The sequence below is a fragment of the Capsicum annuum genome, chromosome 10 (assembly GCF_002878395.1).
Source record: "Capsicum annuum cultivar UCD-10X-F1 chromosome 10, UCD10Xv1.1, whole genome shotgun sequence".
In the NCBI taxonomy this organism is placed as follows: Eukaryota; Viridiplantae; Streptophyta; class Magnoliopsida; order Solanales; family Solanaceae; genus Capsicum; species Capsicum annuum.
The window spans coordinates 218,513,077-218,585,165 of NC_061120.1; the positions used below are offsets into that span (position 1 = coordinate 218,513,077).

General features: G+C 35.2%; 4 protein-coding genes and 1 long non-coding RNA gene across 5 annotated transcripts; 2 read left to right on the forward strand and 3 right to left on the reverse strand.

The window, feature by feature from the left end:
* Positions 1-13,219: 13,219 nt before the first annotated feature.
* LOC107844684 (transcription factor bHLH101-like) lies at positions 13,220-15,733 on the reverse strand. Its single transcript, XM_016689049.2, has 2 exons — positions 15,353-15,733; positions 13,220-13,947 (listed from the first exon to the last, which is right to left on the reverse strand). Exons 1-2 carry the CDS (start codon positions 15,689-15,691, stop codon positions 13,540-13,542), a joined length of 747 nt encoding a protein of 248 aa, XP_016544535.2. The 5' UTR covers positions 15,692-15,733; the 3' UTR covers positions 13,220-13,539.
* Positions 15,734-19,186: 3,453 nt separating this feature from the next.
* LOC107843876 lies at positions 19,187-23,581 on the reverse strand. The gene is made up of 3 exons (XM_016688283.2): positions 21,318-23,581; positions 19,651-20,126; positions 19,187-19,519 (listed from the first exon to the last, which is right to left on the reverse strand). Exons 1-3 carry the CDS (start codon positions 23,467-23,469, stop codon positions 19,250-19,252), a joined length of 2,898 nt encoding a protein of 965 aa, XP_016543769.2. The 5' UTR covers positions 23,470-23,581; the 3' UTR covers positions 19,187-19,249.
* Positions 23,582-24,566: 985 nt separating this feature from the next.
* On the reverse strand, positions 24,567-29,273 carry LOC107844685 (disease resistance RPP13-like protein 4). Its single transcript, XM_016689050.2, has 2 exons — positions 29,057-29,273; positions 24,567-25,795 (listed from the first exon to the last, which is right to left on the reverse strand). The coding sequence occupies exons 1-2, from the start codon at positions 29,271-29,273 to the stop codon at positions 24,567-24,569; spliced, it is 1,446 nt and encodes a 481-aa protein (XP_016544536.2).
* Positions 29,274-55,620: 26,347 nt separating this feature from the next.
* On the forward strand, positions 55,621-59,460 carry LOC107843877 (putative late blight resistance protein homolog R1A-3). The gene has a single exon (XM_016688284.2). It carries the CDS (start codon positions 55,621-55,623, stop codon positions 59,458-59,460), a length of 3,840 nt encoding a protein of 1,279 aa, XP_016543770.2.
* Positions 59,461-60,874: 1,414 nt separating this feature from the next.
* LOC124887670 lies at positions 60,875-62,113 on the forward strand. The gene is made up of 2 exons (XR_007045513.1): positions 60,875-60,999; positions 61,833-62,113. It is a non-coding gene; the product is annotated as an uncharacterized LOC124887670 (long non-coding RNA).
* The last annotated feature ends 9,976 nt before the right edge of the window (positions 62,114-72,089 follow it).

Consider the following 72,089-nt stretch of genomic DNA (forward strand, 5'->3'; position numbering starts at 1 on the left):
TTACAAAAGGCCTATCTAGAGAAGGAGTAGAAATGACATTCAAGGGAATGGGTTTAAGGCCTAGGACAAGTCAGCATGGCGGTAACTCTACCTAACAGACTGGAGATCCCAAGAGCTAGGTTCAAGGAGATCAAACAAAGTTGTGTCTGACAGGTTCGACATTGTCAATCACCCAACCCATTCTCATGATGTAGACAATGTATCGTAAACTAGGATAAGACTTCAGGTGAAAAGTCTTTTAATGATTATCTAAATTTGGCAGATTTGACCAAATAATTTAATCTACAGGATTGAACGTTTAGAAATCACCTATGCGAGGGCGAAGTGGAAGCCGCTTAAAAGAGAATGTTAGTAAAGCCCTATTCTCTAAGCTCTCATGAAAATCGGGACGTGTTCATGGCTGAAAAGAACAAGACCGTAAGAACCATAAACGGTAAAAGGTTGGTTGTCTGACATGTGTTGTCTAGGTGTACATTAAAGCTCGACACTTTAAAGATATCAAATCTACCGATTGACCGAGTGCATCCGATGCATGTTCACTACGAAAAGTTCAAAGGGAAACCCACTTATCCAGATGCAATCAGTCTTTGCTTGATGATCACATACTTGTCCGTAAAAATTTTACGAAAAATAGTCATTCGCCATTCATGTGGGGCATTGTTGGGTTCATAGTATATGAATGAAGTGTGAATGAAAAAAATAGATAGAAAAATGGTGGAAGAAAGGAAATACCAATTTAGAAGGTACACTCCCAGATTAGAAAGTCCACTAATTCTCCTACATTGGTGGGAGAAGGGAACTTTGTAGTGTTTATATTAATGAACACTTACTCCACATGATAAGTGAGGCAAGAAAATAGAGATGCCTCGAGCCGTCGTCGTCGTCGCTCGCTCGGCTTCGGCTTCATCTTCGGATTTGGATTTGGATTTGGCAAATGATCGATCGATGAGATCTATCTTTTTGGACAAAATTTTATTTGATGATCCGAATCTACCAAACAGTAAAACACAACAATGTGTTTTGATTCTCCATTTATACATGTATGGAGTTTTTTGAAACAGTGCAGTGCGGAAACTGAACTGATGCATTGTTTCTGCAAACAGATGCACTGTTTCGATGAATAGATGCACTGTTTCTGTAAACAGATGCACTGGTCCAGTGAACAGATGCACCGTTCCAGTGAACTGATGCACTGTTTTAGCAAACTGATGCAACATTTCGATGAAATAACACAATGTTTCACACGAACTGGTACGTACTGTTTCAGCAAGATGATGCACTGTTTTAAGTAAACAGACATGCATTTTCAGAAAAGTCACAGACCTTTGAATTGAACCTATGCCACCTTTCTGAAGAGGCATCTTGTGGCTATTTAAACATGGTTTCATCCACAGGTTTATGATAGAGAAAGTACAGAAGTTTTCAGATTACAAAACTCTTCTTGTCTTCAAAATACTCTTTGTGATCAATCAAACTGTTGAGTGCGTTCGAAGAATCCGACTATTTGAGGTACCGCTATAGTCGAATTGAAGGTCATTTTATCCTGGGAGGAAAATTTCACAACCTCGGGTACAGTGAGGGGAATTATTTCTTAAGAAAACTCCGTGAATTCGGACGACTTGGCCTTATTCATTTTTGTTTCATCTATTTTTTCTAAAAAATAAAATACACCTCTTGGAAAGGTCATTTTGATCTTGTGTTGAGGGTATTTGATATACTTCATTGTGTTCTTGTTTATAAACTTGAACTTGTTGTTCTGCTATACAAATTCTGCATACCCGAATATATTGTGGAAATAACACAAACATGAAAATATTTAAAGCCTTACCAAGAGTGTTTGTAGTTGCAACAAACATTATGTTTGTAGCATCAAAATCAATTGTGTTTGTAGCATCAAAATCAATTGTTCATGTATATTATCAGAAACAAATGTGAAAATAGTTAAAGCCTTACCAAGAGTGTTTATAGTTGCAACAAACGCTATGTTTGTAGCATCAGAAATTCAGAATTAACTATTCATGTATATTATATCAGAGTCAAACGTAAAAATATTTAATGCCTTACCAAGAGTGTTTGTAGTTGCAACAAACGCTGTGTTTGTAGCATCAGAATCGATTATTCATGTATACTATATTAGAAACAAACGTAAAAATATTTAAAGCCTTACCACATGTGTTTATAATTGCAACAAACGATATGTTTTTCTTGTGTATCACTTTTTCCACTCATGTTAGCGAAAAATTCAAAATTCAAGATTTTTTTTTAACTCTGATACCATGAAAAAACGAAAGAAAAATCAAAGGAAAAATATTGGAGAGTTAATTTCTTCCGTGAAACCGCTACTTCTCATCCAAGAAAAAGCATTTAGTTTATGACCAGAACTCTGTTTTCTAGAGAGACAAAGTCGACTTTGTACGATAATTTGAGTAGTGAGTTCAATGATTTTCGCTACGTTAACAAAATTGTACCATTCATTGTTCTTGTTTTGAAGATAATGTTTCTACATTATTGAATTTCTATTTTGAAATATCTAGCATTAGTAGATTAATTGAATATGTTTTATGTTGCATTTACGTACACAAATTGATGAAAAGCAAAAAAGAAAAAAAAAAGTTGTTACGTTATTCTTTGGAAAGACTAATTATATGGAACACTTTATAAATTACAAGCAATAAAGTTAAATGAACAAACATAATTAGAACATTATAAACGATGACAGATTCTTTGTATTAATACATATGAATTTAGACAATTTCTGTCTGAATAACGTTATGAATAAGCATTATGAAAATACTGACAACATTAATATGTTGAAAGAAAAAAAAAAAACTTACTTTTCCAAGTAACTAATCTAAGACTTTGAGAGGGATTAATATTTACCATTGAAAATTATTCGGTGATTATTTCTACAGATATGTTAGATTGAATCAGTAAACAAGAAAATATAGTTATACAAAAATCAGAAAAATTCTCAGTATATTTTCTACCATAGGTTTTTTCAGTGATCAACTGATTTGATGAAAAATGATTTGGGAGGAAACACATCACGTGTAGTACGTGAGCTTCTGCGCTTGACAATGACGTAACCAAAAGGTCAAATCTTGGAGTCAAAATATTAGGCCAAATAGAACAATACGCGTCCTATAGGTTTTGTTTTTGAAGTCCCACATCGGTTTCGATTTGTGATAGAAAGTATGACATTTGATAATTCGCATCTTTAATTTAGATCTAACTTTGGTGTATTTTAATTACTATGGTATTAAAGTCAGATTCATCTATTTTTTGATTTACCGATATTGAACTCCATATTATATTGTTCATGCTCCATATATATATGCCTAGTCGTAAGTGTGTTAGGTTGCAGTTATACGTCAATTATAAATAAATGAATGATCTCCTTATATGATCTCGACAATACACACCTTTAAAAAATGAGAAATATCATATAAGAAAGTCATCATGCATAAATTTAGCCATTATTGCACTGTGCAATTGAAATTATTGCACAAATTAATTTAGACAGTCCCACACCAATATGACACATAATATTCAAGATTTGGCCTACGAGCTAGCTTTAATTTGCCTATAATGATTTTGTTCTTAATGTGAGAAATGCCTAGCTAGAAATGACAAAGAATATCACAAACATTTGGTATAAAACACATCATAAGCTAGTAGGGCCGAGTCGAGGTAAGACGGTATACAATACACTCTTATGATTGGAGTCTTCTTCGAACCCTGCATATATCGGGAGCTTTAGTGCAGCGGACTGTCCTTTAATTTTCTTTTTGCTTGTTGATTCTGAAAAGATTATTTATACATATCAATGAATGTTTTAACACAAACACAAAAATTTGAATCAAAGCTACGGAATTATATGTTGAACTCGTAACTAAACCGATGGCTTAGGCCCTATAAGGGACGGAACCATCAGCTTAGGGCTGGGAGATTCATTCAAATCCTATTTGACGAAAAATTACACTATTTTTGTATAATATAACTATAGACATTGGACTTCTTTCGACTAGTTTAACTGTTTACTTACTGATATTTTGAACCTTCTTAGTAAAAATCTGACTCTGCCACGGCCCTACAAGCTTTAGTCAAACTCCATGACAAAAATGGGGACCTTTGGTATCCTCAATTGAGAATGTACTTTTTTTCCCACACAATATTTGAGACCAGACATTTGATTCATTGAAATGAGACATATTTTTAAACTTGCCTAATACTATCAATTGTTACAATGACCCAAAATCACGTATGTATGTTAATATATAGGACAATAATTTAGACTTAGAAATGAGTAAGCATTATTTCCACCGTTTCATTTTACTCTGACCTTGCTGACTTAACACGTTTCTTAAGAAAATATTTTTTTTCATTGGAGTATTAATTGAAGATGTATTTTATTAAACTAAATTTATTAATAATGCTTTGGAATACTGGATTTGTCTATTACTAATATATGATATAATGGGAAAGAAGTAATAAAACTCTCCTGATTTGCGAAAATGAGCAAGTAAATTAAAATATTTGTTTTTGGTATAAAAGTCAAGTAACACAAAACGGAGGGAGTAGTGGCTTTTTTGCTCCGTAATTCTTTTTCATAGTACTTCGTTATAGTTTTCAAATTGGTACTAAATTTTACTTTAGAAAGATCTTAAGATTTTACATCAGAATTTATAGTCAAATTTAAAAAATTTGACTTTCGAAATGTGAACCGCATGCATCATACAAATTGAAATAAAAGGGAATGCAACTTTAATCGATTGCTACACATAAAATTATATTTCAAGATAAAAGTTCTAAATTCAGATGAACCCGATATTTTATATGTTTGACATGTCTTAAAGTAGATTTTGATCATCATCTATATATCGCTAGCTAGGTCAACTTTTTTACATTTTTTGGGGATTTTTGTTGATCTTATTAGTTTGGCTGATGTTAAAATTTGACTATGAAATTGGGTACTACAAAGCAAAAATGATTATGTCTTTGGAAAATTATAAAGTTGAAAAAAAAATTATGTTAGACATTCGAATCATTGAACATAAATCTAACAATCTTAATAAATTGAGTTAATCAATAAGTAAATTATTATTTTGTTTAAAATTATTTGGACGGAGATGAGTTGGATCAAGATAGACGAAGCGCGATCCATCGTCTGAACGTTCAAAATTTTAGCAAAGTTTGGTTTTTTATGATTTTTGCATTAAAAAACACACGCTATCGCTATGTATGATAATCATGGGTCTTAATTATTTTATGTATAAGGATTTTTTTTCTTTCTTTATTTGGTTTCTTATAATTTATTTAACAACCAAATTTAGTATATTGTTTGTTTGTTATGACTATATATATAATACATTAAATGAAATATTTTTTCTTAAAAGATATTTTAATAAAATTTCTCTTGTGAGTCAATTTCCACCCAAATTTAAAAGAGTTGAATCAGACGTATTGATCAAAATAGATTAATTATATCTTGGGGGTAATTTTATTTAGTAGCATATGGAAAATGATTCGATTTGCCCTCCTCGAAATATTGATCTTGTGGTGTAGAAATAATGGTAACTACTAATTAGCTTTTGGCTTGTGATTAAATTTAATTTTTATAATAATGTGATTGAATTATATTTTAATAAATTTAAACTAGTATTGCAAGAAGTGGCTGCATGCGACTTTTTAACTTTAACTTTTTTTTTTTTTGATTATTTTATTCTGTTGATAGATGATAGTATAAGAGATCCGTAACTCCTGAATTATTTACATATTGGTAAACTACGCACAACTTTTATTTTTCATCAACGAGTTGTTGACTATTATTTAGTAGTAACTGAAAATTTAAGCCAAATTATATAATTTTGATTTTCTTTTTTCATACATTACTAAAAGCTTTGTCTTCAGAATCTGAATGTCCATTTCTTGTGGCCCTTGCATCTGGAAATTTCAAAAAAAGAAAAAAATTTTTTAATTAGAATAGTGATTACAGTTTCTTTAATGACATAAATGAGCTTTAATGAAATCACATTGTTTATGTTTAAATTACATTAGCTACTAATACCACAAAATTATACTTTCCCCTTATCAAAATAAGTGTGGCTTTTCCCCCTTGGAGAGTTTACTAAATTAACCTTCGAAGCTAAATTGGAATCAGTCAATTTTTATTTTATTGCACTAAAATCACTTTATTATTTTTAAAAACGAAAAAAGTAACAACCTGTTGGGTTCATAGTATATGAACGAAGTGTGAATGGAAAAAATGGAGAGAAAAATGGTGGAAGAAAGGAGATACCAATTTAGAAGGTATACTCCCAAATTGGAAAGTCCACTAATTCTCCCACATTGGTGGGAGAAGGGAACTTTGTAGTCTTTATATTAATGAACACTTACTCCACATGATAAATGAGGCAAGAAAATAGAGATGCCTTGCGCCATCATCGTCGTTGCTCGCTCGGCTTCGAATTTGGCAAATGATTTTTATTTTGATGATCCGAATTTACCAAACAGTAAAACGCATCAATGTGTTTTGATTCTCAATTTATATATGCATGCAGTTTTTCGAAATAGTGCAGTGCTGAAACTGAACTGATGCATTGTTTCTGCAAACAGATGCACTGTTCCGATAAACAGATGCACTGTTCCAGTGAACATATGCACCGTTCCAGTGAACAGATGCACTGTTTCAGCAAACTGATACAATGTTTCGATGAAATGATACAATGTTTCACACGAACTGGTATGTACTGTTTCAGCAAAATGATGCACTGTTTTAAGTAAACAGACATGCATTTTCAGAAAAGTCACACTCCTTTAAATTGAATCAATGCCACCTTTCTGAAGAGGCATCTTATGGCTATATAAACCTGGTTTCATCCACAGGTTTTGATATAGAAATTTTCAGATTACAAAACTCTTCTTGTCTTCAAAATACTCTTTGTGATCAATCAAACTGTTGAGTGAGTTCAAAGAATCCGACTATTTGAGGTACCGCTATAGTCGAATTGAATGTCATTTTATTCTCGGAGGAAAAATTTCACAACCTCGGATAAAGTGAGGGGAATTATTTCCTTAAGAAAACTCCGTGAATTCGGACGACTTGGCCTTATTCATTTCTGTTTCATCTATTTTTTCTAAAAAATAAAATACACCACTTGGAAAGGTCATTTTGATCTTGTGTTGAGGGTATTTGATATACTTCATTGTGTTCTTGTTTATAAACTTGAACTAGTTGAAGTTGTTGTTCTGCTATACAAATTCTGCATACCCGAATATATTGTGAAAACAACAATCTTAAGGAAATAAGACTTTACAGAATCAGTATTGCTTGTTTTTGGAGATTAAAGCTTAAGCTTTCTACTCCGCTTGAATTTAACTAGTGATTAGAAGACATAAAATCTTCATCACAAGTTAAGGTTCACTCAGTTGACTATTCAAAGTAATAAAAACTTCATCGTTAACTAGAAACAAGAAGAAGAGTTTCAAGTTATTTAACTATATAAATAGTATTCTGAAAAAATACAAAGTTTTCTGTCTTGTGGTGACAGGAAAAATGACAACTGAAAGTCAAATAATGGATGCGACAACATCTGTGAGGGCAACTAATATTGCCACATCAAGTCGCACAAATGCTCCGCCAACAACGGCACCGGCGGAGAAGCCCGAAAAATTTTTGGGCATTGACTTCAAGCGGTGGCAGCAAAGGATGTTCTTTTACCTCACCACTTTATGTCTGCAACGGTTCACTAGCGAAGACGCTCCTGAGGTACCTAAGAAAACCTCGGAAAAACAGCATTTCGTAATTGTAGAGTCTTGAAAGTATTCAGACTTCCTTTGCAGGAACTATATTCTGAGTGGTCTCCAAGACGACCTCTATAATGTTTATAGTGGGACCAAGACATCAAAGGAACTGTGCGGAGCACTTGAACGAAAATATAAGATGGAGGATGCGGGAATTAAGAAATTCCTTGTTGCACGATTCCTGGACTTCAAAATGATAGATAGCAAATCTGTTGTCTCTCAAGTACAGGAGTTGCAAATCATCATACATGATCTCCTAGCAGAAGGTTTAATTGTGAATGATGCTTTCCAAGTAGCAGCGATAGTTGAGAAGCTACCACCTTTGTGGAAAGACTTCAAAAACTACTTAAAGCATAAACTCAAGGAGATGACCGTTGAAGATCTTATTGTCCGACTTCATATTGAAGAGGATAATAAAGCTGCTGAAAGAACGTCAAAGGGGAATTCTACAATTAATGAAGCACATATTGTAGAAGATGACCAAAACAATTCGAAGAAAAGAAAGAAAGTTGAACATGGAAGCAATCAACCCAAGAAAAAGTTCAAGGAAAAATGCTTCAATTGTGGCAAAATTAGCCACAAGTCCACAGATTGTCGAGCTCCGAAGAAAGGTAAGAAAAAGGATCAAGCAAATATGATTAAATCCAGCAAAGAATGCGATGATCTGTGTGCTGTGTTCTCAGAATGTAACTTGACGGGGAATCCTCGCGAATGGTGGATAGATTCTGGTGCCACCTGCCATGTATGTGCCAACAAGGAATTGTTTTCGTCATTTTCTCCGGCTCAAGTAGAAGAAATGATCTACATGGCTAACTCCGCTACTGCTGAGGTGGAGTAAACAGGAAAAATTTGCTTAAAGATGACTTCCGGCAAGGTCTTGACACTGAACGATGTGTTATATGTTCCGGAGTTACGTAGAAATTTAATTTTTGTTTCACTCCTAGATAAGAACGGATTCAAATGTGTAATCGTTTCTGAAAAATTGTAATTAGCAAAGGAGAAATGTATGTAGGAAAAGACTATCTGACCGAAGACTTTTATAAGATAAATGTAATGACTGTTGAAATAAATAAAAGTCCAAATTCTTCTTATTTGCTTGAGTCTTATGATTTATGACATTAACTTAGAAGTTTTGCCAAACTTTGAGTGTAATAAATCAAAGTGTCAAACTTGTGTGGAATCGAAGTATGCAAAACATCCTTATAAGTCCGTTGAAAGGAATTTCAATCCCCTAGACTTAATACACACTGACATTTGTGATATGAAGTTAACACCATCACATGGTGGGAAAAAGTATTTCATAACTTTTATTGACGATTGCATTAGGTATTGTTATGTCTACTTGCTAAGTAATAAGGATGAAGCAATAGATGCATTTAGGCAATATAAAAGTGAAGTTGAAAATCAGTTAGACAAAAAGATCAAAATGATAAGAAGTGATAGGGGCGGATAATATGAATCTCCCTTTTCACAAATATGTGCAAAGAATGGAATCATCCATCAAACTACGGTCCCGTATTCACCTCAATCTAATGAAATTGTGGAAAGGAAAAACCAAACTTTGAAGGAAATAATGATTGCCTTACTTATAAGTTCTGGTTTACTGCAAAACTTATGGGGGGAAGCGAAGTTCTGGTTTACCACAAAACTTATGGGGGGAAGCGATCCTTACGGCCAATCGTATACTCAACAGAGTTCCCCATAGTAAGACACAATCAATTCCTTACGAAAACAGGAAAAGAAGGAAACCCAACTTGAAATATTTCAAAGTGTGGGGGTGTCTAGCGAAGGTTCAAGTTCCTATACCTAAAAGGGTTAAGATAGGACCTAAAACGGTGGACTGCGTGTTCATAGGATATGCTAAAAGTAGTAAAGCATGTCAATTTTTGGTTCATAAATTCGAACATCTGGATATTGGTGAAAATACGGTAATTGAATCAGACAATGCTGAATTCATTGAAAACATTTACCCGTATAAAATTAGACATGAACAGTCTAGTGGAGGATCTAAACGACCTCGAGATGAACCAAGTGAGAATGTACATAATGAAGAAAATTCAAGATGTAGTACACGTCAAAGAACGTTAACTTCGTTTGGATCGGATTTTGTAACATTTCTCTTATCGAAAATGAGCCTTAAACATTTAAAGAAGCGATATCGTCGTCAGACTCATCCTTTTCGAAAGAGGCAGTCAATAGTGAGATAGATTCAATCTTAAGAAACCATACATTGGAATTGGTTGACCTTCCTCCCGAAAATAAACCTGTAGGTTCTAAATGGATCTTAAAAAGAAAAATGAAGGCGGATGGTACTATTGACAAATACAAGGCAAGACTTGTAGTAAAAGGTTTCAAACAAAAGGAAGGCCTTGATTACTTTGATACATACTCGCCAGTAACAAGGATAACCTCGATTCGAATGTTAATTGTCTTGGCGGAGGTATATGATCTTCAAATCCATCAAATGGATGTGAAAACTGCATTCCTAAATGAAGATTTGGAGGAAGAAATTTACATGGAACAACCTGAGGGTTTTATGGTTCCAGGAAAGGAAAACAAGGTATGTAAACATGTCAAGTCATTATATGGACTAAAGCAAGCACTAAAATAATGGCATGGAAAGTTTGACCAAACCATGTTGGCAAACTGATTTAAAATAAATGAATGTGATAAATATGTTTATATTAAAAACACTCCAAATCACCAAGTCATTGTATGTTTATATGTGGATGATATGTTGATCATCATAGAGACATTTCTGACATAGATTCAACAAAACGAATGCTCGAGAGCAAGTTTGATATGAAGGACCCTGGAGTTGCAGATGTGATCTTAGGTATAAGAATCCATCGAACTCCATAAGGGTTGGCATTGTCACAGTCTCATTATATCGAAAAGGTACTTGACAAGTTTAAGTATATGGAATTCGGTATTGCCAAGACTCCATTGAATGCGAGCTTTGCACTTCAAAAGAATGAAGGTGAAAGTGACTCGCAATTGGAGTACGCAAGAGTATTGAGATTTTTAATGTATATAATGAACTGTGCACGACCAGACATAGCATGCACTATCAGTAAATTGAGTTGGTACACAAGTAATCCCAACAAAACTCACTGGATGACAATGAAAAGAGTTTTGGGGCATCTTAAATACACTCAAAATTATGCTTTGCATTATAATAAATATCCCGTGGTACTTGAAGGATATAGTGATGCAAATTGGATCACCGGATCGAATGAAGTAAAATCCACAAGTGGATATGCATTTACTATTGGTGGAGGAGCAATCTCTTGAAAATCATCCAAACAGACGTGTATTGCTCGCTCTATAATGGAATCTGAATTTATCGCATTAGATAAAGCCGGTGAAGAAGCAGAATGGCTCCAAAATTTCTTGGAAGATATTTCGTATTGGCCCAAGCCAGTGGCACCAGTATGTATACACTATGATAGCCAAGCGACAATAGGTAGGGCAGAGAGCATGATGTATAACGGTAAATCTTGTCATATAAGACGAAGACATAATACCGTTTGAGAACTTCTCTCTAGTGGAATTGTCACTGTAGACTATTTAAAGTCAAATGATAATGTGTCGGATCCACTTACAAAAGGCCAATCCAGATAAGGAGTAGAAAGGACATCTAAGGGAATGAGTTTAAGGCCTAAAACAAGTCAGCATGGCGGTAACTCTACCTAGCAGAATGGAGATCCCAAGAGCTAGGTTCAAGAAGATCAAACAAAGTTGTGTCTAACAGGTTCAACATTGTCAATTACCCAACCCATTCTCATGATGTACACAATGTATAGTAAACTAGGATAAAACTTAAGGTGAAAAGTCTTTTAATGATTATGTAAATTTGGCAAATTTGACCAAATAGTTTAATCTACAGGATTGAACATATAGAAATCACCTATACAAGGGCGAAGTGGAAGCCGCTTCAAAGAGAATGTTAGTAAAGGCCTATTCTCTAAGATCTCATGAAATCGGGACGTGTTCATAGATGAAAAGAACAAAATCGTAAGAACCCTAAATGGTAAAAGGTTGATTGTGTGACATGTGTTGTCTAGGTGTACATTAAAGCTCGACGATTCAAAGATATCAAATCTACCAATTGACCGAGTGCATCTGATGCATGTTCACTACGAAAAATTAAAAGGAAAACCCACTTATACAGATGCAATCAGTCTTTGCTTGATGATCACATATTTGTCCGTAAAAGTTTTACGAAAAAATAGCCATTCCCCATTTATGTGGGGGATTGTTGAGTTCATGAATGAAGTGTGAATGGAAAAAAAAGGGAGAGAAAAATGGTGGAAAAAAGGAGATACGAATTTAGAAGGTATACTCCCAAATTGAAAATTCCACTAATGCTCCCACATTGGTGGGAGAAGGGAACTTTATAGTGTTTATATTAATGAACACTTACTCCACATGATAAGTGAGGCAAGAAAATAGAGATGCCTCACGCCATCGTCGTCATCGCTCGCTCGGCTCGGCTTCAGATTTGGATTTGGATTTGGATTTGGCAAATGATCGATCGATGAGATCTGTCTTTTTGGATAAATTTTATTTGATGATCCGAATTTACCAAGCGGTAAAACGCAACAATGTGTTTTGATTCTCTATTTATACACACATGCAGTTTTTTGAAACAGTGTAGTGCTGAAATTGAATTGATGCATTGTTTCTGCAAACAGATGCACTGTTCCGATGAACAGATGCACTGTTCCAGTGAACAGATGCACCGTTCCAGTGAACAGATGCACTGTTTCAGCAAACTGATGCAATATTTCGATGACATGACACAATGTTTCACACGAACTGGTATGTACTGTTTCAACAAAATGATGCACTGTTTTAAGTAAATAGACATGCATTTTCAGAAAAGTCACACACCTTTAAATTGAACCAATGTCACCTTTCTGAAGAGGCATCTTGTGCCTATATAAACCTGATTTCTTCCACAGGTTTTGATATAGAAATTTTCAGATTACAAAACTCTTCTTGTCTTCAAAATACTCTTTGTGATCAATCAAACTGTTGAGTGCGTTCAAAGAATCCGACAATTTGAGGTACCACTATTGTCGAATTGAATGACATTTTATCCTGGAAGGAAAAATTCCACAACCTCGGGTAAAGTGAGGGGAATTATTTCCTTAAGGAAACTCCGTGAATTCGGACGACTTGGCCTTATTCATTTCTGTTTCATCTATTTTTCTGAAAAATAAAATACACCTCTTGGAAAGGTCATTTTGATCTTGTGTTGAGGGTATTTGATATACTTCATTGTGTTCTTGTTTATTAACTTGAACTAGTTGAAGTTGTTGTTCTGCTATATAGATTTTGTATACCCGAATATATTGTGGAAATAACACAACCTTATTATAAATTTCAAAATATATTTAATTTGCATGAAGCTTATTTTTTTTTTCTTTTTTAAATTAGGGGTAGAGGAAGGTGAAATAGGGAGGGGTTACAATACGGGGTGTAGAACCCCCACAAACAAGGTGAAAGTTTAGATAATCAACAAACTAAGCTACTACAATTTTCCAAGTTTATAAGCTATTCACTAAAAATACTAAAAAAAAAAAAAAGATGGTCAATTTAGCCTAAGTTGCTCAAAATCTTTAAAAATATTGTCATACTCATATCAGATCCTCTAATAATACTAGCACAATTATTGAGAATCCGACAGCATCTTTGATGAGTCCGAACAATAAACATAATTCAACATTGCTATAACCATACAACATAGTAATATATATGTACCTGAAAATGCAAGGTATGAAAAATCTCGTCTCCAAAAGATTTAAAGGATGATGCATTTAGCAAAATTAGCCCATCTTCTTCTAAACTTTCCAATACTTTTGAAATTGGAAAATCATTTTCTTGAGTTGTTGAAATTTGTACCAAAATTTGTCCATTACAAAGTGGACTTGCTGAAATTGATGTTGTTGAAGTTGAATTTCCATTCATAATTAATTTTTGCTCATAATTATGATTAATTTGGACTAATGAATTTGATTTCTTTGATATGGTTAATATAAGCAAATCCTTTGTTTTGCTTAACCTCTCTATGTCTTTCTTCAATTCTGGTATGTATTCTTGAACATATGATACTGTTGCTGGGAAGCTTAGCTTTTTCTGTAATTAAAAAAAAAAAAATAGGTTAAACACCTTATATATGGACAAGAAAGATTTGCATAAGCTGCGGCGGATCTAGGATTTTTAATTTTACAATCGAGGCTAAAGAGGATAGGTGTACCGAGTCCGAGGCGGCCTTGTCTAACCTTGCAACTAAGGCATGTATCACAACAATAACAATAACATATTCAGTGTAATTTCACAATTGAGGCGGAAGATGATAGAGTGTACTCAGACCTTATCTGACCTTGCAACTAAGATATGTACAATAACAATAATATATTCAGTGTAATTTCATAAATCGAGGCTGAAGAGGATAGGGTGTACCTAGACCTTATCTAAACTTGCAACTAAGGCTTGTATCACAACAATAACAATAACATATTCGATCAGTGTAATTTCACAATTGAGGCTGAGGAAGATAGATTGTACTCAGACCTTATCTGACCTTGCAATTAAGGTATGTACAATAACAATAACAATAACATATTCGGTGTAATTTCACAAATCGAAGCTAAAAAGGATAGAGTGTACCTAGGCCTTACCTGACCTCGCAACTAAGACATGTATTGACAAGGGGTCGTTTGGTAGGAGGGATAAAGATATATAATCTCGAGATTAATTTAGAAGAAGAGCTTATCTTATGTTTGATTGAGACAAAATGCATGGGATAACTCATATAGAGTGTACTCAGACCTTATTTGACCTTGCAACTAAGGTATGTACAATAACAATAACAATAACATATTTGGTGTAATTTCACAAATTGAAGCTAAAGAGGATAGAGTGTACCTAGGCCTTACCTGACCTTGCAACTAAGACATGTATTGACAAGGGGTCGTTTGGTAGGAGGGATAAAGATATATAATCTCGAGATTAGTTTAGAAGAGGAGCTTATCTCATATTTGATTGAGACAAAATGCATGGGATAACTCATCTCGAGATTAGATATTTCGGAATTGTAGTGTTTTTCAAATCCCTTCTTGAAGGTCTGGATAACTAATCTCGGAATAACTTGTTTTCCAACCAAATGATAAGTTTTTTTCGTTAAATGAACCTTATACAACACGAATCATAATTACTCAAGCTAGTAATTCTTGCATATATATCAGATAGTTGTAAACAACAACAACATAACAACAACATATTCGGTGAGATCCATTAGGAAGGTTTGGAGAAGGTAAACTATACACAGACCTTACTACTATCTCTAGTGATAGAGGTTGTTTTCAATAGAACCCCGACACAAAACAAAAACAGTCTAGATAACACGTAATACCGATAATGCGAAATTAAACAAGTAACAGAAACACAAGACTACCACAAAATAATACCAAATTGATCTATTCGAAAACAACAAATTAAACTTTGTATTTTATGACAATAAGTTCTTATAGAGTTGTACCTTTTGATGATGCTTAGCAATAGGAGGAAGCAAAGAACGAAGAGTAGAATAAAGAAAGTTCATTTTCTTTCTTCTATTACGTTCACTTGCATTATGATTTAGTTTCTTCTCCATTAATGACCTTTCTACCCCTACCTCAACATCAAATTCATTTTCTTTCAAACATTGTTGATGATCATGAGATGAAGGAAAATAATGATCAACAATATTATCAATACATAAAGTTTGAGACTGAGGCGTAGTTATTATTGTATGAAGATCATCATAGTAAAGTGGTTCTTCAAAGGACCATTGAGTATTCATAGTTGGAAAAATATTAGAAGAAGAAAAGGATATCATTTTTAATATAAGGTTTGATTAAGGAGAAATGATTTTAGTAGATTTCCTAGGTATTGAAATTGGGAGATTGATGGCTATCTTTGAGTATTTATACAAATTGTTTGACATTTATTAAATTGAAAAACGAATTTATATTAGTTTAATGTGGAAATAATTGCACTTTTGATCTCTCGATTATTAGTAAATTTGAATGTTAGTCCTTGTAATATCTGGTTAAGTATATCTAACTGTCGGATAAGTAAAATGTGTATTTTTGGTCTCGGTATAAAGTGAATGTTTGATACGTAGACAAGTTTTTAGAACTATATTACAATGAAATTTGGAGTTTCAACTCGATTTAACACATTGTTAGTTGAGTGGTTAACGCGGATAATTTATAGTCAGAGAGATTATATATAGTCGCGTACTAATTAATTAAAGGTTAAACATACAACACCATACACAGTATAATTTCACAAATATGAAATGCGATCTAAAAGGTGATGTATACGTAAACCTTACCCCTACTTATAAAAGTAGAGAGACAATTGAAAGTTAAATATGCTTTACACAATATTACAAGGACCGACATTATAATTTATCAATATTTGAGGGACTAAAAATGCCAATTTATCTAGTTAATCATGGTTGAATTTTTTTTTTTTTAGTTAAATTAAACACAATGCTTGATGCAATTCGGTGCGTTTGATGTAGATTAATTACTTAATTACATTTGATATTAGATGCGCATGAATAAAAATGGTATCTTGCTCAGACTTGGGTAATGTACATACATATATAATTTATTTTTACTTATATAATAACATAACAAACGTAATCTCACAAGTAAGGTTAAAGGAGAATAACAAGTATAATACAACATCCAATGTAACTCGATAAGTGAGGAAGGTAGTGTGTATATAATCTTATTCGTATTTTCTGAAGATAGAAAGTCCATTTTCGATAGACGACCTTGACTCAAGTAAAATATACAAAATCAGACATGAAATAAAATACAATAATGAAGAAGTTATATTTTAAAATAAATAGATAAAAGAATAATAGTTATAACAAATCATAATAAATAAATTGAATAAAATACTAAAACAAAGGAATTCTTTCTATGACGCGGATCTTGTTTTAGTAGTTATCCAACAACTATGGAGTAAATAAGAATTGGAATAAATACCTAGCTTTCAAAACTAAAATTTTAAACAAATAATTTTGATTCCTAGAAACTTACAAATTTTCGGATACCTAAAAGCAAGAAAAAAAAAAATCATATGTTCAGATATATGACAATAATAAGAAGAAGAAAAAGAAACGAACTTCTTAAAAAATTTAAATGAATTGAAATAATATGTGAATAGAATCTAGTACAATTAGTTTTAATAAATTATCAGGTACTTAATAAATTATAAGAAAATTTATTAATTAAAATTTAGTAAAAGTTGAACGATTGGGACCTGTTATTTAGCTTATTTTAACTTGTACATTAGGTCCAAGTAACCTTTGAGCACGTAAATACGATCAACTCATTTATTAACTCAGCTCATTCTAATCCGATCCAATCCATTTCAGTCCAAATAGCCTATGAACGGATTAACAATCTGATCATATATTTGTTAGTTCAACCATTTTGACCGGTTGAAATTCAACTCAACTCGCTTATCTGATATCTGAATCTATCAATTAAATAACATTACATAAATTGAAACGAAAGGAATATACCTTGTGGAGATCAACAAAAAAGTGTGTGTGCATGCATGGATAACGCAGGCTCTCATATTACAAGCTCGAGCCAAAGTGTGTGTGTACCACTTAAGTTTTTTTTCATTTTAAAAATTCTATATGTAACTTACAATTAATATTTAATTACTTGCATATAATTAATTTGATTCCATCAGCTAGGAATCTTTTCCATTTTTTAATTATTCTTTGTTAGATCTTATAACCTATAGTTTAAATTAAAGAATTCTTTTTTTTCCTAGTTAAGTTGGTCCAACTATGATTAATGACAAACGACTAAAGAGATAATTAAGATGTGCTTGCATTTCAGACATTTCTCAATGAACTATACTTTTGTTAATTTTAGTTTTTATTTGTTTGATCTACTTTTTTTAAGTCTGTACGTGTCAAGTCAAAATAAGTCAAATAAAATGAAACTGAGGAAGGACTAGTTTTAGGACCTAATTGTAAATAACATAAACATACACCTTAACTTCTCATATTTACACAAATCTCCATCCTTACGAAGAAATTATAAAAATCTCAACTAATTATGTATCTTCGTTGGATGTATCGGGGAGCTAGTTAGTTAGGTATCTCTACAGACCCAAAATTGAAAATGTATCGGAAGCTAATTATGTATCTTTACAAAGGAAAAAAGTGTATCTTTGTTGGATGTATTATGTATCTCGACAGACCCAAAATCGAAAAAAAATATATCGGAAGTTAATGATGTATCTTTACAAAGGAAAAAATATTTCTTTATTGAATGTATCGGTAGCTAATTATCTATCTCGACAAACCAAATCGAATTTTTCAGTACTTATACAAAATATCTGAATTTTCTGTAATTTTGCTCCAAACTATCGGGATTTATGGTTTTTTTCCCTTGTTAACTCAGATAGTTTTTGGGCTACTTGTTTTAAGTTAACAAACATGAATTTGGTTTACAATAACAAGCTTGTTTAAGAACGATAAGAACAACAAATTATACACCCTAAAATCCATATCTACTATAGTTTTTTTATTTTTCTGGCAAACAATATAATCCCATCAACGTGGAGCTTAATTACATAAAATCTCAAACATTTTGTATAATTATTAAAAAATTCAATTTTGGGTCTATGAAAATGTATAATTAGTTTCTGATACTTCCAACGAAGATACATTTTCTCCTTTGTAAAGATAATAATTAGCTCCCTGTACATTTTTCGATTTTGAGTCTGTCTAGATATATAATAATAAGATACTGACATAACTAAGCCCCAGACATGGGTTTCAGGGCGTTTTGCAAGTAAATACTTTGAGGGTAGAGTTTATGTAGATTGTAATACTACTACATTAGAGGTTCGACAGGGTCGGCGGGGCCATTTGGGTGGTCAAACGGGCGAAACGGCACGAACGATCCATTTTCGAGCCAAATCGGTGGGTGGACGGTTCTCGGGGTGGGCTCGGACACATTTTGGGCCGAAAATCAACCGGCGGCCCCCAGGCAGGCTGTGGAGCGGCCCTGGGTGGTCCGGCAGGGTCGGCGGGGCCATTTGGGTGGTCAAACCGGTGAAACGACACGAACGGAATGTTTTCAGGCCAAATCGATAGGTGTTAGCCCATGGTTCTCGAGGTGGGCTCGGAATCCGGGCGCATTTTGGACCGAAAATCGACCGGTGCCCCCCAGGCGGGCTGTGGAGCGACCCTGGGTGGACCAGCGGGGTCCGTGGGGACATTCGGGTGGTCAAACAGGAGAAACGGCGCAAACAAGCCATTTTCGAGGCAAATCATCGGGAGAGGTATTGAAATAAAAATGTCCATAACTCAAAAGCTGTGTCATAAATAAGTAACTTTAAATTTAAATTAGCTACTGTTTCTGAAAAGCAATTTGAGGTAGGGAAGAAACTTAGGGAGCAATGGCAAATCTGCTAGGTTTACGCTCATTAGATCAAAAGCAATACAAGTTGTTTGCATACTCACTTCATCAAGTGCAGGTACTTTTGGATATCGTTGGCTGAAGTGCGTTAATATTACGCGGTATGCACCAGCAGAATCTCCCACTTCTATAGCTTCCTTTATTGTGCTGTGATTTCTCGCTATAGCCTCCTCCACCAGGCCATCCTCAAACGTCGCCTGCAGATAATGTACTAGCATGTTAATCGTAATAAACTTCCTTGTTCAACACGTATAGATACTGCACCAAAATGCTCACAATAGAATAGCCAGCTACATTTTGACACAAGGGGAAGTTGAGTTGCACTGACCTCGTGTATAAGTATCGTTGCACCAAGAGATGCTTCTATGACTTGTGAGCATGGCCTCGTGTCACCAGAATACACAACCTTCCATCCCGGTACTACTTTCCCGCGATTCAATCTTTCTGCTGATTCCAAGATTACACCGAACACCTCAGGACAGTGTACAACAGGGAAGCTGAAGAGTCTCACTAGCCCAGCCTCACTGAGAACTTTCTTTAACCACTTTAGCAATGTTATGTCATCAACTGGAGTGCTTAGCTTCATTCTTTTCGAACAGTGCGGCAGAAAACTGTCTTCGGCCTCCATGTCATCCCACTTAGACCCCATCGTGCTCTTACAGTCGAGGAACAGCATGTCTAGATCTTCTACATTTATATATTCCTTGTGAAACTCTCCAATCTGCTCTGGCCCGATAACCACTAGGGGTTCATGGGCTACTCCTTTAAACAAATCACGTCTTAAAGCAAGTATCCGTGCCAAACCTGCGTGGTTATCAGCATGTTAGGTATGGAACTCTAACAAAGTGATACTTCAAGTGTGTTAACTTCAGTTAGGTTTTCTTTTCTAATGTTCTTGCACATCTTTTCTTGTAAAAGATTTTGTTTCCTTCCAAAACCAGTCACTAATCCTCATAATGGGATAACTTAAGATGAGTTTTGATATTTCTTTCTGCAGCTGTATTTTTGTACATCATTGCTATAGACATCGAATCCGATATTACACAATAATAATAATCTACACAAAAGTGGTTGTTGCAGTTATAACAACTAAGCCTCAAATCCAGGCAAGTTGAAGTTGGCTATGTGAATCCACATTATCTATGTTGTTTCATTCTGTCTTGATCCAATATGTTGAACACCATGTTTTTGCTTTATAATGGAGGCAATTTGTCCCTGAACTATTCAGAATGGGACAATTTCTTTCATGTCTCGTCCAAAAGTTTGCCCTCTCCGTTAACCAGACAGTTTGAAAATAATCTTCTTACCAATGCTTGCTCCAACTCCGATAAGAACCACAACTAAAACAAGGGAAAATCGACCAATGTTGTCACCGAATAGGACTAGATCAAACTATTACCATCTGTCAATATTTACACTGATATTTCTAAGTATAAGTTAACCAAATAGAGTAGTAACTTCTTCCTAAAACTTGATAAACCTATTAATCTATCATCTGTAATCACCGCGTTGCAATGGAGGTAAAGGCAAAGAAAGCCTGGTAGGCGACAAATCAACTTGGAAAATTTTTCCCTTAATTTTGCAGTGCCGTCTTCTATCTTATGGGTAATGATGATCTTCGACTCTTTATGTTCACACTCTTATTTTTCTTCCTCAAATTCCCGAGCTGAATCTTCAACAGATCAACTGCAATACTTCACCGCAATCACCTTTAATGATTGAATTTCAACTAAAATAAGGGGGATCTCTTTTAGTTTCTACAATTCCAGTAGCTCAAGTTTTGACAATGCTATATCAGAAATAGTAGTTCAGTGTATCTAGTTATTTCAAGAACTTAAGACGGAGTTCATGTAGTAGGAGTACATTGAAAAAACAAAGACATGTAAATCATGAAGAACGATCTATATGTATCACAATAAACATCATGATGTTTAATTGAAATCCTCATAATGAAATACAATAATATAGTGTGGAAAAAGAAAAAAAGCTACTTGCCCACAATGAGTTTTGCCCTAGCATGACCTTCACCAATTTGGAAATTGTTCCCCAAACCAAAATGAGTCATCAACAACCAGACAAGAGTGACAAGCTGTCCTCCTTTGATAAGCTGTTTGCAATGGTTGTTGGCTTTGCAGTTAATAGCAGCATGGGACAGCATTTCAACCCATACTTTGCTTATTAGCTCCCATTTATCGATGCCATGACCAAGCTTGTCCAGCTTTTTGGCTAGACGACGTCCATCAAACAAGGCCGATTTACTTCTATCTCCCTTCACTTGCACTGGCCTGACCACCGCATTCACTCCAAGGATCGCTTTACAAGCTCTTTCATGTTTCTTCTCTCTACGGTTTTGGACTTGGCCATCCTCTTTATTTGGTGTTCCCTTTAGGCAGCTACAAGTAAAGAAATTATTGCAGCATTGCTCTCCTTGATCCTTATTAGTACTCGAGATTATGTTTCTGCTGCGGAAGAACTTTTCAGCTTCAGCACAAGTGTCTCTGTACCTAATCTGTCCGATTCCTGCCACAGCCGACATCATTGCAGGCTGCATCACAAGGAGATAGATCATGTAATCTGAAAGAATCTTTGACATCTCGCGGTAATTGGCAGGTGGTTTTTCCGGAGAACTCTTTGCTTTATCACCATCTATAACAATACTGTCATTACTGTAACAGAGTTCAGTAGCAATGTGCCATACCAGAAGGATCTCATCGAAATTAGACTCAGTAATATAAGGCAGCAGATGACTAGAGCTATTGGCACGAAGAGTCCAATCTCCTTTCGCTAACCATATTTCCTTTGCTGTATCTAAATCCTCTGCGAGTGAAGATTTATTCTTTATTTCTTCATAGATGAATTCCCTCAATTCAGCAGTGAATTTCTGGGATTTCACGTACACGATCCTATTCAGCACATCAATAAAACCAAGCCATCGATATATGAATTCCATAAACTTGGAGCGCCCTCGCACACAGTAGTTAATCAAGTTGAATTGTGAAACGGATTCAGCCCACCTACGGCTCAACCATCTAAAAGGCATAGGTAAACGCGGTAACACATACCCCTTCTTCTTCAGTGCAACTGCCGTCCAGTCAGAGAAAAGGAGCATCAAAAAGGAACTGAAATCCAAGATAAGAGCACCAAGGAGAAGGATGTAACTGACTCCGATCTCCCACCTTGGAAGTCCCCTTTTATCCCAACGGTAGAAGAGGATTGCGGCAGCAACTTCGAGAAGAAAACAGATCAATCGAAATACATAACCCCAATAAGAGTTCGCCACAATCATTTTGGTAAAAAGAACATCATAAATGAAATTGAGTTCAACCTCAATAACTCGAAAAGCATCAATAGCTTCTAAGCTGAGGAAGAAATTTCGGCTTTCATTCCGTTGGCGGAAGTCAAATATCAGATCAACAATTAGTCCTTTGAATTTCTCAAAGAAGTAGTGAGCTTCTTCCACTATCTCAACATCAGATAGCGTTTTTCTTTTAACGGACTTTTCCGCCTCCAAATCGCCATGGTACTCGTGGATCATCTCTATGTTTGTCGGTAGGTTGGCTGCTATCTTCGAAGAGTATTCATCCATCAGCTTTGCATAGTTTGGGCCGGGATCAGGATCTTTCATAATGGACTCACGAAACCGATCTAAACTCGCAAGATACAGAGCCCAAATACGCTCACCATACTTGATCACTCCGGACACATATATCAGCACTGCTGGGATCCACAGCTTGTTTCTGGAAACTGTAGGGAAAAAAACATAGGCCACAGCTCCACCCTGGGTCATGAGACTAAGGAAATGCCTGTGCCACAGCGTATTATCCTCAAGGGCAAAGGCACTAATCGTGTCAGGGCCCCCGAGATGTACTAACAGAAAAGCTGCCCAAAATACAAGAACATCTTCAACTTTGTTCTCGCCAGCAGACTTATTGCCATTTCCTTTGTTGCTGTCGGAGATGTGTCCGACTGCAAAATTAGCGGCCCATTCTACGAGCAAGTAGCTGCACCAGAGGGGCAGTGTCAGGTAGTAAGTTGAAACACGCTTTCTGAGGGGCGCGAAAAAGATGAGGATTATTTGGAGAGTAAGGCTGAAGAGAATCACAACACGAATGTCCCATGCATCCCATATCTTCTTCCAATTGACCATAATTCACTCTCTCTTTACTTTTTTTACAAATGATCTTTGAGTGGTTTAAGAACAAAATAACAAGTTGCTTGGTAGAAAATGCATGGCTTCACCTTTACTTGCTCCAAAGATACTATTAATTCAAGCTTGTGGTACAAAGATAAAAACACTTTTTATTAAAGGAGATTCCATGTCAAATGTCCCACACTCGAAAATGAGACCTCTGGTTAAGGACGAACACATTATTACTTTTATGTGGTAGTTGGCAATGGATGTATAAAGACTCAAATATGTCGTCGAACTATATTAGAAATGACTCATTTATGTTATCTATTAAAAAATTGGCTCATCGATGAGATCGTCATTACAAAAATCAATAGACCCTCTCATCGATCATCCCTTTTTGTAACGACAATGGCATAAACTTGTCAAACATTTATTAACAGATGACATATATGAGCCATTTCTAATTGTTCGATCGCGCAGCATTTGAGCCTTTTCCCTTATATAATTTTTCTTTTCATGTTTTCCCCTATTATCACATCTAAATCTAGGACATAGCCAGTGACTTCAATTGAGAGGAACCAAACAAATTCTATAGAGTTTTTTTTTTGGTTTACTTTAAAGGGCATCTATTAATGGACTATTAATTGTTATTTATTTATTTATTTATTTTTCCCATTCCTCTACTTGTTTTATATCTGATAATACATTTTCTAAAAGAAGGCAAAACGCAAAAATTCTTTTCTTTTTAGTAGGCGTTATTTGGTGCGAATCAAAATTAGTTGGCCCTAATATAAATACTGAATAAACAAAAGATGATCCTAACTTTTATGGTTCTACTGTCTGCTATTTCATCCTTTTCTGGACAAGTGTATATGTTGGGCTCGAACTAATCAGGTGTCATACATAAGCTAACAAATCAAAATTTTTCCATCTAGGGTAACAAACTGACGGTTTGAGTTAAACTTTGACAGATCAAAATGGATTGAAGAAGGAAAGTTCTCCTTTTGTTGTCAAATTCAACCATTACAAGAATGCATTATTCATTTCAAAAAGTAAATATATATGAAATGGTAAAATAACCACAAGCAACACAGACATGCGTTATTACAACATTAAAATGTAATCTTCTTGTCCTTCCAAACTCCATGGGCATTGCATGGGAACATAGTGAGCTTTGGACATTTCACTTTCTCCAGATATTTCACCTCAGGGAACAATTCTCGAAATTCCGTCCAGTCCATCTCCATTTCTGTCAAGTACTTGAGACGCAGTGTTTTCACGTTATTCCAAGGTGTTGGAACCTTTTCAAACTCGAATTGACCCAAATCGCGAAGTTCCCCTCCTCTGATGTACAGTCTATTGAGCTCCTTCAAATTCTCAGGTTTTAGCCAAGTCGAAGCACTTCGCCTAGGATAACATTTAAGGTCCAACTTCTCCAATTTTAACAGAATACCACTTGGCTGTGAGACATCCTCATCCACCTTTCTCCGGGTAAAAGTACTAGTCATTGTTCTTGTGATTCCCCGCATGCCAGGTTTTGGAACGGTGGACACAGTACCGGAGTCTGGATTCCGAAACAAATTTCCTCCCCATTCTATAGTAAGGATGCGGAGTTGTTTGAATTTCGCCAGCACGTCCAAGTCACTGCATCTTGGAAAATCCTCGATTTCTGCATGAATACTTAATTTACGTAACTTTGTCATGGCCGACAAATCCTTCAGAGTGCATGAGAGTGATTTTTCTGTTGAAGCTTGAACTTCAAATCCCTTGAGCACCACAAGATTTGTTAGTTCCGTGAGACCTTTTGGCATGCCACTGAGCAAGTAACACTCCAATAAGTCCAAGTGTGTCAAATTATGAAGTGAACCAATGCCCTGTGGGATCACCTCAAGACTGTGGCAAGCTCTGAGATCTAGGACACTAAGGTTCCACAGCTTTGAAATAGACTTGGGGATCCCTGTTATCCCTGAAATTCCTTGCAAGCTCAGGAATTTTACGTACTTTAAGTTAGCCAGGCCTTCTAAATCTTTAGGTTCCTCCACCTCAATATGCTTCTCGCTTGTGCTCTCCCATCTTCCCAAGTAAAGAATGTTCACATGCTTCGTCTCGGTAAACCATTCGCGCTTAAGCTGTAGAAAGACATCATTCAAATTGAACACCACATGAGCCATGATGGGTTTAGAGTTGCCTGATTTCGAGGATGAGGTTGTTCGCGAATTGGAATTATTCTTGCCATGGGACGACTCCGCCTCATTCTCCAACTTGTTGTCTTTCCGAGGAACCAGACAAGATCTTAGAGAACTAGAATGCTCTCGCACGGGGTTGCCTTGTTCCTCACATACTACAAAAAGTTTTAGCATAATACATAAAACTTTGCCCTTTAACTTGGCTTCAGCTAGTCTCTACACCCTCTCACTTTGGGTGTACACTAATAGACATTTAAACTTTATAAAGTTGAACCCGTAAACAACATGTCCTACATGGCAATTCACGTGAGATACACTCCAACTGACACATGTAAAAGCTAAACTTGTATAAAGTTGATAAGCTCAAACTAGCTCCATAATTGGAGAATTGGGCTAGCAATCGGGACATTGTGCTCCACAGTTCAATCGAGTGATTTTTTACAATAGGAATGAGTTCACCAAGCATTACCCTCTACTTATATCTTAATTTAAAAAAAAAAAAAAAAAATCTGTAAGGCAACCTCTGATTGGGTCGATATCAACATAGGAGCGTGCTTTATTCAACTTTATACAAGTTTAAATGTGTACTCATGCGCACTCAAAGTTGAAAGGCATAAATGATAGTTGAAGCCAAGTTAAAGAACGTGTTTATGTATTGCGCCTTTTTAAAAATTAGATCTTCTGTTATATTCTTGACTGTCTCTCTACATATGCATCTCAATAATTAAAAGAGTATGTGGGAACATGGATTTGACATCTTGCAAGCTTTATACTAGTTAAGAAAATGATCCTACAAATATCTCCTGAGTTTTGTACTTTATTTATTGTCTACTGCTCCCTCTCGTTTCTATTTATGAGTGATTTGCAAAGAAATTTTAAGAAAGTTAAAAGGCATAGTGCTAAACTTGATATTAAATTATAACTTTGATCTTAAATTTTGATAGTGCACAAATAGAACCTTTAACTATTCAAAATCTGAACAAATATGGCCTCCGATTTTGCAATCCCTATGCGTGAGTTTCACTCGCACCTATGTGGAAAACTCATCCAATCACATGGCGCCATATCATTAAAAGGGCTGACTTGGTGGGAGGTCATATTTGTACAGTTTTAAATAGTTAAAGGTCATATTTGTGCAGTTTTGAATAGTTAAAGATCATATTTGTGCATTGTCAAAGTTTTGCTTTTTATGTTAAAACGATGTCGTTTTTTTTATTATTATTATTATTATTATTATTATTATTATTATTATTATTATTATTATTATTATTACTAAAAATTACACAAATATACAACTTATGTTTCTAATATTACAAAAAATCTCAACTCCCTAAACATATTACAAAAATCCCAACATATACACAAAATGCTATGTATATGTCGGCTATGTTATGTCTATTAATAGGGAGAGAGAGTAACGTAATTAAAAAGGTGGAAGAGAGTGTAATTACTTACAAAAGGGTTGGTATTTATTATTATTAATTTATTTATTTATTTAGCAGCACCTAGCTTTTTTCTTATTAAAAAAAGTCACTAGCAAGGATCGAACCCGCGCAGTAGGCTGAAGGAAGCGTCCAAGAAGAACAAATAACATCACTGGGCTATCTAAGTGTCTTGTTTCATGTGGTTCAACATTAATATACGTACATAAATATAGATTTTCTACCTTATATATACAAAGTAATCTTGTTACCGAGGGGGTTCGGGTGAACCCCATGACAACCACGTAGGTTCACCCTGCGTTAATTTAATAATGTTTTGATAATGTTAATTTAATACTAACATTTTAATAACGTTAATTTGATGCATGCGACCTGCCCAAAATTTGTATCTAATAATTCAACTTTATACAAGTTTAAGTGTGTACTCATGCACACCTAAAGTTGAAGCGCATAAATCACAGTTGAAGCCAAGTTAAAAAAGGTGTTTATGTATTACGCCTTTTTAAAAGTTAGATCTTCCTTTATATACTTGACTCTCTCTCTACATATGCATCTCAATAATTAAAAGAGTATGTGGGAACATGGATTTGACATCTTGCAAGCTTTATGCTAGTGAAGAAAATGATCCTACAAATATCTCCTAGTTTTGTACTTTATTTATTGTCTACTACTCCCTCTCGTTTCAATTTATGAGTCTGTGTTTTGAGTTGCTACGAAATTTTAAGAAAGTAAAACAACTTTGAATTTGTTGATCTTAAACTAAAGATACGTGGAGTGTATCAAAATGTTTTTAATTTTGTGGCCTTAAATATGTTACATGAAAAATTGAAATTAAAGAGTTACAAAAAAAAAAAAGGAAAGAGACATTCTTTTTTAGACGAATTAAAAAGAAAAGGCATAATAGATAAATATGATCCTAAACTTGACACCAAATTATAACTTTGACCTTAAATTTTGATAGTGCACAAATATGACCTTTAACTATTCAAAACTGCACAAATATGACCTCCGATCCTATGTGGCAAAATGCGTGTTGTACACACAAAACTGAATGCGTCGGGCTAAAAATTTAAGCGTTCCAACAGTAACAAAAAGGGTAAAATGACTATTATGCCCTTATTAATTCTTTTTTATATATTTAAATGACTTATTATTATTATTTTTTCATTATTTCCAGCTCAAAGATGAAACTACACTAATAATAAATAAATAAATTATAGTTTTAATAAAATATTATTAAATTAAAGTTATTAAATTAACGTTATTAAAATATTATTAAGTTAACGTTATTAATAAAAGGTTGTTAAGGGAAGTAGTAGTAGTATATTAAATTAACGTTATTATATTAACGTTATTAAGGGTAGTAGTAGTATTTTAAATTAACGTTATTAATAAAATGTTATTAAGATGAAAATTTTATTAAAATATTAGTATTAATAATTATAATAGCAATAACAATAATAAGCAAAACGACGTCGTTTTAACTTATAGAAGCAAAACAACGTCGTTTTAAATTCCAGATCAAAAGTCCTCTCAGTCATCCCTTTTAATGACGTGACACCATATGTTTGGATTACATATCCACGTAGACGCAAGTGAAACTCACGCATGGAGGTTGCAAAATCGGAGGTCATATTTGTTCAGTTTTGAATAGTTAAATGTTCTATTTGTGCACTATCAAAGTTTAAGGTCAAAGTTATAATTTGGTGTCAAATTTAGGGTCATATTTATTCATGTATTATGCCAAAAGAAAAATAAGACAAACAAATTGAAACGAAAAGATTAAATTTGACTGATCTCGGTGAAAAAGATCACGTAACTAAGGAGTATAACATTTGTAAGAGAATAGTTAAGCAGAAACAATGTGTTTATCAAATGAAAACAACTGGAAGTAGAATAACAAGTTACAACTGTGCAACACAAGGATAATTAATCACTTACAACAGTGCAACACAAGGATAATTAATCACAGACTCAGTGAAAGTTGCAAAAATAAAATCGCGAATTCTTGTTTATGTTTGGCGATCAGAGCTGCAGCTTTTAAGAACCCTGGAAGACCTCGATGTTTGCCTGTAAAGTCCATCTCTTCGTCTTCAACACCAAGACACTTGAGCATCCTCCGGACAACCTCTTCTCTGTCGTAGTCAACAACATCCTCGGGGGAATCTCTCCATGAAATTCTCCTTTTCATTAATACCTACTTTCCGGTCGCTCCACCTGTCATGAGATATGCTCTGTCCATCATCACTTGTACTCTCTGAACCTCCACCACCACCAAGCGTTGATTTTTCGCCTTTTAAGTCTACTTTCCATTTTTTTCAATTCGCTATTAAGTGCAAAAGAGAACGGATTCCCTCAGGGGAATAAACGCGCTTCCTTTCCAGTAACATTTGCCACTTTGCAAGAGCATTGAGGAGACAGTATAGGATTCCCCTACGGAGCAAATTATTTACGTTTTTAAAATGCGTTTGGATATCAAAGAGGATCTTTGATAGACAATCTTCACTTCCCTGCGCTTGCTCCAGCGCTCCATCAAGTTTATTCAGTAGATATTCTTCTGTCTTGTCATCCATTCCAAAGCACTTGGCTGGAAAAGTTCCAATGGAAGAAAAAAATACAACAAGATATTACCTAGAAGTTGAGATTATGTTGTAGTCATATTAGTACGTAGATTGTATAGTTTTCCATTATTAGCTAATGTCACACATCAGCGATTTAAGTGTCAGGGTTTGACTGGCACAGAGTTATTGAAAATAAAGAGAGACTTTTTAATCTTGTGGTTTTAAATTAAAAATGTGTATAATACCTTAAAGGGCGTAATACAGAAATGTGTCCATTAACTTGGCTTGAACTAGCATTAATGCCCTCCAAACTATGGGCGTGCACAAGTAGGTACTTAAACTATGTGGTAATTTGTGTGAGATAGCCATGTCGATGCCATAGAGGATGTCTGTGTCTACTTATTCAACTTTATACATGCTGATGCCAAGTTAAAGGGCATGTTTATGTATTATGCCTATTTAAGTTTCCTAATGAATTGACCTCTTTTTTTTTTAGTTTTTGCGAATAGCCTTAAATCTTTCCCACCAAACACCCTTCTCAAAACCTCCATTGAAACTTTTGCATAGGGCATCTTCATCCTCTTGCACGTCCGCCCCAAACCGAGTAGTTTGCCTTGTTTGTGGTATCAAGATGCCACGGCTGAGACTCAAATAGGTTATGATAAAGTGCACAAATTATTGTTTTACGCCAGATGTCGAAGCCCAAGAACAAAAAAAGGGACCTGTAAACTGTATAGAACATGACCTAAATTATGAGATTAAGAGAAACCATAGTTGCAATATTGTGGTATCAAGAATAGCTCTTGCCAGTGAAACGGTTGTAAATTCTGGTTCCACGATGAATGTAAAGTTTTAAGCGCAAAAAGCACGTGCAACCGTCCAGGACGATCACATCCTCTATCTGTTTTTCCTTCCTGAAGAATATCGAATCATAAAACTCTGCTGCGATGTTTGCCCCAAACAGTTTCAGTATGTCTTTCAGGACTAACTGACGAAAACATCGAACCTTACTCCAACTTCAACATAGTCCAGCTGCGGGTAGCTAATGCAGCTGTGAAACTCACTAGCTGATTTCTTGAGCAAAATGGCCAGTGAGCATTTATTACTTCTCTCGTCCAAAAAAAAAAAAAAAAGAAAACTCGGATGAGTCAGTTTGCAATGATTGTATTGAGCTTATTGGTGATGAGTACTATTATAGTTGTCAACAATGCACCTACTTTCTTCATGATACTTGCTCCCAATTACCCAGTGGTTTCAAGTTATCGAAACACCCAAGTCATGATATATGATGAGGAGAACACCAACTTCACATAGATCATCCCAAGTACTTCTTTTTGGTCCAATCAGAGGACTAATATTACTCATAAAGCACATAAGAACTGATTCTGATTGTAACGCTTGTGGGGAATCTCTCTCCGACTCTGCATCATACGGTTGTAGTGATTATCATTTCTACCTAGGCATCGACTGTGCTCTATTCCCCCCCGAAAATCATCCATCCACAAATGGCCGGGATGAACATTCACTTCTCCTTATGTATATCCCCTTTTCCCTAAAAATCCAGATGATTTCTTGTTTGAGATATGCGAAGAGTAGGTACACCCCAAGCATTGGGTCTATCACTGTGAATACAACAACTATGAAGAGAAATTGCACTGCCAACTTAAAAGGGATAGTATTTTTGACAACTTTAAATGCACACGTGGCATATTCAACACACGGAAGGCGCATGAATTTTATTTTTATGTCTCCTTAACCAATAAAAATGTGACATGTGTCTACAACGAAATTAAACAATAAATCAACGGCTATTTCTCCTTCATTCCCAAAATTAAACCCTATTCTTCTTCATCCTCCATGGAAGTAGCTTGATTCTACTCAAAATCAACGGCTATTTCTCCTTCTCTTTATTCTTCTTCAAAATTTGATTCTTCTTCAAATCTCTCTTTGATTCGAAAACGAAAAAATGTGATTTAGGATCAACTTGAGTGCAAATGAACACTGTGAATCGACTACGATTTTGCCAAACTAATACTGATTTTGGTAGAATCTTTTGTATTGGGTAAGTGAAAAGTTAAGAAAGAAACTTTTCAATGGTAAACTGATTTGGGAAAGTGGTTTGATAAAGTGTACATAATTGGTAAAGTAATTTCGGAAAGTGAAGAGTCAACTTAGTCAAACGTGGGGCCCATCTGTGTAATAATACGCCTAAAATATGATTTTAATTAGTTCAGGGTAATAGGTTGTTCTTTAGGTTGAGGTGTGTTTCAACAATTTCACTTATAGTTCATGATGGAAACAATGCATTTTCTCAAATATAAACGCAATCACATATCTGAATTACATTAAAATATATATATAAAAAACATAATAATTGAATGCTCAAATTGAAAGGAAAATGAAATAAAAATTCAATAACAAAAAATAAACTATAGCTTTACTTACTTTAACAATTTTCACCATAATTGATATATAAACTATTTGAACAAAAAATATTATTGTTCCACAGATTAATACTATTAACAACCTGACTATCTTCAAAACTAATCAATATGAACATATGAAATACACCATTTAACAAAGAAAGTAAAAAATTGTCTAAATTAAATACATACATCAAGAACAAAAAATAAAATACATCAAAATAAAATAATTTAACAATCGAGGAGAGAAAATTTACCATAACATTATCAAAGTCTATAATTTAATGTTTCAAACTTTCTATTATGGTTTATCCTCTCTAGAAGTGTGACACATGAAAGATCAGCCTCTTTCTATCTTTAATATATGCTAATTACCTTCTTTAGTTCTTACCTTAGATATGTTAACTTTCCAAACTTGTGTATAATAAAATTAATGTAACCACGGATTATTATTTTCAGGGTAGAATAAATTGATTGTTCTGTGAAGAATTCACGACCATGTATCTACTTTGGCATCAGACCGGGGAGATACAAAGTCTAATTGAATTTAAGCCATGACTCTAATTGAATTTTTACATCTAAATTTCCAACCAAAGTGAAGTAGGACACTAAAAAGGAAAGAAATTTTGACACAAATTCTATAAGGAATCAAATATATATGAAAAACATATTATTATATTAATATGGAAGGAAAATTAAATTATATTGGCTTAATAAATTAAATAATAATTCAAAGAAAATAGCAAATTATAGTTTTATCTATTGCGGGTCATTTTAATGAAGGACAAAAATCTCGATTCACTTTTCTAAGGTTTTCACACTTTTAATATATTATAGATATAGCTATGATAAATAGATAGCAAATAAAATTGGAGTGCCTTATAAATACTGTTTTGAAATAAATATATTTTAACAAATTATTCTTCAAATAAATGGATAAAATATAGAAAGAAATGATTCAATCCTTCAATGTTTCTCCTTTTCCATTGAGAAGTAATAGACATCCTTTCCCTATTTGCGGGGTAGTGGTTTGTTTGTTACTATTATTTGGAGTCAAATAAGTTGTTTCCTAGCGTTTAGGCTATAGGATTAGTGGAATCAGTTTATATCAGAATAATTAGGAGTAACAGACATGTTTTGTTATTATATCTTTTATATATTTAAGGACTCTTATAATTGAGAAATGAAGAGCAGTTCCACTTGATGTCCTTTTATTGTTGTTGACAATTTCTATCAATGTCACCACAGGGGAAATGAAATTCTCTCTACATAGATACGTTAGTGCGATCAATCTTTTCATCCTCATTGTATATCGCGACTCTCTGAGAATCGCAATATCAAGTTTGGTCGCACCATTAAGATCGCGGAGCACTAAACTTAAACTCGTTGTCATGATCATTATCAAGTTTGTTTGCTGTCTCGTCTTTGTTAGATTGAATTATTTAGTTGTCATTGTTACATCAGTGTCAACTTACTCCCTACCTGTAAATGCCTTCTCTAATTCGCTTTGTTAAGTTCATCGATATCTTAAAGGGCTCAACTATTGTAATTTATATTACTCAACTTTCTAAAATATATATGTTGTTACACCAGTGTCGAATCCTCTAAAACATAAGCATTACTTGTGAAGGTTCCACACATACAGCCATCGTGAAAGATTAGAAATGACAATATACACAAAGAATTAGAAATGACAATATACACTTTGTATAAATTTGCTTAAAAATAAAGTCACTTGCAAATCATGCAACTAAATATGACATGGGGTTTAATAATTTACAGTTGTTCAACCAATTATTTAAATCTTTTGGTCTGACGGTGATATTTTTCTCTGTTTCAATTTGTTGGTCTTACTTTCTTTTTTGTCCATTTCACAAAATATGCTTATTTTGTTTTAGCAATTTTTTCATTCTAACTTTTCACGTGACATGTTTGTGACCATGAGATTAAAGAGCATTTTGATATATTTTACGTATGATTAGTTTAGAATCACAAGATTTAAAAGTTTTTACTTTCTGAAATTTCATGCCAAGTCAAAATCAGACAAATAAATTAAAATGGAGGGAATATTTCTTTAAGGTCTTGGTATTCCGTTTTAGATTTATTTTTTTACCAAGCACTTAAGCTTGTATAAGTGTTTTGGCAATTCTCAGTCTTTGGTCTTTGTCTAAACTTTAATTATATTTCCTTTTACTAAAGTCTGTTAAAGTGTTTCTGAAATTTTTATAGCCCCTCTTTGCTTTGTCTAAGCTTTAATAATACTTTCTTTTACTAAAGTCTATCTCTATTCGAAGCTAGCTTGAGTCAGGGGGTTTGAACCTGAATAATATGTATAAATTATATTATTTATACATATTGATTGAATTTTTTTTTGATATATAATAAATGTTGAACCTCTTTTTGATTAGTTCGTATATTCATTTCTTTATCTTTTGAATCCTTTTAATAAAAATAGTGACTCTACCACTGCTTTTCTGACCCCTTTTTGTGGGACTATACTTGACTGATGTTGTTGTTAACGTCTCTATTCATATTCATAGTGTTTCTGCAGTTCTTATAGCCTCTTTGTCTACACTTTAATAATGCTTCTTTTTGTTATAAAAAGTACAGTAATTGTTATATCTTAAAAACAATAATATTAAATATATTGTTTATTCCTTTCTATCTATAATATACTAATCTTTTATCTCGCCTCTCATTTATTAGCCATAATTTTAATTTCTTGTGATAACTCATTCCTTGCTTTTGAACATAGGCATATCACTTAATTCACTTATAAATATTTTCCCATCTAAACAAGTTTGAGGTTGTGAAAACAGTGACCATGTCTCTTCCTCTTCTTCTTTTTTTCTTTTACTTGGTTTTCTAGGAATCTAAATCTTTGTTAAAGTCTGATAATACACATATATTGAGTAAAATATCCTTAATGACAGTATCGTGGGCACGCCTCAATTAGCTAGAGAAAATTTTTCCAACACTTTTTACCAAAGTCCATGTATAGTGTTTCTGCAATTCTTATAGCCTTCGGTTTTTGTCTAAACTTTAATAATATTTCCTTTTACTAAAGTTTATTTGTAGTATTTTTGCAATTCTTGTAGCTTGTGGTCTTTTTCTTTAACTTTGAGCCCACCTAGACATGTGAGAATCACTGTTTAAAATTAGATTAATTTGAAGTAAGAAGCTTTTTTTTAAAACTTAAGGTATGTGTTGTTCTCATAAATATGAAAATCTCACAAGTTATGAAAACTATCAATATTTCTTTATTTTTTATACAATCTAACCAAATAAGCAAACCAAAGTTCTCAAACAAAATATCAAAATATCCTAAGACGCGCATATTAAAGCGTATTAGTGAAGCATATTTCTTTCATAAATGAATGTAAAAGGAAGCATTATTAAAGCGTGGACAAAGGCCAAAGGCTATAAGAATTGCAGAAACACTATAAATAGACTTACGTAAAAAGAAGTATTATTGAAGTGTACAGAAAGTTCACAATTCGCCTTGAGGTTTTAAGTTCAAATTTCAGACACTATATTTTTATTTTTTAAAATTTCATTAATAAAGCTACTATTTGAAGCAAGCCAAGGTGAAGTATGAAATTCCAAGAAGTCAAGGATAGTAAATAATGGAATGTGTAACTGAAGACATATGTAGATATGAAGATACCTTAGCTGATGGAAAAGAGGGCGATATGACATCAACAATTTTGAGGTAGGGTTAGGATTGAGGGATGGTAGAGTGAGAAGGAGAAAAGGATACAACGAAAAAAAAAAGATAGGAAAAGAAAAAAGAAAAGGAAAAAAGGAACACTAAGGAATAAATTGTCATGGTAAAAGAATGTTTAAAATAAATATTTTTACTAAGTAGAGGTGTATTTACCTTATCATCTTGCTCAAATGTCAAGTTATGTTATATTAAATTGCCATGGTGAAAAAATATTAAAAATAAATATTTTTGTTAAGATTTATAATGAGAGATGTGTATTTTACCCTATAATAGGAATATAAAGGAATAAAGGGAAAAGAAAAAGAAGAAAAGCAAAAAGAAAAAGCAATATTAAAAAATAGAAATTTGACACTCATCTCACTCAAATGTCAGATTATGTTTTTTAAATTGTCATGGTGAAAAAATATTAAAAATAAATATTTTTGTTAAGCTTTATAACGAGAGACATGTATTTTACCCTATAATAGGAATACTAAAGAATAAAGGGAAAAGAAAAGGAAGAAAGGCAAAAAGAAAAAGGAATACTAAAGAGTAGAGATTCGACACTCATTTCATTCAAATGTCAGATTATGTTATTTTAAATTGTCATGGTGAAAAAATATTAAAAATAAATATTTTTGTTAAGCTTTATAACGAGAGACATGTATTTTACCCTATAATAGGAATACTAAGGAATAAAGGAAAAAGAAAAAGAAAAAGAATAAAAGTAAAAAGAAAAAGGAATACTAAAGAATAGAAATTCGACACTCATCTCACTCAAATGTCAGATTATGTTATTTTAAATTATCATGATGAAAAAAATATTAATAATAAATATTTTTATTAATCTTTATAATGAGAGATGTGTATTTTACCCTATAATAGGAATATTAAGGAATAAAGGGAAAAGAAAAAGAAAAAGAAAAAGAAGAAAAGCAAAAAGAAAAAGGAATATTAAAGAATAGAAATTCGACGTTCATCACATTCAAATGTGAGATTATGTTATTTTAAATTGTCATGCTGAAAAAATATTAAAAATAAATATTTTTGTTAAGCTTTGTAACGAGGGACATGTATTTAACCCTGTAATAGGAATACTAAGGAATAAAGGGAAAAGAAAAAGAAGAAAAGCAAAAAGAAAAAGGAATACTAAAGAATAAAAATTTGACACTCATCTCACTCAAATGTCAGATTATGTTATTTTAAATTATCATGGTGAAAAAATATTAAAAATAAATATTTTTACTGAGCTTCAGAATGAGAGGGGTCTATTTTACCCTATACTAAGGAATAAAGGGAAAAGAAAAAGAAAAAGAAGAAAAGAAATATTAAGAAATAAAAATCCAGCATACATCTTACTCAAATGTCAGGGTATGTTATTACAAATTATCGTGGTGAAAAGATTATTAAAAACGAATATTTTTGTTAAGCTTCATAATGAGAGAGACGTGTTTTACCCTATAATATAGCTAGAGACAATGTCATATTAATAAACGGAAGTGGGGAGTACTTTTCCAAGAACATAAAAATAATTAATAATAGAGTTTGAAGTCGAGGACATTTGAATACGAAGAAACTGTAGCTGTAGATGAAGTGGGAGATCTGACACCAATAATTTTGAGGTGGGGTCGGGGCTGTGGGGTGGTAGAGTGAGGAAGAGAGAAAGAAAGAGAAAAGGAAAAAGAAAAAGATAAAGAAATACTGAGGAATAAAAATTCAGCACTGATCATCTCACTCAAATAGCAGGTTATTGTATTTTAAATTGTCATGGTGAAAAAAATACTTAAAACGAATATTTTTGTTAAGCTTTAGAAAAGAGACGTGTATTTTACCCCATAATAAAAACACTAAGGAATAAAGGGAAAAGAAAAAGAAAAAGAAAAAAAGAAATATTAAGAAATAGAAATCCACCATACATCTCACTCAAATATTAGGATATGTTATTTTAAAGTGTTATGGTGAAAAAAGTATTAAAACAAATAATTCTGTTAAGCTTCATAATGAGAGAGATGTATTTTACCATATAATATAGCTAGAGACAATATGATATTAATAAATGAAAATGAGAAATATTTTTACAAGAATATAAAAATAATCAATAATGCAGTGTAAAATCGAGGACATGCAAATATGAAGAAACTTTATCGTTGATGAAGAGGAAAATCTGACACTAATAATTTTGAGGTGGGGTACGGTTGGGATTGTGGGGTAGTAGAATGAGAAAAAGAAAAAGAAAAAGAAAAAGAAAAAGAAACAGAAGAGAAAGGGGAAAGAGAAGGAGAAAAACAAAAAGGAAAAGAGAATGTTAAGAAATAAAACTCTGACATTAAAGTGATAATCATGTGACATTCACCTCACTCAAATATCATATTATGTGGATTTTATAATGTCGTGTTGAGAAAATATTTAAAAATAAGTATTGTTGCTAAATTTCATTACGAGAGAGGTGTATTTGATCCTATAATATAACTAAAGATAAACTCAATTAATAAACGAAACTGAAGGATATTTTGACCATATCGAATTTTGAACAAAACTAAAATCAAATCATTTTAATCAATTTTAAAATTTTTAAAATGAACTAAATTAAATAAAATAAAAATCAATGATTTGATTATGATCGATTGTTTTTAATAAAAAAACTTATAATAATAATAATAAAATAAATATTAGTTAAATAACGACATTAAAAACGGTTAGCATTGAGTTACTTGGGCTTTTCCTCATTTTAAATCTCGGCCCATGAAACTTTTTAGCATTTAGCCCAATAGATTTATCAAGAATGAGCCCCATTTAACAATTTCATAAAGAACTTCTTCCCTTTATCAATTAATAAAACTATATTAAAAATTCAATCAATGATTATTTTATTTGATTGTAAAGGTCAAGTCCAAACTGTATTGATAATTGCGGTCTAAACCCTGATTAACATATTGTAGGCATTTAGATAAAATATTTTTAAATCTATCAGAAATTTTGTTTTTGTCTTAAAGTCAAGAGTATTAGTCCAAATCCAATAAATATTGTTGCAATATAATTTGATTAAATTAACTAAGTCCAATGTAAATGGATTTTTAATTAATAAAGTCTAATTTTACTGGGCTAGCCTTTTTGGTTGGGCTTCAAGTTATGTTTATCTTATCATATATCTTCTCATTCCAAGTCTATCTATGAAACAAGTCGAGTACTTTTATTTTTTTTCTTCTTTTCATTTTTCACTTGGTGGTCCATACTCATACTGTTTAATTATTTTGAAATTATGTTGTGAAGTCTCACATTGACACTGAAAAATAAAGCGTTTTTTAACAAATGTGACTTCGTACCTGAGGCTTCAAACCAAAGACCTTTGATAATTTAATTTTTTTTATTTTCACCTTGTCGGCATTCAGTACACATATTGGGTTGGATTATTTTGAATTTGCATCAAAAAGTTTTATATTAGAGATAAAGTACTTCCCAGCAAAGGCGATCACATACCACTGACTTGAACACAAACTATTTGATGATATATTTTAGTTTTATCCAGTCTTTGATATCCGTATGGAAGCTTAACTATACCAGATTCACGTCAAAAGCTCCACATTGAGGAATGAGGGGGGAGGGGGGAGTTCCATTATCTACAAGGGAAAAGAAAAAGAAAAAGAAAAAAAGGAAAAAAGGAAAAGGAAAAAGAAAAAGAAGAAAAGAAAAAGAGAACAATAAGAAATAAAAAATCTAGCACTAAGGTGGTATGCCAAGTGACATACACCTCACCTTAATGTCAGGCTATGTGAATTTTAAATTGTCATTATGAAAAAGTATTTAGAAAAGGAATATTTTAATTAAGTTTCATAATGAGAGAGATGTATTTGATCCTGTGATGTAACAAAAAACAAACTTAATTAACAAAATAAATGAAGGGTATTTTGTAAGAACACAAAGATGATCAATAATGAGAGTGTGAAATCGAGGACATACGTGGATATTAAGAAACCCTAATTGGTCGGAAAGAGAGAGATCTGACACCGATAATTTTGAGGTGGCGTTTAGATTGAGTGGTGGTAGTCGGGTAGAGTGAGAAAGAAAAAGGGAAAAGGGGAAAGAAAAAGAAAAAGAAGAAAAGGAAAAGGAAAAAGAAAAAGAAATAGAAGAAAAGGAAAAGAGAAAAAAGGAAAAATGAATATTAAGGAATAAAAATCTGCCACTGAGATGGTATGCCACGCGGCATCTGCCTCATTCAATGTTAGGTCATGTGGATTTTAAATTATCATAGTGAAAAAATGTTTAATAAATCAGTAATTTTTGTAAAGTTTCATACTAAGTTGAATGTATTGAGCCAATCTAATTAGAGACAAAACTTACTTAATAAATGAAAGTAAGAGGTATTTTTGCAAGAACACAAGGATAATCAATAGTGAAGTGTGAAATAAAGGACATATGTGAATATAAAGAAACCCTAGCAGGTGGAAAAAAGGGAGATCTTACATCAATAATTTTGAGGTGGGTTTGGGACTGTGGGATAGTAGAGAGGGGTATTCACAGGTTGGTTTAGGCTGATTATTGGTCAAAATCAAAATCAAATCAATATACTAAGTTTTAAATTATTAAAACCAAATCATACCAAATATAATATATATTTATTGATTTGATTGTTATCGATTTAGGTTCGTTTTGATTCAATTGTTTGATTATTAACCAAATACGAAATAAAAGAAATGATTCATTCAAAAGAAAAAAAAGACAACAACTCATTCAAAAGAACGAAAAAATTCTAAGATTACCATATAAATCATTAGCATGACGTATATCTAATACAACATATTTAAGTTATAAATAAATTTTGATGAAAACATATATAAGATATTAAAAATTATTATTAATAAGCAATTTATGATATATAAATAATTATAAAAAATATATATATAATTTTTGAGTTCGGTTCGGTTATTTCGTTGATTTCTTTTGACAAAATCAAAACAAGTCAAATATTATTGATTTTCAAATATGTAAAATCAAACCAAATAAGATTTAGTTTTATTAGCTTAATTCAATTTTTTTTTTTTAATTTGGGTTAGTTTTTACACAAACCTTGAACATCCTTAGAGGTAGAGTGAGAAACAAAAAGAGAAAAGGGAAAAGAAAAAGAGAAAAGGGAAAAGAAAAAGAAAAAAAAGAAAAAAGAAGAAGAAATTAAAGAACAAGAAAGGAAAAAGAAAAGGAAAAGGGAAAAGAAAAGAAAAGAAAAGAAAAAATGAATATTAAAGAATAAAAATCTAATACTGAGATGGTATATTACATGGCATTTACTTCATCAAATGTCAAGTCATGTGGATTTTAACTTGTTATGGTGGAAAATTGTTTAAAAAATAAATATTTTTGTTAAGTTTCATAACGAGAGAGGTGTATATAGTCTTATGATATAAACACAAACTTAATTAATAAGAGAATGTAAGGATGTAACAAGAACACATGGATAATCAATACTGACATGTGCAATAGGGGATATAGGTGGGTATGAAGAACCTTAGCTGGTGTGGGAAAGAGGGGGATATGACACCAATAATTTTGAGACAGAAAAAGAGAAAAGAAAAAGAAGAAAACGAAAAAGAAGAAAATGAAAAAAGAATACTAACAAATAAAAATTTGACACTGAGGTCGTATGCTGCGTGGCATCCACATCACACAAATGTTAGGTCATGTGAATTTTAAATTGTCATGATAGAAAGGTATTTTTGTTAAGTTTCATAATGAGGAATGTATTTGATCCTATAACATAACTGGAGACAAATCAAATTAATAAATGAAGATGTATTTTTGACAGTTTTCCTTAAAAAATTGGTGTTCATGGTTCCTTTGGATCGGTTTTAGATTAAAATCAAAATCAAACTAATTTAATCAATTTTTTAATTTTTAAAAGCAAACCAAATAAAGCAAAAATAATTGGTTTGGTTATTTTCTATTTGGTTCGATTTTTTGTTTATAACTAGCTAATGATGAATGGAGAATTAAAAAATTACAGAGACGTGAAACAACTATGTCAAATACATTAATTAGGATTTAATAAAATTTTCTCTACTACCACAAAATGAATATATGTGAATATTCTTATTTTTTAGCACTATTCCGAAGGTTAAATATTTTTAATTTGCAAAATAGTAAATGTTACTCTAGTTCACATGTCTAACATCACACAAAAACAATGTACAATTAAATAGAATGATCAACTCTTTAAAAATGGATGCATGTCTTAGCAAAAAAAAAAAAGAAAGAAACAATCTAAAAACAAAAAAATACATCAGACTACATATAGATAATTAAACTTAGAGTATTGGGCTTGAGCAAAAACGTTAAAAAATGAATTCTAAAAGTGTTGTAGTGCATGTGAAATAAGTACATTAAAATTCAATCAATGATTAAAAGGTATAAAATACTTATATTATTTATGAAAAACTAATATCATTTATTTAAATAATTTTAACATTTATATAAATAATTTATAGATTTGTTTTTTTTTTTTTAGCAAATCAAAATCAAATCAAATATTATAGATTTTTGAAATTTAAACCAAATGTCAGTTTTTTAATCAATCGGTTTGATTTGATATATGATTTTTTTTGTGTATGTGGTAAATAAGATAAATAGATCTAATATTCGAAAGAGTGAACACAGAGGTCTGGTAGGATTGGTTCTTAAACATAAAGACGATACCGCTGGTAGTAGTAGAAAAAGAAGAGCTGCGGCAATTGAAAAAGTGTCAAAAAGAAAGAAAAATAAAGAGTCGGTGTTCGAATCAGATTCGGAGTTAAAAGAGATAATCGGCTACGTCGATTCTAGTGAAGATGTTGCCAAGAGGAGTGTCAGTGGTGACAGTGAAGAGTGCGAGGGAAGTGGGAGTAATAGTGATGATGGGGATAATGATTCGTTGTCCATGCCATATCTTTCAAGGTGCATTTTCGTGGAGCGGTATGACCTTCGAACGATAATTGACGAGGTCGGATCTTTCCCGGCAAAGATATCGATCAGATCAAGAATGGATGCTTATTGAGAATTTAAGCAAATTCTTATCGACCAAGAATTGAAGAAAAGATTCAAGCAGTCCTATTTTGGACACCTGAGAAAACTGTCGTAACATCTCAAGTTCAATGGGCAGTTGGTCCATTATTTGCTGTTGCGACGCGTTAAGAACGATAAGATGCGTCATGAGATGTGGTTCTACGTTAACAACAAGCCTGCCTGTTTTGGCTTGAAAGAGTTTTGTTTGATCACGGGGCTGAACCGCTCATCATACCCCAGTGAATAAAAAATGAAGAAGGTGTTAGCAAAGGGGGACAATTTTTGTTTTAAGATGACAAAAAATAAAAACATCACGACGGCCAACTTATTACACCTGATCAGAGGGAATAAGCTGAACGAGGACCAGAAGTTCAAGTGTTGTCTACTGTGGTTCTTCCACACCATGTTGCTTGCGAAAGATTCGACGAAGGTTGTCGACACAAAACTGATTCGAATGGTCGACTCTTTGAGTTTCTTCGAGAAGTATCCATGGGGAAAGAGACATTTCAACTGACCATGGACTATCTGAAGAAGAAAATTGACCTGAAGAAGCAGAAGGAAGTATTTGATGAGAAGCAAAAGGCATCCTATGCTCTATTTGAATTTTCCTAGGCATTCATGGTATCTACCATAAACCCTTTAGTGAGTTTATCGTAGATTATCATTTTATTTATACTATGTCATAGACTCATAGTTATTTTTTCACTACTGTACTGCTTACAGATTTGGATCTATGCGGCCTTTCCTCATCTTGGAGAATTTGCTGGAAAATCAATGGATGAGCTCATACCCATCGCCCGCATCCTCATATGGCACACTTTAAAAAGCGACAAGATAATCGAAGGCGACCCATTCAAGTATAAAGGAAAAGTTACCGAGGTATGAACTTATTTTCTATAATGCAATAATAGTACTGTTTTATCGAATGTTATGTAATTGTTAATTGATATTTGGTAGAACGTGCATCCGTACATAATGCCTACTGTTCGTGAGACGAATATGGATTACATGATTACGTTTGAGCCATATACGGACGAGGTGAAGAATAACGTCCTCGATGGCTTGAAGAAAGAGTTAGAAAGGGTGACTGTCCTCACTTCAAATGAGGACAGTGATGATGATGGGGATTTGGGTGGTAACCCCGTTGGAGTATACATTGGTGATAATGGTTCTCCGAGCACCTCCAAAGATGCAGCGGGAACCTCATCCCCCGGGGATCTTCATAAGCGTGTGGTTGCGCTCCAGGAAGCGGTGTTGGATATATCAAAGAGAAAAGAATGAAAAAAAGAAAAATGATGAGCGACAACATGAACGAGGTAACTTCATTCATTAATTAATGTTGTTAATGAATATTCAGCTTTAAATATCAGTAACACTTTGTAATATTATGAAATAGTGCATGTGCATGAATTGGAGAAGAATGAAGAGGGAGAAAAAAAGAGCAAAATGGATGAGTTGGCCGATGTTGTGGCAGAAGAGGAAAAAGAAGAAGAAAATAAGGATGGTGAAGAAGATAAGAGCCAACAAGAAGGTAGAAAAGTAGCAGCAGCAACAAAAGAAGAAGAAGAAGCGGCAGCAGATGAACAAGGAGGCGCAGAAAAAGGAAAAACTGTTGAAGAAGAAGCTGACAAAGATGACAAAGAAGAAGTTGAGCAAGAAGCAACAGGTGAATGAAAAGAAGAAGCTGAGGAAGAAACAACTGCTGAAGCTGAGGAAGAAACAACTGCTGCAGGTGAAGTAAGAAAAGAAGGTGTGGAAGAAAAGGAAACTGAAGAAGCAGCAGCTGATGCACATGGTGAAAAAGAAGGAGAAGAAGGTGAAAATGAAGAAGCAGCTGCAATTATTGAGAAAAAAGAAGTTGAAGCTGTCCAAACAGATGCGGTCTTGGACATTGTTGATGAAATCAACAGTAACACTTGTGTTGATGAGGAAATTAGGGAAAGAGACATTTAAATGCTAAGATGTTTAATTTATTGTTAAATGATGAATTGTTAGGATATGATGAATTTTTTTTTATTTCACAAATATGAAGTTTGAAGGATCTGGTGGTAGGATATGACAATTATTCTTTTATTTTATGAAACTTGTTATGATTTTGAGCTGAATCTATTTCTATCAAACTGATTTGTGGCATGTAATTTTAATATGCAGGGTGTGGTCATAGTTGGTACATTGTATGCTTGATATCATAGAATGCATACTTAATATTCCATATACTGTATGCATAGTCTACCATTACCCTGTTGGTTGAATTTAAGTTGATGTGTTGTTTAATCGACTATGGTTCTATCAAAAATAGTATTTAACATTATACAAAAGTAGAACTATTATTATTTATTCAATATCACTACATTCATGTTACACTTTTCCAAAGAACGAATACTAGCATTATAGCACATAACATTATTTTTAGGACATTCTCTCTTTCTTCGGGCAAAATCAATTTTTGTTTTAGTTGATCCCTCTCTATTTGGGTGTCATGTAGCAATAGTTTAAAGTGATCCCTCTGTTCTTCGGCTTCTTTGAACAAAGTCATGAGAAAATATTTATTTGAGTCTTTATAGTAGATTAAATTTTGCCAAGGCTTGAAAATTTGATGTTTCGAGTCCCGGAATAAATGTTGATGGACTGGATGGAGGTGATAGCTTATCAAGCCATTTGAAAATGAGCATGCGCCATTATCCTAGGAAAAAAATAATTACATAACCATTAACTTAACTTTAGAAAAAAAATACGCACACCACACCTTTGCAATTGCACAATTATAAAATTTGCGACCTGGATTTGAATCCGTGCATGACGGCCTCGAGACAGCCGCATTCCCACAATGACAAATTAGAGTATTTTTAGAATTGGATGATTGAGATGCTTGCGACATTGTAGAATTTTTAAAAACAAAATAAAGTTGATGAAATAAAATAAGGAGAGATGTACACCTTATATATGAAGTAAAAACAAAGTGTTCACACTGATGGCTTACAAAAATAGTCGTTTTTTACTGTTGAAAAAGTAATTTTTCTCTTTTGAACTGGTGGTGACACTAAATAAACTATCATAGATCATGACCTATGTCAGCCATCGATTTGTATGGTTTACCATAGACTTACACCTTTATTAGTGCATCGACTAATATCCTGATTATGCGTAGACTACCGTGATCTATGTACACATCTATAGACCATTACGTGGAGGTAGTTAAAAAATAAATAATTAAATTAAAAAAATAAATAGATAATAGTAACATGTTTTGGGGCTGGAGGAAGAAAATAATTAAATATAATATGATTTAAATGGATAATCACATGTTTTGGGGTCGGTGGAAGAAAACAATTACATTAAAAATGATTTAAATAGATGATCTTGGACTGGTGATGACACTTAATAGAACTTCGCAGATCATGAACTATGTCATCCATCGATCAGTATAGTCTACCGTAGACTTACACGTTTATTATCTCATCGACTGATATCATGATTAGGCGTACACCACGATGATCTATGTACAAGGTGATAGATCATCACTTGGATGTAGTTAAAAAATGATTAAATAAATTATAAATAAATGTGGTGTGGATTTCTACACATGTGAAGGAGTGTAAACAAGTCACATAATCATATTAGAGCTTAGAAAAATTAGGGAGGGTGAATTAAGAAGTGTGTGGATGAGTAGTGGTTGAATGCTCAATATCGTAAGAGTAATGTTTAAACAAAGCATACGTATGTATATAGGATATGTATTGTATTTGATGCCTACACATTCCACATATTTCTTTCATCACCACCCCTAAATCAAAAGAGTGTGTGCAATTGATAGTGGTAAAACATTTATCATCCTCAATATATACTTGTGCTTTGAGAAACATTACTCTTACGATATTGAGCATTCAACCACTACCCATCCACACACTTCTTAATTCACCCTCCCTAATTTGTCTAAGCTCTAATATGGTCATGTGACTTGTTTACACTCCTTAACATGTGTAGAAATTCACATCACATTTATTTATAATTTATTTAATCATTTTTTAACTACATCCAAGTGATGGTCTATAACTGTGTACATAGATCACCATGGTCTACGCATAATAATGATATCAGTCGATGCGATAATAAACGTGAAAATCTACGATATACCAGACTGATCGATGGAGGACATAGTGCATGATATACTACGGTCTATTAAGTGTCACCATCAGTCCAACATCATCTATTTAAATCCTTTTTAATTAAATTATTTTCTTCCACCAGCCAAAAAACATGTAATTATCCATTTAAATCATATCATATTTAATTATTTTCTTCCACCAGCCCAAAATACATGTTACTATTATTTATTTAATTTTTTTTAATTTAATAATTGTCTTTCATAATTCTCAAAACGTGTGATTATCTATTTAAATTATTTTTAATTTAATTATTTTCTTTCACCAGCCACATAACATGTGATAATCTGTTTAAATCTTTTAAAATTAAATTATTTTTTGAAAATCTGTTATTATTTGATTTAATTTACCCGATGATTCATCGATTCATGTTGTCTGCGATCGACTAATATGTACAGTCGACGAAATAATTTGTATAAAATCTAAACATTAGATTTTACTCTTCAGGAAATTAGTCAAGCCACAATACTGCAACTTGTAAAGGCAGACATATTTGATTCGAGTTTTCAAACAAGGCATCAGAACAAAGATGGCAAACACACAATGTTAAAAAAAACTGAAACATAGTTGTATTAAAAATGTTCATTGCATTACATAATAAAATTTACATCAAAAAAGGAAAATGGAAGAATCTTTCTCCTAACAAGATCCTACAAAGAAAGTTTCTTCAGCAATGAACAAATAAAAAAAACTTAAAAACATACACTAAAATAAAACATTTAAACTAAATTATGGGGATGGTGGGGGGTGATGTAGTCAGGGCCTTCCATTCCGAGCCTTTCCAGAATCGCCCTCAAGAAACGAGCAATTCGACGGAGCTCCCGCTCCAGGTAGATGCGGTCTTGACCCAGCCCGTCGAAAAGCCGGTCCAAATTATTCCTTAGGAGGAGGAGGTCGTAGTGCCTCGGAGGAACACGTCTGATGGGGCGCAGGGGTATCCTTCTGGGAGGCATTTTTTTGATTTGGGTGAAGAAGAAGAAGAAGAGACGATTTTTGATATTTTCGGTTTAGGAAAAACTGAAGGGTTGCATAGAAAGAGGGCTTGTACTTATAGACCTGTAGATTACGTCCGTTAATATATCCACCCAATGGTAGGTCGACGTGTCTGACAAGAGAAAACATTTCGTATGCATATACTAGCCGTTTTTCCTTATGAAGAGACGTTTTATGCAGTTTTTTAATAAATGGGAACGGGAAACAAGGGAAATAATGATTTATTGCATCGATTGGAGAGACAAGCCGGGAAAATGACCAACATAACGTATTAGATCAGCAATAATATAATCAATACATAATATTTTAATATACTGTAGACTATAGATAGTCTATCGTATACAAAGCTTTAGGTCGATAGTAACTGAACGTTAAAATCTACAAAAATGCACATTCATCCCCCAAAATAGAAGCTTTATAACTGAAGCTAAAAAAAAAAAGCCTATTTATGATTTGATGCCCATTCTACACGTGGTTCTTTTGTGTCTGGATTTCTTGTATATTGAACACCTATTCCTCCTTTTGGACTTGAATGTCTCACCGACGCCCTTAGTGCGTTTGAATTTATTCCTTCCGAGTTTGGGATCGTACGGGGGTGGAGAAATTTTGATGTCTACCAATTCTTGTGGCACAGTCCATTCAGCCTCCGGAGGGACTATGTTAATTGCTTCCGAGTATGCGAGGAGGTAACTTTCAGCTTTATAAATTGGCGAAGAGTAGTCGTAGATGGAGTTACTATAATCTTCGTCATCGCCGTACTTTGCTTGCAAAGCTGCCATCACGTGTTCGCACGACATTTTGACCAAGTCAAATTTCTGAGAAGAACAACTCCTCTCCAAGAGATTGACCTTGGCAGTAACACCGTTGTCAAATACCGTATACTCATCGAGAACCCTGTTTGGATTACCCACATACAAGGAATCGCTCGCACTCTTATTATCCCTTAGGATCCTTTCCGCAGAAGGCACAAATATGTTCTCTGTATCACCGACAAATGAATGGCGCTCCCTAAAATTTTCACCAAATTTTTTAGCAATTGAATTGAATATGTACGACACGGGGTACTCCCGTTCATCCATCAAAATCGAGTTGAGCGACTTGGCGATGTTTGTGGTCATCACATCGTACCTATTGCCCGGAAAGTGTGCTCTACTTTATTTTTAAAAACCAAGCACATTTTTAAGGACATGAGCTGCCTTGGGGCATTTAATCTTCAATTCCACAAAATTATCGCTAAACTCATCAAAGGAATAAGCCTTTGCTGCGGTGTACAATAGACAAAGATGTTCTCCGCAGTGTTGATTTATGCAAAGATTTTCAGCGAGGTGCCTCATGCAAAGTCCGTGATGTCCACGACTGTATACACGGGAGAAGGCATTGATGATGCTAATGTACCTGTCAGAGATGACGCATAGATCTGGTTCATCTTCTATGATAGACTTCAGCTTCTGGAAGAAGAAGGTCCAAGAAGCATCGTTCTCTTTATCGACGACACAAAAGGCAATCGAAAATATATGATTTTCGGTGTCCTGTGCAACAGTGCTCAGTAGAACGCCCCCGTACTTGCCATACAAATATGTGCCATCGACGGCAATTACCTCTCATGTGGGAATATCCTTGTATGCAAGCTCCGAATGCTAAGAAGTAGTAAACGAACGATCCATCCATCCGGTTTACCATGATAGAGTAAGAAGACCCAGGATTCAATAACTCCACCATGTGGAGAAAAGCCGGCAAACAAGCATATCCGTACTCTGGTGTCCCGCGAATGATGTTCTTCGCAATTACACTTACTTTCCAACACATCCAATAGCTTGCGTTGCAACGCAACTCCTTATATTTCTCTTATGCTTGGACCCTTATCATCCCAAAAATAATTTACGCATACTGAAGCAATCAATTCGGATGAGACTTTTTTGTGCCTTTGGGTGGCGTTTTCAACGCCGCACGTGTACATCCCGACATACTTATATATGCGAAATCTGTCTGAGGTGTCGTACTTTTTTGCCAGCAACAGCCAGCCACAACCACGAGATAAGCATTGCGCCTTCATCAATTTTGTGCAACTCTTCTCCATATAATAATAAAAAGAATGCCTCGCCACTGCTGCGTCTAGTTGCATTTTCATCATTTTTTTATCGATGAATGTTTGACCATAACAGAAATTGATTTCGTTGGTGAAGGAGTATCCTGCTTATGATTCTGTTTCACGGTCTTCTTAATCATCTTGCGAGTCCGATGAAAAGTCTTCCATATGTATAAAATAATCTTCCATATTAATTGTATCATCGACATCGTTCTCGTAATCATTCAAATCGTCGTCGATCAAATCATCGTCGACTGTCGGGCGCCGCGGTGGGGGTGCTGATGAATTCAGCGGTCCTTCAAAGGACCTCTCAATCACATTTATCCTCAAAATTGGCCTAAAGCCATCTGCATCAGCATCCGTTATGTACGTAAGCACACGTACATTGCTATTTATGATCGCAGGATTCACCTTTTCCCTCGAATGCATTACATAACTAATCACCACGTCGCTCGGTGCGCAATCTAGATCCCCGCTCTGCATTACGCTTGCAACAAATTCACCGTACGAACTGTTGCGGCGAACAGTAATGGGAATTGTCACCTTGGTAAATGATCTCCATTTCTAATATTTCGAAGTCTCCACCCATTCTCCTATGAAATCACCAGAAACCAGAACAAATACTACAATAGACATCCTAGAATTAAGCTTCGGTCGATGGTAGATTATGCTTACGGTCTATGTCGTATTGTATGCACGGTCGATGACTGGCGAGGACGGGTCGATGATTGTGCAAATTTTCCGTACAGATACTTGAAATTGCAAATATTTCTTGTAATCAATGATTGTTGGGTTTATGGAATAATGAAATGAACATAGAGTCGCCTGGGCTGCTGTAATGCACTTTCTAAAGTGGTTTTGAGTAATGTGAGTGATTTAAAGCTTTTTAACAATGGTGGAAAGTGTGTTTGAGAAGATAGGAAACAAATGGGGTAACAATGGATGCAATGGACAAGCTTATGATGTTTGTGGACTAATTTACAGCTGATTGTCGGAAAATAACGCCGGAAAAGTGGCCGGAATCGAAGCTTTTTGGTGGGAAAAATAACCACTTTCTATTTTTAGCTTTTGAAATTATTTTTTTTTAATATTTTTGGAAACCTAGATATTATTTTTATATATATAGTGGTGGATGATGGAGTGGGTTGAAGTGTATAATTAGAAACTTGTGGGTGAATTTATTAAGTTGGAAATATTGGGTTAAAGTGAATTATTATAAAGGTTGGAGCTGAAATTGTTAAGTTGGAAAAGTTGGTGGTGAGGTGGAATTAAGTGGGTATTTGGCAAAAAATTTAAAACTTGTAGGTATTTGACAAAATAGTTTGAATAAAAAGTCTTTTTGGCATAAAGGCCCTTGGCGGTCCTTAATGAACTAGGTCTATATGTTGAAGAGCTAATTTAGATCATTAGCTCTTGTGTTTGTCTTTTCTTCCGTGAAGTGTATTACCATTATAATGATTCATCCCGTTGCAAATAGAGCATCACGCTGGTGTTGGATCGATATCGGTCACCAGAAACAACCATCCAGATAGTAGCTAATAGAAGGGTGTATTAGTTGGAGCAAATTGAAGGGTGTTTTGATTGAAACTTGATGGTTGAAAATATTTTCCTGAAAGATGACTTTTGTCATACCAAAGTCAATCCAATCCTCAACAGTTATAGTGGTGTTAAAACATTAGGGACATAACCTACATGTTTTTCAAAAGACACTTCTATATTACTGTATGTTTTGCTTAACTCAACCCAAAAAGTTTAGCATTTGCGGGAGAACTGCCCAAGTCCATATAAGCAGACCACTAGTTGATTTCCCAACCAATGTGGGATTCCAATTTATCCCACTTGAGAGATGGGATAAATTTATATTATCTACCAAATGTTGTATAGATCTTATTCCAATTTATCCCACTTGAGAGATGGGATAAATTTATATTATCTACCAAATGTTGTATAGATCTTATCTCAAATTTAATCCTGTTAGGGTTTTTGAAAGAGGAAAATAAACAATAGAAAATAAAATCATATTGAAAAAACTTTTCTCATATAAATTTTATTAATTATGAGTCTTTATATAGACACGTTAATAAAGTTGTTTACTCCTCCTCCTATAACTAAATAACTAAGGACTCTTCCTATAACTAAACAACTAATTATTCTAGAATACTGTTGCAGTAACAGATGCAGTATCCAACAAATCCTGGGATATCCCGTGCATCAAACGACACTTTAGGGTTGAGTTAGACCCAATATCCATTTAAACATGGTATGTCTTTGATGTGGGGCCCCAGATATATCGTCCATGTTCTGCAAGGACCAGAAGGTGTCAGGGCGTGCATGCCTTTGGATTAGACCGGCATCGGGGGTTGTTAAATGGAGTAATTATATTTCTTTACAGCCCTGGATGCGAGAATAATTTTTTATTAGCAGTACAGATTCAACATAATATTTTTGCAATAATAGAGTGTAAAATCGAGGAAATATGTAAATCTGAAGAAGCCCTAGGTGGTGAGGAAGAGGGAGATCTGACGCCAATAATTTTTAGGTTGGGTTGGGACTGTGAGGTGGAAGAGGAGGAAAGAGAAAGAGAAAAGGGGAAAAAAAAAGGAAGAGGAAAAGCAAAAGCAAAAGAAAAAGAAAAAGAAGAAAAGACACAATATATCATTTGAAAACAATAATAATGTCACAGTATTAATTGGAGCAAGAAAACTAACTTACTGGTTGAAAATATTTTCCTAAAGATAACTGAAGGATGACATAACATATGTGTTTTCAAAAGACACTTCTATATGATGGTATGTTTTATTATTTTTTTAACCCACGTGAGAGATGGGATAAATTTATACTATCTACCAAAAGCAGTATAGATCTTATCTCAACCTCAATCCTTGTATATCTTGCCTTATCCCGTGCACCAAACGATACCTTAGGGTTGAGTTAAGCCCAAGTCTATTCTAAAATGATATTAGAGTTGGGACTCCAAATAGATTGTCCATGTTCTGCAAGGACCGGAAAGTGTCCGGGCGTGCATGCCCTGGGGTTTAGACCGGGCATCCGGGAGTTGTTTAATGGAGTGATTATATTTCTTTAAAGTCTTGGCCTTTCTCTAATATATTTTAATATGACCAATCGCGTTAACAACCTTTGGCAATTGTATAGTTGTGAGGATTTACTTTACGATCACTGGATGCGAGAATGATCTTTTATTAGCAGTACAGATTCAAACTTTCACAGCTAGCTAGAATATTGGTAGATGATGCATTACAGACATCTGACTAAACTACCAGAAAATTAAATAACTATTAGACAAGAAGAAAGCAACATGTACTTCTGTTGAAGAATGAAAGGAGAAAAAGATGATATTGCCATCAGACTTCTGTAGCCTTTGTTTCTATTTCACTTTTCACTGGAGGCATATGTACTTCTGATGAAGAATCCGAATTCTGTGCACTAGTGCCCACCCCAATCTCAAGAATCTGATCGCAAACAAAGCGAGAAGCCACTTTATTGTTGACAGACTGAATTTTTATTATAACATTTGAGAGCTGTAACATACAATGCCAACAAGGACTTTCCCGTATGATAAGAGAGCCGATAGCATGTTTTGCCTCGTGTACCACATCAGTTATATCTGTCTTAAGATCATTGACGCGAAGTAAAGATCTGAGGGACACTAGCTCAGTCTTGACTATTTCAAGTTGATGACCAACGAAAGCAATTGAATCATTCTTGTTATCAAGGACCACATTAATAATTCCTAAAAGAAAATCAATTAATCCCAATGAATTAACCTTTGGAATCAGGTTTGATCTTATTGACTTCCAGAGATCAAGATACTTATCTGTAATCATCTCTTTTTTAATGAAATCGATCTCATTTAGGAGATCAAAGAATATGAAAGGGCTGACTTGACTTCATTCCTGCTTCTTACAAGAAGCAAGTGGATGACATGCGCCGTCTTTGTTGTCATAGCTTTGGTATGTGCCAAGAGATCCTTTGCGCTTTTGCTGTCATCCATCTTTCGGACATCCCTCAGAAATGCTATCACAAAATTCAGCTCCTCGCTAAGGTTGCACACTTGATCTCTTGCAGAAGCCATCAGATATGCTTTGGGACTTAGGATCTCCTTGAGATCGCTGTGGAAACAGCATAGAAAGCCAATAGCAACTACCATGGGAATATTTGCCTTCATCTGCGATGGCAGCGAAAGTTTCAGGCTTCTGAAGTATGCGTACCTCAACTCTGGCTCAATGACCTGAATTGTCACCAGGACCTGAGAGAACTTGGTTTCCATTATTGTATCCATATCCTTGAATAACCACTGGAACAAGACACACGCCACAGTGGTTGCCACAACTTCAATTATTCTCAAGAGATCTTCCAACTTGTGATGCTCGATGCAACTTTGTGAGCTAAACCAAGCAAAATTCTGTAGAAACCGCAACTTCACTTCAAGAACTTCCATTTGTTTCTTGGTAGTCAATAGGTTGTTTGGTCTCGGGGCCTAGCAGATCATTCAGATTGTTTAACACTGAGTCGATCAGTTCCACCAAACAACCAGCGCTCACTCTAGCATCCAACTGTAAAACAGATCTGTAAGATGTGCTGATTTTCGAGGTGAGATTCTCGATTTTTCCATGCCATACCTCGGTAACCTTGCTTTCCTCTACTGCATTGGCACAAAGTGATTGGATGGCCTTTCCAGCATTTTGGACCCAAACTTGTACATTACTGATGAGATCTTTCGGAGAAGTATCTTCAGTAGGCAACTTTTCTGCTGATATCAGAAATACCTTCAGAAATCTTAGGTTCATTTTGAGGAAATTGATTGTGGCAGGATCAGCCAATTTTCTATAATTCTCCATCCATTCAAAACACCTCAAGGTGTCGTCAACACACGTATATTTAGCCATTTCTCAGTTCTACAGCCAACTTCAGTTGTGCTATTCGCCAGTTGCCGGAGTTGTATGGTATTGAGGGGCATAAAATGATGTAATGGCAAGTCAATATTTTGGTTTTGTTAGACATCAATATTGGAATAAAAAGATAATTATATAAAAAATTAAAATGGGTTGAATTAAAAACCGGGTTGGGTCATGACTCATTTGACCCGCCCAAATTTACTTTGGGCATCGGGTTGGGTCACATGACCTGCTTAATCTAAGCAATACGAGCATACTACTATTACCATTTGTAACCACAATTTTAATTTCATCTTATATCCAACCCGTATTTAGGCTCATTTTAATAGCTTTATTTTTCTCCATCATGAAGGGGTCCACCGTCCACACCTATTGGTTGAATGTTTGGCAGCTTTTACTATAAATAGGAGGTCTAAGCTCCTCATTCAACACACCAACAAAAACAAGAACTTATTAGTAGTTGCGAAAAGTGAGAGAGTTGAGTGTGAGTGATATTCTAGTGAAGTGGAAAAATAAAAAAAAGATTGTTTTTTCTTGAGTGTGTAGTAATTCTGACAGTTATTTTTCCGTTGTTATTACAGCGAATACTATTTCTGTGATGGGGGTTTATCTCCAACACATCAAACATTGAGATAGAGACACAGGCAAACGCACTACAATGGCATACACTGGTGTTAACTATTCCCTGAATCATCTGGTCCGCCTGCTGAGCACTCCGGGCCTGACTTCCTCGAAAGAATCCCAGATCCCTATGCTTAAACTGGAGCTGGGCTTCCTGAGAACTTTTCTCTGGTGGACGGCAAAACACTGTAGGGAGAATGGGAATTTGGAAGCTCTCTTACTGCAAATAGAAGTTGTGGCACGAAATGCAGTAAGTCACATCCAACCCATTCTTCTGAAGAGCGTTGAAGACAGAGCCAAAGAATTGGATCAGCGGTCTGCTGAAGTACTGCATCACGTGCAACTTCTCAAGCCAGAGATTGAAAAGGCTTACATCAAAGTTGCAAAGTCTTCTCCTCATGTACCGGACGCATTGATGGTGGTGGAGTTCATGAACTCTCTGATTGACAATCTGAAGGATCTGCTTCGCTATCGGGACCCTTCCACTTTTTCAGAACTCAGACCATTTGTAACTAAGCTAAGGTTCTTGAGAAATCTTCTTAGCTTTGTAGCTACACGATGCATCGACCAGGAGAAGCTGAAAGATCTCACCAATCATACTGAAGGGATAGCTATCGAAGCAGCATGTATTCCTTTCATGTGTGCGTTTGATCCAAAAGATGGAAAAAGTACAATTTCCATCAAGGACAAGCTCACGGAACTGACGCGGAAAATTAAGCCCAGCACTCCAGACATCAGAAGGATTTACATGGGAGTCCTCGGAGCATTGAGTCGATTGACAACAGAGACTGACATTTCAGATCCAGACTTGGCATCCTTCATAGACACTCTCCAAGATTGTCTGGTAGATTTACAAGACAACCAGCAAATTTGGATGGACTCGTTGAAGGTTAACTTTGAAGTCCTCCACCACGAACTCACCTTCCTCAGTTCTTTTGCTAAGGACCCGCCAAATCAATTCATTGAGAGTGACAAGTCGGAGTCGGATGATCCAAAAGCTGACCCAATTCAAGTTCTCTTGGGAAAGATAAGAGATTGGAGCAGCACTTCTGATGCTCATTCCTTCAAGGACTATACAGAAAGTTTGACATTCAAAGGTCAGTTCACCCATATTCAAGATCTGGCTGTTAAGGTGGGATGTACCATCTTTTTCTTCTTTGATTTCAACGAGCTGGAAGAGCACAAGCTTGTCGAAGCAGAAACTACACTTGTTGATCTAATCAAAAAGATCAAGCTCCTTAAGTCGGAGATCGGAGTTCCCATCCCACTGACATTGCCTGAGGTTAATATCATAAGGATAGATTACCTGGGTTTTATAAGAAATTTTAGAGAGCTACTTGACCAGCAGGCAGGTCCAGTCAATTGCCTGAAGCGTCGTGCACTGGGAATTGCTGACGAGCTGGAATACCTAAGTTCTTTTCTCAAAAATTGTGGAGAGAATCTTGCAACCCAACTAATGACTGCTGCGTACAGAGGTGAATATGTCATTGAGTCGTTGTTGCTAAGAGACGGCACTGTATTCAACCATTCACTTTCTCTTATTGATGCTGTTGGAGAAATGAAGAGAATCAGAAGGGAGGTCATGGCGTTTAACCAAAAGATGAGGTATGTTACTGAGCCGAAGGTTGTTAATTTGACAATGCCCTCCAGAGACATGATAAATGTTGCTAAGCAGGAGGAACTGGTGGGCTTTACGGACGAAAGGCACAGATTAATTGATGAACTGACAAGAGGATCTAGTCAGTTAAGTGTCATAGCAATTGTTGGCAAGCCTGGAGTTGGTAAGACAACTCTTGCTAAGAGGTTCTACAATGATCCTGGAGTTTCCAACCATTTTGATATTTGTGCTTTCCTCACTGTTTCTCGGGTCTATGACAATCGAGAATTATTACTTGAGATTTTACGTGATATCACTGGGCATAATGACACAGTTGATGGAAGGATCTTTTCTGATTTGCCGGAAATGCTGGTCGAGCGTCTACATGGAAAGAGATTCCTCATCGTAATGGATGATGTGTGGGACGCTGAAGCATGGAATGTTTTGAGTGCATCCCTTCCAAAGGATGATAGCACAGGAAGTAGGATTCTCTTGACAACTCGATCAGATGATGTGGCTCAGTATACTGCAGCAGGCTTTCAACTACATAATATACATCATCTTCGACCTCTTGGAGAAGAAGATAGTTGGATATTACTTGAGAAGAAGATTTTCCAACAAGAATCTTGTCCTCCAGAGCTGAAGGGACTAGCGAAGCAACTTTCCAAGAAAACTAAGGGGCTACCGTTTGCAATAATTCTGGTTGCTGGTATTCTTGCTAATGCAGAGAAAACAGCAGAGCATTGGACAGAAGTACAAAAATCGCTAGACCAAACCAAGATTGGTGGTAACGACCAAGATTTGTCCAGTATTATTGGAATGAGTTACCAGGGTTTACCAGATTGTCTGAGGCATTGCTTCCTCTATTTCGGAGCATTCCCACAGGATGATGAAATTCTGACATCTAAGTTGATCAGGTTGTGGATTGCAGAAGGATTAATACAACAAACCGAAGGGAAGAGCTTAGAGGATGTGGCAGTGGATTACCTAATGCTCCTAATTGGAAGAGGTCTTATTATGGCGGAGCAAAAGAGCTCAAAGGATCGGGTGAAATCATGTAGAGTCCGTGACCTGATAAGTGAATTTTGCTTAGCTAAAGCCAAACAGGAAAATGTTTATCGGCTGATGGACGGTTACGGAGAAGTCTCTACTGTGGATGGTTTTGATCATCGCGGTGCTGATTCCAATATCCCAGTCTCCGTAACATGTGATCATCGCCGGCTGCTCATTTCATCTAATTGGTGGGCTAATACTTCATTAGAAGTTTCTGGTCCACTTGTCCGCAGCCTGGTGGTAACTGGCAGGAGATCTGATTTTCCCCGGTCTCATGTCTCATCTCTGTATCACAACTTCAAACTTCTCAGAGTTTTGGATTTAGGGAGTGTAAATGTGGGGAATGACTTTCCAGTTGGGCTTGAAAACATGACTCTGTTGAAATACTTAGAAGTTCGGGGAGAAGTGACTTCAGTGCCGTCTTCCATTGGCAGCCTCCAGAGATTGGAAACTTTTGTTACAATAGGATTACGGGGAGAAGTTGCACTACCTGATGCTATTTGGAACCTGAGAAATTTGAGGCATTTGCGTATAGACAGCTGTGCTTCTTTTGGTGCCCCTGCCTATAGACAAGAAATTTCAGGGAAGCTGCTGTCCAACCTGAGGACAATGTCGACTCCAATTCTAAGCTACTCGAAAGATTCAGAAGAGATACTGAGAAGGTTACGACGTCTTGAGAAACTGAAATGCATCTGTCTTTTCCAAGAGAGACTGCTTCCCAGACTGGACCTTCTACCTCAACTTGTCTCTCTCAAGCTATTTGGCGATGGTCCCGCTCTCTTTCCAGATTTCCATTGGCGGGAATTGAAATTCCCTTCAAGCCTCAGAAGGTTGACCCTCTCAGGGTGTCGCCTGCCATGGAATAAAATATCAATTATTGGGAGGCAACTTCACAATCTTAAGGTCCTGAAATTGCAGAACAACGCGATTGAGGGTAGTCATTGGGTGATGAAAGTTGGTGATTTTCCCCGTCTTAACTTGTTGAAATTAGATACACTAGACCTTGAGGTATGGTCCGTTAAGCGCTCTTTCGATTCTTTCTTCAGAGGGCCGTTTCCCAGCCTTGAGCGACTGGAGTTGCAGAAATGTAAGAAACTGAAGGAGCTCCCCGCTGAGCTGAAGAAATGTAAAAAACTAAAGGAGATCAAGGTGAAGTGGTGCAACCCATTCCTTCAACATTCAGCCAGCAGAATTATGGAAAAACTATCTTCACAGCAGGACACCTAATTTTGACCCTCCCCTCCCCTCACTTTTACTTTTACTATACTTACTTTTAGCATAAAAAAATTATTTTTTGTCAAATATTTATTGTAGTTTTTATTTTTCATTTTTAGTAGATTTTATTTGAAAAATTATAAAATAGAGTCACAATTTAAGATTTAAAAAATTTTATATTTATTTTTATTTTTGTTTTCATTATTATGAAAAGAAATTCACAAAACAAAATCTTTTGATTTAAATTTAAAAAAATAAGATAGTAATTTTAATATTTCTTAATTATATTTTTGATTTAGCAATTTAACTTTTCCAAAAGATTTCATATTCATGGCTCTTGAAAGTTAGCTATTTGTCAACTTTCAAAATCTGAAGCTTGTAGCGACTTTCATTATGTAACATCGCTATTATGCATGAAGTTGCTCAAGTTTCACATGTGTTTAAACGTTCATAATTTTATATAGTTAAATTTAGAGTAAAATTGAAATGATACGTGAAAACTTCTTGCACGTATAAACGTCTGATCTTTATCTTATCTTTAGTTAATACATGAAATTGTTCAAATAATTATCTCTATTTCGTAGATTTAATAGTATTGTGTTTATTTCGGTTTTGAAAGTTTGATTCTGTATATTTGTTTTTTGTTCCTGATGCAGGTATTTTCCAGCACATGGAGTTATATATATAAGATTCTTATATTTTGTAGGATAGAAGTAGTAATTGCATATTTGATGTCCTATCACAGACGTAGTAAAAAATAGAAACAAAATTTTATGAAATTGTGTAATGACCCTTACGGTGATTTCTATGTATTTTCATATAATTTTAGTACTATTTAAATGTATCATGAATTATTTAATTTAATTTGACATTTGGTAGAAATATAAATTAGTACCTTTCTAGAATATTTTCGATATTGATAAAATTCTTTAAGTGATGATATATTTATATTATTTTATAATAGATTTTTTTTGTGATTTATTAATATTTTTTGCGGAGATAGTAAATTTAAAAATATTAAAATATTATTATTATATAATATAGGTTTTGTTAGAAATAATTTTTTATTAAATATGGTATATTCAAAATATTATAATTACTTTACCATGAATTTAGGCAATACCCAAATATATATACGCAGTGTAGAAAATTATCACTTGTGGTTTTTGAGCACCACACGTGGAAATTGATATGTGGATAGCAACATTTTACTTGGTGACAGCCATACATGTGCCACTTGATTAAGTCCTATCTTTTTTCTTATACATCTATATATATACATACTTGGTAGTGTCTTTCCATAAAGAGAGAAAATCTTTTTTTTTTTAACTAAAAAGGCAATCTAGTACTAGTATTCTTATATGTAATCATATACCCCATATATATATATATATATATATTTTCGGTAGTATCGGTTTATGGGCTAAAATAATTTGGCATCATTTGAGCATCAAATTAAAGATTAATTATCCGAATCAATTATTTTAAGCTCGGGTTCAACTAGTATTATTTGGAGGCTTCGCGGACAGATATTCTAGCTTTGACGTCCAGGTAGGCTAGGTTTACCTAATTTTAGATTGAGCTTATATACCGAAATTGTGAACTATTATGCTAGCTTTGAATAAATACTTGTAGATGCATATTATTTGATTTATATAAACTGTCTTATTTATTCGGATTAGGGCCCCGTTCTAGTAAATATTGAAAAATTATCTTTTAGCATAATATAGCATCTATTACTTTAGAACGTGAAGCTAATTGCAAAATCTTGAATTTATCCCTTTTTAATTAAGATTAATGAATGATTATTTAGGCACTTATATTGTTATGATATGGATTTTAATATTATCGGTGGGTTATGGTTACCATGAGTTCCGGTTCGAGTCCGGCAATTGATTATTATGATTACTATGAGTTCTGGTTCGAGTCCGGCAATTGATTATTATGATACTATGAGCTCCGATTCGAGTTCGGCATTTGATTATAGTTGGGGTTACTCTGAGTTTCGGTTCGAGTCCGGCATCTGATTATTTATGTTTACTTTCATCACTTGTGTGTCCCACCGGCTTATGGGGGTACGGTTGGATTAATTATCTTCTTCAGTGTGCCTGGCGGGCTTATGAGGGCTCAGTTAGGTTATGTTTGATTTATTTGTTATTACTACATCATTATTTTTTCTGTATTGCATAAGTTTATTCCTTTACAGCCGTTACATAGTTTGGCAGTTGTTTACCTTTCCATCCCTATTTACTAATAGCTCAGATTATGTCCTTGCATTGTAGTTACACCTTTTCTGTATTAAGCTCAGTCGGCCGATGATGCCTACTGAGTACCCGTTGTTTTTGGTACTCATACAACACTTTTGCATCTTTTTCCTGATGCAGATCCAGGTACTAGTAGTCAACGTTGACGTGGTTCTTACCTTTCAGTACTGGTTTAGAGCGGGGTGAGCTTACTATCGTCTGAGGTTGATCCTCCTCTATCTACTCTAGTTAGTCTTTTTCACTCGAGACTACTTGTGTATATTTTAGATTTTTGTCTAGTACTCTAGGTACCCGTTAGTAGTGGCTCTAGTACTGACCTTATCAGGTCTTGGGAGGGATTCATTTGTATAGCTGGTCCTTTTTTCTCCTCTCGTTTTGATATAATACATATGCTTTCTTCTTAGTTTTCACCTATTATTGAGGTTGTTGTTATTATCATATGCGATCTTTTATTTTGTCTCTGCCTAATAGCCCATTACCTATCATTCCGGGCTATGGTTTGGCTTGCCTACTGATGGGATAAGGTAGGTGCCATCACGATTTAAGAAATAGGGTCATGACAAGTTGGTATCAGAGCTTAGGTCACACTGGTATTGTTAGTCCTGGAGCCGATGTTTAGTAGAGTCCCACGGATCGGTACGGAGACGTCTGTATCCTATCCTTGGGAGGCTACAGAGCATTTTTAGGGAAAAAAAATCTTATTTTCTTAATCTATTTTGTGCGTTGAGTCTGGTTAAGTTGTAATCTTTTTATTGATTCACTCTTTACGCAGATGGCTAGGACACGAGGTTCGAGAGCAGGGGGTCAGGACCACAGATCCGCTTCTAGAGTTCTATCTTGGGGCCGAGGTCGACCCAAATATCAGGGGCAGGGTAGAGCAGCAACCCCTATTCGTGATCAGGTCAGGGCTCCAGCACCTGATCCTGCTATAGCTCCGAGGATTGAGATAGCTTCAGGTATTCCACCACATCAGCAGGTGGGCCGGGGGCAGCCCAGGCTCCACCCGGCTTTATATCTTCTTCGGTTATTCGGGATACATTAATTCAGTTATTGGGGTTAGTTGTTGGTCCACCGATCGTGGGAGTTCAACCAGCAGGATAGGGTGGTGTAGATTTAGGGGCACAGGCAGCGGCAACGCCGCCTAGGGTAGAGGTTCCGCCAGCACCAGTAGTCCCACAGCCGGCAGTAGCCCAGCCACTTATGTCTACAGAGGAGCAGAAGATGTTGGGTCAATTTTTTAGACTGACTCCACCCAGGTTTGTCGGGACCCCGGGAGAGGATGTTTATGAGTTCCTATCTAGTTGTGAGCAACGGTTTTGAAATTTGGGGCTGGTTGAGGAACGAGGAGTAGACTTTGTTTCTTATTAGTTCGACACGACAACGAGGAGGTGGTAGACAGGTTATCTTGATTCCAGGCCAACTGGATCTCCACCAGTGACTTGGACTCAGTTCTTCGAGACTTTCTTGGGGAAGTATATGCCTCGTAGTATGCGTGAGCATCTTCGGGATGAGTTTATCACATTGAGACAGGGCTCTATGATGGTGGCTGAGTATGAGGCAAGATTCCATGAGTTAGCCAGACACGCCACTATGATTTTGGATTCGGAGTATGAGCGAATTCGATGCTTTGTTAGGGGATTGAGATTGTCACTCCGTAGAGCTACACAGAGTTTGGTGACTTCAGGGAAGTCTTTTTCGGACATAGCCGAGCATATTTATTCCATAGAGAAGATTGATCATGAGGCCCAAGGGGGTAGCTATAAGAGACCACGCTACCAGGGTAGTAGCAGTAGTTCACAGTCCTCAGGCCGAGGATTTCACATTCAGTACCCTCATCAGTAGCCTTCTCAGTATCAGGGTCAGCCTAGTCGTCCAGTTCAGGCATCGCTTTAGATATTTGACAGGGGTCAGCCAGTCTATTGTAGTTCCAGTGGTCAGAGTAGCAGCCAGCCGCAGAGGGTTGTTCAGTCAGGATCGTCATGTAGGGGTGGTCATTCTGGATTCGCTGGACCTTCTAGTCAGAGCAGGGTGCCTGGGGCATGTTATGACTGCGGAGTTATTGGTCACTTCGCCCGTGAGTGTCCTCGGCATAGGATGATTGAGCCTCCAGTTCTGGCTGTACAGCCAATCAGATTAGTTCTGCCGTTAGGTAGGGGTGGTATACAGGGTCATAGAGGTGGTTCCCAGGGTTCTAGAGGTGGTCTGCAGGGAGGTAGGGTAGGCACTCGAACAGGTACCCAGTCTAGTAGTGGACAAGGTAATTTGTATGCAGTTCCAGGTAGATCAGGGGCTGAGGCTTCGGATACTGTGATCACAGGTACGATTTCCATGTTCCATCAGCCACCTTCTGCTTTGTTTGATCCCGGTTCCACCTTTTCATATGTTTCTACTTATTTTGCATCACGACTGGGTTTATGTTTGGAGTCTTTATTTGTGCCGTTACGTTTGGCTATCCCAGTGGGTGACTCTTTAGTAGTGATCGGGTATATAGATATTATTTGGTTACTATTCGGGAGTTTGATACTCATATTGACCTTATTGTCCTAGATATGGTAGATTTTAACGTGATTCTAGGCATAAATTGGTTGTCTCCTTACCTTGCGGTCTTGGATTATTTTACTAAGATCATTACCTTAGCTTTTCCTGGCATACCCCTAGTTGTGTGGCAGGGTTCTATTAGCCGCACACCAACGGGGATTATTTCATACATTTAGGCTGGGAGACTGATATCGAGGGGTTGTGAGTCTTTTCTTGCATATATCCGGGATGTTAGTATTGAGAGTTCCCCACTTGACTCTGTCCCTGTTGTTCGAGAGTTTTCTGATGTATTTCCGATGGACCTACCTGGCCTTCCTCCTGAGCGTGATGTAGAGTTTATTATTGATCTCAATCCTGGCACCCGACCTATTTCTATGGCTCTGTATCGTATGGCTCCTACTGAGTTGAAGGAGCTGAATAGTCAACTTCAGGATCTTCTGGGTAAGGGATTTATCAGACCGAGTGTATCACCTTGGGGTGCTCCAGTTTTGTTTGTGAAGAAGAAAAATGGCTCCTTGCGTATGTTTATCGACTACAGGCAGTTGGATAAGGCTACTATGAAGAATAAGTATCCTCTACCTCGCATCGATAATTTGTTTGATCAACTTCAGGGTGCGTCGATGTTTTTTAAGATTGATTTGAGGTCCGGTTACCATCAGTTGAGAGTTAGGGCTGCGGATATCCCTAAGACAACCTTCAGGACTCGTTATGGTCATTATGAATTCCTGGTGATGTCTTTTGGGTTGACCAATGCTCCAACAACTTTTATGGATCTGATGAATCGCGTGTTCAGGCCATATTTGGACTCCTTCGTGATAGTATTTATTGATGACATTCTAGTATATTCGAGGAGTAAGGAGGAGCACGAGCAGCATTTGAGGACTATGCTTCTCACTTTGAGAGACCACAGGCTTTATGCCAAGTTCTCAAAATGTGAGTTTTGGCTTGGGTCTGTAGCTTTATTGGGGCACGTACTGTCCAAGGACGGTATTATGGCGGACCCAGCCAAGATTGAGGATATTCGTAGTTGGTCTAGGCCTATGTCACCTTCTGAGGTTCGCAGCTTTATTGGGTTGGCAGGTTACTACAAGCGGTTCATTGAGGTTTTTTCTTCTATTGCAGCCCTATGGCTAGATTGAACAGGAAGGAGGTTCTGTTTCAGTGGTCTGCGAGTTGTGAGGTGAGCTTTATGAAGCTCAAGAATTTGCTTACTTCAGCTCCTATTCTGACTCTTCTTGTTGAGGGCGAGGGTTTTACTGTTTATTGCGATGCATCTGGTGTTGGTTGGGGTGTGTTTTGATGCAGCGTGGCCGTGTTATTGCATATGCATAGAGGCAGTTGAAGGTGCATGGACGCAACTACCCCACTCATGACTTAGATTTGGCAGTGGTAGTATTTGCGTTTAGAATTTAGAGGCATTATTTGTATGGGGTCCGTTGTGAGATATTTACTGATCACCGCAGTCTTCAGTATATTATGACCTAGAAGGAGCTTAATTCAAGGCAACGCAGGTGGATTGAGTTACTGAAAGACTATGATATCTCTATTCTCTACCATCTGGGCAAGGCGAATGTGGTAGCGAATGCCTTAAGTCAGAAGTCAGTAAGTATGGGTAGCTTAGCTTTCATTTCAGCTTCTCAGCGGCCATTGGCTTTGGACATTCAGTCCTTAGCTAACATGATGGTTTGTTTAGATATTTCTGACCCTCGGAGAATCATTGCTAGTGTTGAGGCCAAATCCACCTTGTTAGAGCAGATTCGGAGACGTCAGTTCGAGGATGACAGGCTTCACAGCCTTCGAGAGTAGGTGTTGAGGGGTAAGTCTCAGCGGGCTACCCTAGATTCTGAGAGTGTCTTAAGGTTTGACGATTGTATTTGTGTTCCAAAGGTTGGAGATTTGGTCCAGCTGATTCTTCGTGAGGCTCATAGCTCCAGATACTCTATTCACCCTGGGACAGCTAAAATGTATAGGGATTTGAGGCAGCATTATTGGTGGAGTGGTATGCGAAGAGATGTAGCAGGGTTTGTGGCTCGATGTCTTTGTTGTCAGCAAGTAAATGTTGAGCATCAGAGACCTGGTGGATTGCTTCAGCATCTACCCATTCCCGAGTGGAAATGGGAGCGAGTTACTATAGATTTCGTAGGTTGATCGCGTGGTTTTGATAGCATTTGGTTCATCATGGATCGATTGACCAAGTCTGCACATTTTATCCCCATTCAAGTTTCCTACAGTGCCTAGAGGTTAGCTCGTGTTTACATTCAGGAGGTGGTTCGCCTATATGGGGTCCCTATTTCCATTATTTCTGACCAAGGTTCTCAATTCACTTTTAGATTTTGGAGGGCATTTCAGGGGGAGTTGGGGACCCAGGTTGACCTTAGTACAGCCTTTCATCCCCAGACTGATGGGCAGTCAGAGCGGACTATCCAGGTTCTAAAGGATATGCTCCGCGCTTGTGTGTTGGATTTTGGGGGTCAGTGGGACTGGTTTCTCCCTTTGGCAGAGTTTGCTTATAATAACAGCTTTCACTCGAGTATTCAGATGGCCCCGTTTGAGGCATTGTATGGTAGGAGATGTCGATCTCCTGTTGGTTGGTTTGAGACTTCTGAGGCTAGACCTCGTGGCACAGATTTGCTTCGTGATTCGTTGGATCATGTTCGAGTGATTCAGGATAGGCTACGAGCGGCTCAGCGCAGATAGAGGAGTTATGCTGATTGCAGACATCGTCCATTGAGTTTCAGAGTTGGTGATAGGGTCTTCCTTCGAGTATCACCTATGAAGGGCGTGATGAGATCCGAGAGGAGGGGCAAGCTTAGCCCTAGATATATTGAACCTTTTGAGATCCTACAGAGAGTTGGGGAGGTAGCTTATGTGTTGGCATTGCCACCTGCCTTCTCAGCCATTCACCCGGTGTTTCATGTATCTATGTTGCAGCAGTATATTCCATATGAGTCACACGTACTTCAGTAGGACTCGGTTCAGTTGGATGAGGGACTGGCATTTATAGAAGAGCCAACGTCTATTTTGGCGAGGGATGTTAGGCGGTTGTGCTCCAGGGATATTCCGGTAGTTAAGGTTCAGTGGAGTCACCGTCCAGTTGAGGAGGCTACCTGGCAGATCGAGTGTGATATGCGCGCCCAGTATCCCTACCTGTTTGAGCCTTCAGGTATGGCCTTATCTTTTACTTTCGCGGACGAAAGTCCTTTAAGTAGTGGATGTTGTAATAACCCTTACGGTCATTTCGCTGTATTTTCATATAATTTTAGTACTATTTAAATGTATCGTGGATTATTTAATTTAATTTGACATTTGGTAGAAATATAAATTAGTACCTTTCTAGAATATTTTTGATATTGATAAAATTCTTTAAGTGATGATATATTTATATTATTTTATAATAGATTTTTTTGTGATTTATTAATATTTTTTGCGGAGATAGTAAATTTAAAAATATTAAAATATTATTATTATATAATATAGGTTTTGTTAGAAATAATTTTTTATTAAATATGGTATATTCAAAATATTATAATTACTTTACCACGAATTTAGGCAATACCCGAATATATATACGCAGTGTAGAAAATTATCACTTGTGGTTTTTGACCACCACACGTGGAAATTGATATGTGGATAGCAACATTTTACTTGATGACAGCCATACGTGTGCCACTTGATTAAGTCCTATCTTTTTTCTTATACAGACATACTTGGTAGTGTCTTTCCATAAAGAGAGAAAATCTTTTTTTTTCTTTTTTTTAACTAAAAAGGCAAATCTAGTACTAGTATTCTTATATGTAATCATATACCACGCATATATATATATATATATATATATATATATATATATATTTGGTAGTATCGATTTATTGGCTAAAATAATTTGGCATCATTTGAGCATCAAATTAAAGATTAATTATCCGAATCAATTATTTCAAGCTCGGGTTCTACTAGTATTATTGGGAGATTTCGCGGACAGATATTCTAGCTTTGGCGTCCAGGTAGGCTAGGTTTACCTACTTTTAGATTGAGCTTATATACCGAAATTGTAATTATTATGCTAGCTTTGAATAAATACTTGTAGATGCATATTATTTGATTTAGATAAACTGTCTTATTTATTCGGATTAGGGCCCCGTTCTAATAAATATTGAAAAATTATCTTTTAGCATAATATAGCATCTATTACTTTAGAATGTGAAGCTAATTGCAAAACCTTGAATTTATCCTTTTCTTAATTAAGATTAATGAATGATTATTTAGACATTTATATTGTTATGATATGGATTTTAATATTATCGGTGGGTTATGGTTACTATGAGTTTCGGTTCGAGTCCGGCAATTGATTATTATGATTACTATGAGTTCTGGTTCGAATCTGGCAATTGATTATTCAAGGTATATTTTACTCAAGTCTTGAGGCAGAATTTCAACTAAGGGGTTCAATATTTGGAAAAAAAACTTAGTCAAAGGAGTTCAACACCTACTATAGATATATAAAAATAATTTTAATCATGTATAAATAATATATTTTTCCGTCGAAGGAATTTGGATGAACCCTCAATCAAAGGGCTGGCTCTGCCTCTGATTGAAATGGTAACTATATGGGATTCTAGTTATTTGAATTATAAGTTGTTTAGCGGATTTTTAACAACAAATAAAAAAGCTCAGAATTTATATTAATAATCATAGGCGAGAATTGATCAAAATAACACACGGATTAGTAAAAAGAAAAAAAAAATATATTGAGGTTGATTATGTGTGTGGTTAATGGTTATGCCCCTCAACAGAAAATATAAGTCACGATTTATCCTATAATCCTTAGGTAAATAAAGCAACATAACTATTAAGTCAAGCATAAGTCATTAAAGAGGGATGTCTCAAACTCAATTTTAAGTGGCGACTTTGTAAAATAAATAATTCTTTTCAAATTGTCATTTTAATTTAAAAAATACTTTTTTCTCTAAAACCAACTCTTAGCGGGGATTGGGTGGTAAAAATAGGGGTGTCATCGGAGAGGTAAGCATGTAAGAAATGAATGAATTACTTGATTATTTTTTAAATGAAGTCTTATTATCTTCACGAGGATAGCTGGTCTCTGATGCAATTAATTTGAGTATAAAAAATGAAATTTAACTAGTTTAATTTTAAGCATATCAATCAAAGATGCTAATTAAGGAAACTTTAGAATCATAGCAAGGTTATGTCACATACTAGGTTGACCACAATTGATACAATACACCTCAAGGGCGTCCAAGGCCCTGAACTTTAACAATGGCAAGAGTTATTCATGAAGGATTGAGCGCATTATGAAATCCTTCTGAAAATTTCAATGTGTTCGTCACAACATTTGATGAGTCATATTGTCATAATGTTGTTCTTTTCTTTATAAACTTGTTGACTTGTTGTGTTTTCACTCATTAATATAAACTATAAATCTACCGTATAGATTTTGGGAAAATACAAAAGGCGGACGAGCCATTTTGCAGAAAGGTTTGAAGAAATTGAAAAAAGGATTGTACTAGAGCGGGACAATGAAACCAGTCTATGCTAGCAGGGCGTATAAAATCTTTGCTTGACTTTTAAAAATGAGACCTTCGTGCATCATTGACCACTATATCACATTCTTAGCTAGCTGCAATAAGATAATAATATATAAAAATGTAATCACCCAATTAAGAATGTCAAATCGACGGATTAGGTTGTATGGTGTAAAATGTGTAATTCAATGCTGTAATACCCAAATTTTTAATGAATAATTTATTCTATATTATTAGTATTAATTAATAAAATTAAAGTGATCAAACAAAAAGACAAAACTCTCTCCTTTATTCTTGTGAACGCACGTTCTGATTAAGGAGTAAAAGGTAGGATAAACTTTTTTTTTTTCCAATTTTCAGAAGTAGCAACAACTTTAGAGGAGTAGAGAAGAAAATAATTAGGGTAATTAATCTCTTTACTCTTGGAAGGGAATGAGCCAGCGACTTAGAATAATATTAGCGAGCAGCACCGATGAACCATCATATTTGTCACACCCCTTTTTCTAACTCCAAAAAGAATAGATTTTTAAGTTCGAAAGGGTTTTTGTTATCAAAGTGACAAAATTGGAGATTTGTTCTGAAAAAGATTATTTTTACATTCAAAACTCAGAGTCGCCACTTGACATAATCCGGTGTGCCAAGTCACCTTTGGAAATCCTTTTCAAAACGGTTTTGACTCTATAACTGATCCGCGAACAGAGGTTCCGACTAAGGAATTCTGTTGACCGAGAGGAAGGTGTTAGGCACCCCTCGACCCCGTGGTTCGACCACGGTCGCTTGATGGAGTGTACCGACTATTTTTGACATTAAAAATGTATAAAACACAAAAAAACACATAAACAAGCATTCAAACACACGAAACAAAATAAATCCAAAGTATAGTGTTCAGTCAAATTATACCATCCAAAATAAAGAAAAAATGCGAAAATAAATCCTATCTAACCTACACTAATCCTATCTACACTCCCGCGCTTTACCCGGTGTCTCGGACCTTCATCACGAACGTCTTCCGCCAACATAATACGCCGGGACATTCCCCGGTGAATAAATACAATGTGTCTCGGGGCATTCCTCGACTAAATGAATACATTTGAATTAAATACTATAAACTAGAAAGAAACATTCACATGCACATTCCAACATTCAACCAAAATATCATTTCTAAATTTTGCCTAACCGAACCTATATTGCCTATCCATTTCACCATATCATAATTCAATCATGTTTCATATCAACAATCAATCAAACTTAATTCGAATCCAACCTTTTCGTCAATTTTCAATTCCACCCCCAACTTTCTTTTGAATAATCACCATTAAAGCATGATCAAATTCATTCCTCCAACCACGAAAGTCGAATTACCAAACATCATGATCATAACATCAACAACATCAAGCCTTTATAATCAATAACGCACAATCATAACACCAATGCACTAAATAGAAATAAAACGAAAAGAGGGAGTCGAAGAATTGGACCTCAAGTGTCAATTTTAATAACGCGGAGATAGAACCGCGCCCGAAAACCCGATTCGTACCTCAACGGCAAACAAAACGCCAAACTCGATATAGAATTCAACCGGACAGATTTGAAAATCTGTATGAACCTCAGCGAAATCAAGATGGTGGTCGTCTTCTGCCACGTCAGAACTGTTTCCCTCGGGTATTACGATTCCAATTCCGACAAAATAACTCACCGGAAAACGGTTGAATCTACCCGTTTTCTCTCAAATCCCTCCGTTTTTCTCCTTTTTTTTTTTGTTTGTTTGTTCTCGACGCATCTCTCTCCCAATCTCTCGCTCTTCGTTTCTCCTCTCTCTCTCTGTGACTCTCTCTCTTATCCTCTCCAGTCAGCTCAATCTCTCCCTTTGGATCCCTTTCTCGACTATCTCGATCTCCACCTCCTCTATTCTTTTTCTCAACCCATGTGTGTATAGTGTATCTGGGTCGGTGAGTGAGGGAAATTGTGTCTGGGTGTGAGTCTTTTTCGGCCGGTGAGAGAGGGTCTGCGTATATATGATGGTGTCTGTGCCATATATATGGAGAATTGTGAATTGTGTGTCAATTTGAATATTGTTTTTTTTTTTTTGGTCAGTATCTTGTGCGTCTGTGTGCTGTGTAGTGTTGTGTGAATATGATCTGTGAGTGTGTCTTGTGAGTGAAGGTCAGTGAGAATTGTGGAGAAGATGATGGATGATCTCTCTTTTTTTTTTTTTTTTTTTTTTTTTGTTATGGTTTTTCTATGTGAGAATGTGATTATGATGATGATGTGGGTCCGTCTGTTTCCATTTTGTTGTTAGTGT

Excerpts from the sequence above, each read along its gene's own strand:
- LOC107843876 (XM_016688283.2), bottom strand. The coding sequence starts at position 23,469 with ATGGTCAATTGGAAGAAGATATGGGATGCATGGGACATTCGTGTTGTG. Across the intron at positions 20,127-21,317 it reads TAGGGCAAAACTCATTGTGG|GTTTGGCACGGATACTTGCT; the intron begins GCAAGTAGCTTT and ends ATAACCACGCAG. Across the intron at positions 19,520-19,650 it reads CAACGATACTTATACACGAG|GCGACGTTTGAGGATGGCCT; the intron begins GTCAGTGCAACT and ends CATTATCTGCAG.
- LOC107843877 (XM_016688284.2), top strand. The coding sequence starts at position 55,621 with ATGGCATACACTGGTGTTAACTATTCCCTGAATCATCTGGTCCGCCTG.
- LOC107844684 (XM_016689049.2), bottom strand. The coding sequence starts at position 15,691 with ATGATATCCTTTTCTTCTTCTAATATTTTTCCAACTATGAATACTCAA. Across the intron at positions 13,948-15,352 it reads TTGCTAAGCATCATCAAAAG|AAAAAGCTAAGCTTCCCAGC; the intron begins GTACAACTCTAT and ends TTTTAATTACAG.
- LOC107844685 (XM_016689050.2), bottom strand. The coding sequence starts at position 29,273 with ATGAAAAGGAGAATTTCATGGAGAGATTCCCCCGAGGATGTTGTTGAC. Across the intron at positions 25,796-29,056 it reads ATTTTTGCAACTTTCACTGA|TATGTGAGGAACAAGGCAAC; the intron begins GTCTGTGATTAA and ends AACTTTTTGTAG.